Source organism: Saccopteryx bilineata, chromosome 5 (genome assembly GCF_036850765.1).
Source record: "Saccopteryx bilineata isolate mSacBil1 chromosome 5, mSacBil1_pri_phased_curated, whole genome shotgun sequence".
NCBI classification, from domain to species: Eukaryota; Metazoa; Chordata; class Mammalia; order Chiroptera; family Emballonuridae; genus Saccopteryx; species Saccopteryx bilineata.
Window position 1 is genome coordinate 127,285,921 of NC_089494.1, and position 72,089 is coordinate 127,358,009.

Consider the following 72,089-nt stretch of genomic DNA (forward strand, 5'->3'; position numbering starts at 1 on the left):
CCTCAGCATTTCCAGGTTGATGCTTTATCCACTGCGCCACCACAGGTCAGGCAGGGGTGCTGGATTTTATCAAATGCTTTTTCTGCATCTATTGAAATTATCATGTGGTTTTTCTCCTTCCTTTTGTTTATGTGATGAATCACATTGATTGATTTGCAAATATTGTACCAGCCTTGTCTCCCCAGAATAAGTCCCACTTGATCATGGTGTATGATTTTTTCTATATATTGTTGGATCCGGTTTGCTAATATTTTGTTGAGGATTTTAGCATCTATATTCATCAGGGATATTGGCCTATAATTTTCTTTCTTTGTGTTGTCTTTGCCTGGTTTTGGAATCAGAATTATGCTCGCCTCATAAAAGGAGCTTGGAAATCTTCCTTCCTCTTGAATTTTTTGAAATAGCTTGAGAAGGATAGGAGTTAGTTCTTTGAATATTTGGTAGAATTCACTTGTGAAGCCATCTGGCCCAGGACTTTTCTTTGTTGGGAGTTTTTTGATAACTGTTTTGATCTCACTTGATTTGAGTCCTTGTACATGTGTCTCCTGTACACAACTCATTCTCAGCTTTTTATTTTAATCTAGATGAGGGAAGAAAGACACACAGAGAAGAGTTGATCTTGGAGCCCTAAGCTAGTGAGTGAATGGAATTATTGCACTGTCAGTGGAGTACAAGTCTTAATCACTCCCTCAGCTTCTCTCTGTCAAGAACCACATTGGGCACATAACAAAATCTGACAAATGTCATTTAACCTAAGGCTGTATTTCCCTTCAGCGGCCAATCCCACAAACTGGGGGATTCCAAGATGACGACCAAGTAGGTGGATGTTCCAACTGCTACCGCCCAGAACCAAATTGGATTACAACTTAATTTAAGAACAATCATCTTGAAAAACCAACTTTGGGCTAAATGAATAGGAGTCCATAATGAAGGATTACAGAAGAAGCCACATTGAGACTGTCTTTTTACAAAAGACTCTGTGGGAAAACCAGGCAGCTACAAGAGGAGGAGGAACATCTGAAAAGTGGAGGCAGAGCTTACGGAGTTTGGGGCTTTTATGGAGCTGCTGTCATCTCTAAGCAGGAGGAAGCTGATCTTTATACACAAGATGGCCCCTTCCACACTACCCAGGCACAGAAAATGCAGGCATAAACAGCAAACAAAGCAGTAGCTCCAGATAGCCCACAGCAGATTACAAACAACAGCTGATGCCAACCCAAGAAGATCTAGAACCAACACAACTAGTAATGGGTGTCAGACAGTGCTAATTCTAGACTCAGCTAACTATACAAGCAGCATGCACAAGGGAGCAGTCCAGCAGGCACCAAACACTGTGGAGAATAAATATACCCAACAGGACAGACACTGCACAGTGTCTAATACACGTGATCAAGGTTGACCCTTACAGCCAGCCAGCCTAAAGGGATAACCATACCTACTAAAGGACCAACTACATTCAACACTCAAATACAACAAGAGGGAAAATAGCAAGAAGTATTACTAGAACAAGGAAAACAGGTGGCCTGAAGGTCAGTACCACTGAGCCAATCTTCTACATAAAGACACCACAAAAATTTCAGTCAGATGACACTACCTAATACACAGACAAGAAAGGCAGACAGAGAAATGTAACCAACACAGAATAAACAACAGAAATCCCCATAAAAAGAACCAAATGAAATGGAAGTAACTAAACTACCAAGATGCAGAGTTTAAAATAATGATATTTAAGGATGCTTATGGATCTTAGAACTACAACAGATGTACATAATGAGCACCTAAATAAAAAGTAGCAAGTATCAAAAAGGACATTGAAATCATAAAAAAGAACCAGTCAGAAATGACAAATACAATATCAGAAATGAAGACTGCACTAGAAGAAATCAACAGTAGGCTGGATGAAGAAGAGGATCGAATCAGTGATTTAGAGGACAAGATAAGTGAAAGCAAAAAAGCAGAGCAGCAAAATGAAAAGAAGTTCAGAAAGACTGAGGAAATTCTAAGAGACTTCTGTGACAACATGAAGAGAAACAACATCTTCATCATAGGAGTTCCTGAAGGAGAATAGAATGAACAAGAGATAGAGAACTTGTTTGAAGAAATCATAGCTGAAAACTTCCCTAAATTGATAAAGGGAAGAGTCACACAAGTTCAGGAAGCACAGAGAGTCCCATTAAAGAGGGACCCAAGGAGGCCTACACCAAGATACATCATAATTAAAATGCCAAAGTTAAGAGACAAAGAAAGAATATTAAAAGCAGCAAAAGAAAAGTAATTAATTACCTGGAAAGAAGTCCCCATAAGGATGACATCTGACTTCTCAACAGAAACACTGGAGGCCAGAAGGGATTGGCAAGAAATATTCAAAGTGATACAAAACAAGAACCTACAACCAAGACTACTTTACCCAGCAAAGCTCTCATTTATAATTTAAGGAGAAATAAAAAGCATCCCAGACCAAAAAAAAAAAAAAAAAAAAAAAAAAAGACTCAAGAAATTCATTACAACTAAACCAGTACTGCAAGAAATGTTAAGGGGCCTGCTATAATAAAAGCAAAGGAAAAAAAATTGAGAGAAAAAGGATTGTAGATTTAAATAATAAATAAGTGCATATCAATAATAACAAGTGTAAATAGATTAACTGCTCCAATCAGAACACATAAGGTAACTGCATGTGTAAGAAAATAGGACCTGTATATATGCAGTCTACAAGAAACCCACCTCAGAACAAAAGGTGCACATAGACTGAAAGTGAAAGGATGGAAAAAAGTATTTTATGCAAATGGAAATGGAAAAATAAAGATCAGCTTCCTCCTGCTTAGAGATGACAGCAGCTCCATAAAAGCCCCAAACTCCGTAAGCTCTGCCTCCACTTTTCAGATGTTCCTCCTCCTCTTGTAGCTGCCTGGTTTTCCCACAGAGTCTTTTGTAAAAAGACAGTCTCAATGTGGCTTCTTCTGTAATCCTTCATTATGGACTCCTATTCATTTAGCCCAAAGTTGGTTTTTCAAGATGATTGTTCTTAAATTAAGTTGTAATCCAATTTGGTTCTGGGCGGTAGCAGTTGGAACATCCACCTACTTGGTCGTCATCTTGGAATCCCCCAGTTTGTGGGATTGGCTGCTGAAGGGAAATACAGCCTTAGGTTAAATGACATTTGTCAGATTTTGTTATGTGCCCAATGTGGTTCTTGACAGAGAGAAGCTAAGGGAGTGATTAAGACTTGTACTCCACTGACAGTGCAATATTTCCATTCACTCACTAGCTTAGGGCTCCAAGATCAACTCTTCTCTGTGTGTCTTTCTTCCCTCATCTAGATTAAAATAAAAAGCTGAGAATGAGTTGTGTATAGGAGACACATGTACAAGGACTCAACATGCCTGCTCCTTCATGGAGGTGGGAGAACAAGGAAGAAGAATGAGATTCCAGTATGGCCTCCTTGGTGGCATTCACCTGAAGAGAACAGTTTGGTGGGGTAGGTGCTGGTGACCACTAGTGTAGACATGCCAATGCAGAGGCATCTGTGGAAAATTGAGGAGGAGAGGTACAGTGGGGAAGTTGGACTCACTGGATTGAAACTCAGAGAAGGTTCCGCAGGAGGTAGTTTAGGAATCATCAATGTAGAACTGCTGTATAATCTTTAGGTGTCTTTGCCCACAGCCTCAACCCCACACCTCTCTGGTGACCCTGAGGGACAGAAGAGGCCAATGGTGTCATCAAGTCTGTTAAGATCCCTAAAGTGGCTTCCAATGGAGTGAATCTTTTGTTTTCCAGTTTTAGAATCAGACCTTATAGCAAAGTAGCCTCGGCATGTTTACCCTGTGCCGTGCCTGGGCCAAGGGAACAAACAGCAGACCTGTGTTCTCTCAGATGACAAATACCCATGCTTGACTTTATATATTTCTTTAAACTTTTTCTGTGCTCTTTCTCTGACACTATCTAGGTTTCTACCCAAAACCTTTGAGGGGATGGATGGTGTGGACCCCAGGTGGGCCCTGTGCTGGTCACACCAGGGCAGAGGGCCATGCTAAGGTGTCCCCACACATTATTTGGTGGACAGAACAAAGTTACTTATTGACCTAACATTATTTTATAGGCATGAATTGGTGTTAAATCTGTTCTCCTTTTTTGTTTAACTGTCTTCATACTGTTGTTTTTATTGGTAGACTGCCTTCTTCTAAGATTAAATTGGCTCTTTTTTGGGGAAATATATTTAAATTCCAACATGCAAATCTATTCTACTGCCAATTTTACTTTCCAAACACAAATGGACAGGATGACCAGGCACAGTGCACAGACTGCTGGGAAGAGAGAACCGCAGCAATAGCCTTTCTGGAGAAAATGGCTCACGTACCCAAACTAGGGCCATTATAAACTTCTGGTCTCTAGTGAGGTCCCTAACACTGTTCTTCCAACTTTCCTATCAGTTCATGTTCTCCTTGTACCTCAGCAATGACAGAAAAGTCACTCAGCAGGGACGTCTCAGCTGCCCACAGCTTCTCAGCCTGTCCCCTGACTTCTCACTTACATGGCTGTCCTGCTCATTAGATCCTAACACTCAGTGAGGGTTCCCTGAATGCCAGGGGTCATTCTGTGCCTCATCTAGACTGTCAGATCCAATCTGTCATAACGGCCCTAGGAGACAGCAGGGAAACAGCAGAGGTTCTCAGGGGACGGATGAGGACACCATACTCAGAGAAGGTTCTGTAAGCTCCAAGTTTCTCACAGTAGTCTTAACAGATGCAATATAGTGTCTGGGACTGGACAGGTGTTTGATAGATGATTTTTAAAATTAATTTTAATATAGGAGGAGCGTAAAGCCTCTGGGGCAAAGGTGGCACACAGGGAAGGTTTGAAGACACGTGACAGAGAGAGAATTAAATATAGAACAGTCATCGAATCAACAGAGAAGCAAACAACACAGGTGAGGGGGCTTGTTCTGAGAAGGGGCAGAAGAGGGCTCCAGTTACATAATCAGTTAGTGCACGGTACTTATATGACAGTACATAGCGGAGAAGAGGCAGGTGTGGAGCACATACGGCTGCTCCTTGAAGGGTGAGGGAGTTTCTGTAGCCAAGTGTGCTTGGACAGAGATGAAGAGAGGAAGTGAGTCTGGAATAGCCACGATAAGGAATGGGGGTGAGGAACCAAGGACACACAGAAGAGATCATCTAGTGTTCCTGTGGCTGGAGAAGGAGGGCATTTATTAAGTGTCTACTGCATGCTGAGAGCATAGGTCATGTCATCCTATCCTCCCAGTAACCCTGTGACTTATTTTACAGATGAGAAACTGAGGCTCACTGCTAACTTTCTCCAGGTTGCACAAATGGGGATGGGAATTTAGATTTGATTTCAAAAACCTGTGTTCTTTCCTGTGGCTTCCAGTGAGTTTTTTTGGTTTATAATGGAGAAAAGCACTCCCTACACTGTAATCAACTCTTGGCTGGCTTATGGCTTTTTAATCACTCCTCTGCTAGGTCAGGGACAGAGGGAGGATGCTTACAGTCACAGAGGTACTACTTTTGCCAACTGCTGATTTTTTAATCAGAAGAATTTTTTAGCTCCTTGATTAACTCATTGTACGTGCCTCTCTCCAACCAAGTATGTAGACGTCTGTTGGTACCTGATTTTATCAGATGCATTATATTAGATACTGGGTATGCATAGAATCAGTCTGCTCTGGGTGTCAGTCAGTCACTTCAACCATGTGTATTTACACAACTTAAACTTCAAAAATGACGTCAAACAAAATTCAACACGTCTTTAAAACAAAGGTGTAGTGGTATTCCTATAACTCTTGGCATTTTTTTCTTTCTAGTTGGGTGGGGCCCACCTATGGCTGATTTTTGAAATTACCCATCAAAGATTTAGCTCCTAAGTTAAGTATTCAAACATGGATACTGTTTAAAATCTAAATGCTTTAGTAAGAACTGTTCCCTGTATCAGTCAGTTATACTTTGGTGAGCATGACTAACTGATGTTAATAAGACTATCTCTAAATAGAGCCATCATAGGTCTGACAAAGACTCCTTTGATCAGTGTGGGGTAAAGGAGTGTATGTAGCCTCTTTTGTGGCAGGACGGATGAACTGTTGGGAGACTCATCCCAGGACCATGCCAATAACTCTGGGTATATTTCTAACACCAATGTTTTCTAATAACTTGTTACTCAGTAAGTACTGTTGGGTCAGGAAGCATACTCTCTATGTTATCTATTTTTTACATCTCACAGAAATTCCGAGAGAACCAGGGAATGTGCTTTGTTCTGTATTCCTTCTTAGGAATCTCGTTGGGATTGGCTAGCAAAGAGATGAGTAATGCATTTCATTGTAAATAAGAGAATGCAAGACAGAATTTGGTACTTGAGAAAGAACTATGATAGTTATCAAAGAGGAGGACAGAGGAAGATGGCAGGAGGGATCTGAAAGTCACATCTTACCATTTCTCCAATTGGTCCCTGCTCCAGCCACAGCAAGGCACTTCTAGATAGGCTTTGGTCCAATGGGTGATGACACTGGAGATTTAAAGGCAAAATATAGGTCTGGAGAATTACATGTCATAGGGGGTCAGATGGCACCCAGGTTGTTTCTGCAAAGCCATGAAGAGGCTAGGGAAGTAGCACTGGAGACAGTCCACATGGACTTAATCGAATACCTTTTGTTATTCATTTGATGCTTGTCATGCAAGTTAGTGAACAGCTTACTGTAAAACTAACTCAGTACCTTTAGGGGTCTAGAAAAGAGTTATTGACTTACGTTAGACCCATCTGTCACAACACACACACACACACACACACACACACACACACACACACCAGAGCCACTTTAACATGGAACTAGAGTTGCCATCCCCGAGGAACTTCTTGACATGTCTTATTCCTTAAACATCTGGAATATTAAAGCAGGGCAAAAATAAGCTTTGGACTGGGCCTAAGCAACATATAAATGAATTCATGGTATTTGTCTTTCTCTGTCTAATTTATTTCACTGAGCACAATACCCTCTAGGTGCATCCATAGTGTCACCTAGATTTCAATTTTTATGGCCCAGTAGTATTTCACTGTGTAAATGTACCACTTCTTTTTTTATCCACTCGTCCACTGATGGATATTGGGTCAACACAGTGTTTTAACGGAAGAAAGTGTATTGCACATTATCATAAATTTGAGGATCAATTATATGCTTGACATAAAGGTGAATAAGACAGTGTCTTGACTCTCAAATACGGCCCAGTGGGAGAGAGGTAGACAAGAATGAATGATGTATACTGTGGACAGTGTAATCATCGAGAAGAATAAATTGAGAACGTTCATCTGCAAACACACCTGAGGGAGGAGCGAAAGCTTGGTGTGAGGCATCAGGGGAGGTTATGGAGAGGAGTGAAAACTCTGGCAGTATCTTTAGGAAGAAAAGACCCCAAACACAAATATGGGGTTTGTTAGTAGAGAGGGCCTTCCAGGCAGGGGGCAACACATGCAAGGCACAGGGCACGAGGGTGTTGTGAAAATCTGAAAGGCCAAGAGAGGCTGGAACAGAAAGAACCCAGGGAAGGTGTGCATGTGGTGACTCTGCCTTCATTTCCAGGTACAGAAGGTAGGACAGGGCAAGGGGAATGATTGTCAACCCTACAGAGACAAAAATTCTGAAGGCAACAAGGTGTAGATTCTAGTGCACAACCAGGATCAAAACACTAAACTAGGTAGGCTCACAGTTTCTTTCGAGATCAGAAACATCATGATTCCATAAAAATACACCTATTGTTTGGTTCTCACCATGCTTTTTTTTTTTTAAACTTTTTTTAATTATTTTATTTATTTATTCATTTTTTTAGAGAGGAGAGGGAGAGAGAGAGAGAGAGAGAGAGAGAGAGAGAGAGAGAGGAGAGACAGAGAGAGAGAAGGGGGGGAGGAACTGGAAGCATCAACTCCCATATGTGCCTTGACCAGGCAAGCCCAGGGTTTCCAACCGGCGACCTCAGCATTTCCAGGTCGACGCTTTATCCACTGCGCCACCACAGGTCAGGTCTCACCATGCTTTTTAATATTGACTTCCATTTGAAGGACATTCTAAAGATAGACTTTTTACTAACTGGATTTGAATAAAGTCTGTGCGACCTTAAGGTTTAAATAATATTTTATGCTTCTTAAGTGTAGATAGATTTTAAGATAATGATTATGGGTTGTTTTTTTTTTTTTTTTTTTTTTTGTTTTTTTTTGTATTTTTCTGAAGCTGGAAACGGGGAGAGACAGTCAGACAGACTCCCGCATGCGCCCGACCGGGATCCACCCGGCACGCCCACCAGGGGCAACGCTCTGCCCACCAGGGGGCGATTCTCTGCCCCTCTGGGGCATCACTCTACCACGACCAGAGCCACTCTAGCGCCTGGGGCAGAGGCCAAGGAGCCATCCCCAGCGCCCGGGCCATCTTTGCTTCAATGGAGCCTTGGCTGCGGGAGGGGAAGAGAGAGACAGAGAGGAAGGAGAGGGGGGGGGTGGAGAAGCAAATGGGCGCTTCTCCTATGTGCCCTGGCCGGGAATCGAACCCGGGTCCCCTGCACGCCAGGCCGACGCTCTACCGCTGAGCCAACCAGCCAGGGCCATGATTATGGGTTCTAAGAGAAATTATTTGCATAAGCTGGTGTTTATTAGTCAGAAAGTGACACAACATGGCCTCTCTGGACTTGGCTTTGGAGGTGAGACAGTGCCCTGTCTCTAGGGTAGGAATAAGGTCATCCTCCAAACCCAACCATGCCATGGGATTTATTCTACAGAGAGCTGTTTTTGCAGTGAAACGGTGGGCTTGGTTCAGACTCTGGGCAGAATCGATACTGAACTTTCCCTGCTATGTAGGCAAGTAGGGCCTATGAAACAACAACTGTTTATAGAAGATTTTATAAGCTAATCAGGTAAAAATAATGTTCATTATAAGATATTTTCCAGAATGATTAAATTGAGTTATTAGCTTTTCTTTTTCTTTTTTTGGTTCCTCTAAGTATTATATAAACAAGAGGTGCTCTTTAAGGCATTATGAAAAGTTTGTACCCCTTTCATGGGTTTGACCTATGACCCTCTGCTTAGACTTTTTCTTTCAAAATGAGAGTAAGGAGTACGAGTTAAGATCCAAAGTCATACTTGTTACATAGAGTAAGGAAAACCTCAGAGTTTACTTTGTGAAAGTGCATCTCACTTCCTGGGTCCTCTTTCAGGGTCCCCAGAGAAAGTGTAGATTTCTCTACAGAATAAACATTCCCTTAAAATTCTAAAAGTTGAGCAAAGTTCTAGCATTAGGGAACACAGTATTAGGTTCCTTTGAAAGATACATACACTTGTATTGGCATATAGTCAAGATCCCAGCCAGCCTGCTTCCTGGACGACACAACAGACACCTTGGTCTTGGAGTCATGCCCATATTAAGTCAATACAGCCTTCATTTCAGACAGAGTTCATGACAGTAAATAAACATTTACTGAATGAAAAGACAACATTATAAATATCTTTACCAATCATAACTCCACATTATTGGTTTCTCCTTAGTTCATAGGTTGGGTTGACTGTTTGTTTCAATCATACCCTGTGTACCCAAAGTTTTGTTTCTTTACAGGTGAAAGAAAGAGCAGGGTTATTCAAAACAACAAAGCATGAACTTCTCTGTTAGGATCAGGTGAGAGTGCTCCTGTCCTCTTCCAAATATTTACATGCTCAAGGTGACAAAAAGAAAAAAAATCACTTCCATGTAACCAAGTTGGACGTAAGAGCTAGTCTGCTTAATTAATTCCTATTTCTATTTGATTGTTTCATTTTAGATCATAGCACCACCTTCAATGACACGCACTGGCTGTCAGAGCTTGCTATGCAGGGAAATCACCTGAGGCTAGGTCAGATTCTACCCTCAGAAATTCTGACTCAGTTGGTCTGGGGTGCTGCCAGGGTACTTGTAATTTTAAGAAGCACCACCAGTGCTTGTGGGTAGGCAGGGTGAGAACTGCTGCTGGGGTGTTATTCAGAAGTGAATTTGTTAGGGCATAAAAGCTGGAAATTGTTTTTCTAATTTAGTGTCTGGCTCACCTGAATGTTTAAGTTGATATATATAGGTACCTTGGTCCTCTGTGAATGATTCTCCCCAAGGCTTGGAAAACCATTTAAAACTTTTGTTCAGTTAAAATTTATCTTAATTTTGCTCTTGCCCTGGTCAGTTCCCCTTTATGTCCATCCTTCTTTTGCCATTTCCCTTTTCAAGAACCATCCAACTCCTTAGGTCATCTCCTGGGTCTGTGGTTTAGCTCAGCAGAGCTAAACTCCTTTACAACTTGTTCTCTCATTCCAGAAATTTCTGTAATGCTCCCCTAGGACCCTGTAGGTCCTGAACCCTATTTCCTGCTCCCTGCCCTGCCCTGGCTTCAGTGCCCAGCTCTGTTGTCTGCCTTTCTCCCTGGCCCTGGCCAGGCTCTTCCTGAAGGGTCCCCAGACCTCTGCTGACCAGGGCAGATGATTCCCGTATGAACTTCAGCTGTCAGCAACAGTCCTTTCATTCTTCCAGACTGTGTATTCGGATGTTTCTATGTAGGTCAGCACCACACAGGGAAAAGCTGCACTCTGGTGTGATTATGGAACTAGGTGGACACAGCCCTGGTCAGTTGATATTCAGGGACAAATGCACATAGTGATGGTGGAAGGAATTTCCAAAAACCTCAGGCAGCTGGGAAAGGCAAACCTAGGAGTGACCAGTAGTAGGCTCCAAGTCTTCCAGGCCTTGCCCTGAACTTAACCATATGATCCTTGGCAAGCCCAGTCCTCTGGACTTCAGTGTAGGGCTGACCTATGCATGCTAAACACTTAGGGATCTTGTTAAAATGCAGAATCTACATTTCCATCACACTGCTAGGTCTTGTCTGCCAATTGTTTATGAATAGTGAGATCCCCGACGGCCCCTGGGATCTCTGTCTTAAAAATTGCATGCTCATGGTAGGTGACCTCTCAGATCTTTAATCTGTACCCTTTTAACCAATGCTTCCTCCTTGACTCCGGCCTCCAGCTGCCACCTAGCCTTCAGGAACAGGAAGTCTCTGGCTGTGGGTTCCACGAGGCTGCAGGGCCTCCCCACATGGCTGTGTTGTGGAACTCTTCTCCCTGCAGAGCTCAAGTGTCCCACAGCACCTGCTCCCCACTCTCTTACTTTTGGCTGACCCTTTTTCATAGCAGTTTCTATTCCTTGGTGTGTTTCCACAAACACCTGGCCAGATGCTGGGGATAGCCTGCATTCTACCCACCCCTGCAGCATTCATGTGCAGTACTGGAGCCTGTCCACTGGACGCGGCAGATCTACATGGGATACAGGAATGTGACTCCTTTAAACAGGCAAGTCAGCGACATGCCCCCTCAGAAAGTTCTTCACGACTCAGAACTCCTTCCTTTTCCCATTAAAAGGTATAGTGAATCGTTGGGAAGCAGCCCACTGTTGAAATAAAAGTAACTCAGAATATAATTTTTTTTTTTTTTTTGTATTTTTCTGAAGCTGGAAACTGGGAGAGACAGTCAGACAGACTCCCGCATGCGCCCGACAGGGATCCACCCGGCACGCCCACCAGGGGCGACGCTCTGCCCACCAGGGGGCGATGCTCTGCCCCACCGGGGCGTCGCTCTGTCGCAACCAGAGCCACTCTAGTGCCTGGGGCAGAGGCCAAGGAGCCATCCCCAGCGCCCGGGCCATCTTTGCTTCAATGGAGCCTTGGCTGCGGGAGGGGAAGAGAGAGACAGAGAGGAAGGAGAGGGGGGGGGTGTGGAGAAGCAAATGGGCGCTTCTCCTATGTGCCCTGGCCGGGAATCGAACCTGGGTCCCCTGCACGCCAGGCCGACGCTCTACCGCTGAGCCAACCGGCCAGGGCCAGAATATAATTTTTAAAAAAGATAAATCTTTGGGTTTCAACACAGCTTAATTCTATTTTTAGTATAACTATTAAAATTTTTACTTCAATTGAAGTCTTGTGGGGCTCTAAACTGATAAAGTTAGTCTTGAGAGAAAGAATTCAAAATTATGAATACAGAATGCTTGCAGGCCCTCTGGGCAGGGTCTGTGTGGTACAAAGCCTGGACTGTGGGGCTCTACTTTTGGATGAACCTTTGTGGCACCACAAGGTGGCAGTATAGCATCAAATGTGGAAGGTGGTTCACTACACTTGGATTTGCTGAGTCTCAACTGAACGTTTGACCCTGTACTCTGAATTGCATCCTGTGCTCTGCAACTGCTTTTTTTCTTTTCTCTTTGTATAATATATATATTTTTTCCTTTTGGCTAGACAAAACAATTTCCTGCCCTCAAACTCGGAAGGATTTACAGGAACCCCCAACACCCTCAACACAGGTTAAGAAACTGTCATGGTAAGTTTGTTCCTTAAACTTCTACATATCCCCTCACCCCCACTCCCTTCTGTTTTATGCTACTTTCTAATTGCATTTATTATAAAGCAAAAAGAGTTTCACATAAAGTCTCCCATGAATAAGTTTAAAGAGCTTTGTCTTTAATGGTTTAAACCATATTAGACTTTATTTACACTGACCTGGCCACAAAGTTACTATACCCCCCGTCCCCCATATTTGACAAGATTTTAAAAAACTGACACTTGTTCCATATAGAAAGTAAGGGCTCACCTGAAAAGCAAGAGGGGCTGTTCTGGCGAGGGACTCATTCACTTGTCTAATGGCAAATACTCTTTCTCCCTTTTCCCACCCCCATATCAACGTTGGGTTTTTTAATTCCCTTTATAGATACAGTTTGAGTATTGGCAACTTGCAACTCAAAGTTTAGCTTTAAAGGCAAAGAATCAGCACTTGTGTTTTACTAACATTCTCTAGTGATTATAGGTACAAGTTTTTTTTACTGAGAGCTGTCCCTGTCAATAGATTTTTTAATTTTTTTTGTTAGCTTGCTTATATTAATTAAGCTAATTTACAGCCATTTTGTATGTTATCAAATATGGCATTTTACAAAGATATAATAAAGAAACTTAATAAAGCAAAAGAGCTTCAACATTCAATATTTCCCACTGGGTCTATAATAAAAATATTGCTACATTAGAAAACCAACATGCTAACTAGTGACTTTTAGCTCTCTCTTTATCCCACATCTGTGTTCGACTATGAGAATGCCTTCAAATGTTACTTAATAACTGAAAATGTAAAGTTGATGGCTGGTTTGTATACAGTTATGGCACACGATCACCACATTGGTTAGATGCAGGCCACTTATTGGAACTTAAGTTACAAAACTGCAATTCTTGAATGGATAAAACTGCTGAAAGGTGAAGATTTTACAATGTCCCTGACTTTAAAAAATAAAGTCGGCATGACAGCTGAAGTGGGTGTTATTACTGCCTATCTAATTGCAACAATCCAATTAACACCAAGAATGACTCTGGAAAGGACCTGCAACATAGTTTTTACCAATAAATTTTCTTAAAAGCCTTTCCCATGAATAAGATAAGCCAAGGAAGTAGTTTCCATCCTATTAATTAAAAAAATATATTTCGAAATCCCTAAATACTCCTATGAGGACATTACATAGAGAACAAACATCTGACAGGCTGCCTGCCGAGAACACGTTCCCCACTCAACAGTTTGATGTCCCCATCATTAGCTGGGTAGCTGCCCAATTCTTATCTTGATTGACAGTTTAATAAGGGACCTGGGGCTATCTTCTCAGGATGAACATACAACCTCACCAATTACTTTTAAATTATTGCTAATCTGTCAGAAAAATAACAAGCATGAGAAATAAAAATACATGAGAGGGAGAAATGTCTGCCGAAGCAGCCTTTACTTTCCTGGTGCTTTTTAAAGGTTCCGTTCAGAAAGCTTGTCAGAATTTTAGTCAATAGAATTGAGGCGCTGAGGGTTTTTTTTTTTTAAAGAAAAACTTGTAGTTTATAATAGTTCATTGGTTCAATTAAGAGTAAAAGAGAAAGGAGTTTTGTAATACAATTGTCCAGCAAAGGAAAACGCTTTAAATTGGGGGATTATGTCAGCAGACCACCTGTAGGGCATTCAGAGCCGTTTTATAATGCTTCAACCCATGCCTAGCTGCCTGCGGGCTGGCTAACAATGTCTGGAAAAGCTGTTTAAAAGGCTGAGCGCACTTGTGCCTCTGGTCTTCACTAACTGTTACAAGTCTTCCTCTCCCTTGCTCTCTCTCCTTTTTAAAGTAAAAGTCCCACATCCCTTTAATGGGAGAACTTTAAGGCTCCATGGTGGCCAATTGGTCTGCATCAAGAGGAGCCCAGCAGCAGGGAAGGAAACTTCAGACTATATAGCACATTTGGAGAGTAGAAAAGATCAAAGTTTCTCAAACTCAAAAGACCAAGTTCCCTACAGATTAACCCTATTCATTTAGCTCCTCTGAAAGGAATGGTGTGCTGGGCCACTGGGCAGACAGGTAAAAAGTTTAACAATTGCCACAGCATTCTTCTGCTAATTCAACGGCCTTCTGCTCAAATAAATTAGCTTAGTCTTGACATAGGAACAATAGCGTTTTCTCTAGGAAAAGCAGCACATTTGATATACACAAGCCTGGAAGGTTATTAAGATGTTAATCCGTTAGTTTAAGCCATTAAGGATGCCTGCTCCACCACGAGGGTGTCAAGTGACTTCTACTGTACAGCGTGTAAAACATCCACCTTGACACATCAACAGCATGCTCACTCAGGTGCTCTCAAAATCACACATATGGGAGAGAAGTAAATGTAGGGTTTTGAAGCCTTTATGGTATTACACAAGATGACTAACAAAGCCTGAGTGGAATTACTTTCTTGCAACAGTCCACATCATGCTGAGTAAGGTAAATGTTGTTCCACGGTTCAGAAAAACAGCTACCATTAAAAACACCATCTTTTTGGAAGGTGTAAAAACTCAATTTTGTTTTCAGTTCAGCAGTGGTTATTTACTTTGCTAACAAATTAAGAATGAGACTTTATAACAGGTCATTTTCTCCATGCCTAACCTAAGGTCAGTGTACAGAGAAACCAGAAATATGTTCATTTCCCCCCCAACATGTCCTTAGCAAGCACTCTAAAGGTAACAACTTAGAAGAGGTAGGGAGAGAGGGCAAGGATTAAGTCAATTATCAAAAGTCATTTTATTGACAAAATAGAATACTTATATTTGTTCTTACAGGAGTGGCCTCTAAACTTTTTACAAAAATGTACAGATGTATGTATATCTCTGGATATGTACATATTTTACAATTTAACAAATAATTATATAAATACATCCTTTAATGTAAGAAACCCGTATTTACTTGGGGTGTATAATTAAGACATTTCTTGTTTATTTGCTTAAGGCATTTGCCTGGTCATTAAGAATACCCAAACCGAGTAACCCCGTTAGGTTGCGATCATCCCTCCTCCAGGATGCGTAAGGAAACAGTTTAACGTAGGAGAAAAGTAGGTCCCTCAGATGAAATTTGCAGAATCTGGCTTCAAGCTTAACGAACGGCAACCAGCGAGGGCTCTAAGCCTTGGCTTCTGGGCACCTGGTGAGTTCACCCTCCTGGGACAAGAGAAACCAACGCCTCGCGGGAGGAGCTCCTCTCAAATTAATGGAGTGAAGGGAGGTGGATCTGGGAGCCGTCAGTCATTCAAGTCCCAGCTAATGGATACCATTAAGAGTTCATTATCATGCTAATAGCAGTCAACACGGTGAAGGGGTGGGAACTTCAGCCCGTCCGAGTGTCCCTTTGCAGCACTTGGTCCCCTCGATCCCCCCTCCTTCCAGGGGCCCCATTCTCCTCCACTCAGACTTGGGACAATGGCATCTGCTTTGGGTAAGACACAGAGCTGGCCGTGCCAGAACGCCACGTCAGGCCTGTGCTGACGTCACTGTAGAGCGAGCCCGCTGCCCCGCCCGGCCCCCCGCCCGCCCCTCCACCCACTCCGGGCCCGCCCGTGTCCCTCACGTCCGCACCCCCGCCCACCGCAGCACCCTTGCTGGCCCAGCAGCAGCGGGTGCACAGCGCCCGCCACGACTCAAGCGTCTTACCCGACCAGACCCACACGCCCGAAGTGATGCCCACGACCAGGCACATGAAGTACTTGAGCATGAAGACCGCGTAGTCGGGCCGTCGAGCCTGATCCGGCTGCAGGTCCCGCAGGCACGGGCAGTTGTGCGTGGCCTCCCAGCGCGGGCGGTTGTGCTGCTCGTAGAAGAGGCAGGCAACCACGACCGCGGCTGGCACAGTGTAGAGCACGGTGAAGAGGCCCAGGCGGATCATCAGCTTCTCCAGCTTGTGCGTCTTAGTGGGGCCGCCCTGCTGTTTTATGACTGAGCGTATGCGGAAGAGCGACACGAAGCCGGCCAGTAGGAACATAGTGCCAATGAAAAGGTAGATGACAAGCGGCGCTAGCACGAAGCCGCGCAGGTTGTCGAGGCTCTGGTTGCCCACGTAGCAGATGCCTGCCACGGGGTCACCGTCCACGGAGCTGAGCGCCAGCACGGCGATGGACTTGACGCTGGGCACGAGCCACGCGGCCAAGTGGAAGTACTGCGAGTAGCCGGCGATGGCCTCGTTGCCCCATTTCATTCCTGCCGCCAGGAACCACGTGAGCGACAGGATCACCCACCAGATAGAGCTGGCCATGCCAAAGAAGTAGACGAGCAGGAAGACTACGGTACACAGGGCCGGGCCCGTGGTCTCGTAGCGCACGTGCTGTTCCACTGCGCCCAGCTCCTCGTACTCGCCGCGTCCGCCCGGGCCGCCCGCGCCTGCACCTGCAGCACCCGCGCCGGCCGCCGCCGCGCCGCCCGCGCTGCCCGCGCCGGGTGCGCCACCACTGCACGCCACCTTCTCATGCCCCGCCACCAGGCGTACCAAGTACCCGACCGAGACGAAGAGGTAGCAGGCCGAGAGGAAGATGATGGGCCTTTCGGGGTACTTGAAGCGCTCCATGTCGATGAGGAAGGTGGACACGGTGGCGAAGGTGGACACAAAGCACAGTACAGACCACAGGCCGATCCAGAAGACGGTGAAGGCCCTCTCGTCCTGGCTGAAGAACGGGTTGTGGCAGGGCAGCGCGCAGTTGGTGATCTGGCCGGTCTTGACGCGGTTGTACAGAGGGTGCCGCTCACTGGCCACGTTCACCATCGGAGCGCGGCACTGGCAGCCCGGCTCGCAGGGCGCCGCGCCGCCGCCAGGGGGCCGCGTCTTCCCGCCGCCGCGTGTAGGGGGCGATGCCGCATCCCCGCCGCCCCCGCCCCTGCCTCGGGACGCCGGCCTGGCCCCTGGCGGGTGGCCGTGGCCGCTGCCGTAGGGCGGTTGTTCGCCAGGAGGTGGTGGTGGCGGCGGCGGCAGGCGGCGCGGCGGGTTGGGCGCAGCAGTGGTGAGGTCGGTGCGGTTGTAGTCCATGCACAGCGTGTCGGGGTTGCCCTGCTCGGGCAGCCGGTCGCAACGCATGCGGTCCGGCCAGGCAAAGCCATACTGGCGCATAAGGGGTGCGCATCCGGCCTTGGCGCGCTCGCATACCGAGCGGCAGGGAGGCAGGGGCTTCTTGTAGTCCTCCAGGCAGATGGGCGTGTACATGCTGCACAGGAAGAACTTGAGGTCGGGCGAGCACTGGATCTCCACCAGCGGCCAGAACTGGTGCACCTCCAGGCCCGCCTCGTCTTGGGTGTCATGGTTGAACTGGTTGGGCATGTAGGTGTAGTTGTAGCCGATACCTTTGCACAGCGGCACGGTGATCTCTTGGCACGCCAGCTCTTTGGCTGAGGCGGCTGCAGCGCCGCTGGAGCGCTGCAGCAGCGCCAAGGCAGCCAACAAGGAGGTCACTTCCAACAGGTAACCCCACTCCATGCTGCGTGCCGTTGCCCCCCAGACAGCGCTCGGAGGGACTCTGGGGGTCCAGCGAGAGAACTGGAGAGAGAGCGGGTGCTCTGCTGGTCTTTTTTCTGCTTCTCTCAGGAGGGAATATGCCGATAACCTAGTCCCTTCCCGGGACACGTCCACACGGCGCGGTTCGCCGTTCCGGGGAGGTGAGGGTGGCTGCAGCAGTGCGCTACAGTCCCCGAGGGTCTGCCCTGGCCGAGCTTAGCCCTTTCGGAGCAGAGTGGCTGGCCCCCGGCTCATTATCCCCCCACTCGCTCACGTTCTCTCTCGCGTGCTGTGCCACTTCTAGCGGCGCCGGTGACTTGGCTGGGCTCAGCGGGCGGCGCCGCGGCAAGTTTCCTTTCGGCTTGCGGCGCGCAGTCAAGATGGCTGGGCCAGGCCTCTCCGGAGCCGGTTCAGCCCCTACGTCCCACTTTCGGTCCCCGGGGGTGGTTCATGTTCGTTCCCAAAGCTGCTCTGCTGTCTCCGAAGCTAGGGACCCGCCTCCGTCGAGGCCGCCGCCCTCTCTCCTCGGCGTGGGTCCGGTAAAAGTCCGCTCGGCGCTCCGGCCAGCGATTGGCGATGTGCAGGCAGTCCTCCTCGCTAAACACGCCGAACCAAATCCAGACCGGAAGGCGTCTACCTTAGCAGCACGGCGTGGCCGATCGCCACCTCCTCCGTGGGAGCTGCAGCCCTCATCCAACTTGCACGCTGCGGCCCCACTAGCCTTGCAGCTGGCTCATGAATATTTATACCGCGCGGACTCAGTCTCCGCCCTGGGCCTGCCACACCAATCGCAGGGGTCGGGGCGGAGTCTCCGCGCTCCCAAGGTCCAGCCTTCCTTAAGGCGGTCCGAGTGTCCGCACGGTCATGCGCGCTACCTGCGGCGGGAGAGTTTCGGTAACCTTGGGAATTGACCACGGAGAGAGTGAGAAAGAGAGCGAGCGAGCGAGAGAGAGAGATAGGTTTTTGCCACGATTGTCGCCCCCATACCCTCCCTGGGTGCTCAGTGCATCCGAGGATTCGGTTTCATTTCCAAGTCTGCACTTGGAGACTGAGAACGATGTTTTAACGCAGCGCGCCCACTCCCAGGTCCGTTGTAAACAAATTAAGTCTCCTCTTACGACTCACCCCAAATGTGTTGGGTGACCTCCCGGCGAAGGGGCTCGCGTTCCTTCCATAAGCTGGGCGCTGCGGAAAGGGTTCCTTATTTGGAGTACTCAGAATGGTGGTCTTTGAGGTTTGGAAATGTGGGCGGAACAGGCTCCGCTGCAGTTTATTTTGGATGGTGGGGCAGGGCTGGGGACAGCCCGGGCGGAGGTGTCTCGGCGCCTAGGGCTGGCGCAGTAGAGACGCGGAACACAGGGGCGGTCTTGGGTTCTCCTTCCGCCTCTGCGGAGTGAACTGGGCGACCCTCAGTGTCCTTATGGGGAGAGCGGGGTAATAGTACCTATCTCAAAGGGGGTTCTAATAGGTGAGATAAAAAATACAAGGAATCCAGGGCCCAGTGCTTCCTTAAGAAAAGTAATTCCCTTTTTCCTTAAAAAAAAAGAAAAAACATAAATAGGACAGACTGGAAACTGGCTGGATTCACTCTCCACCTCGTACTTTTGGAACACAGGTACATCTATCCAAAGTTCACATGTTTTTGCCAGAGCCTTCTTTTGAGTGGGAGTTGGTGCTGCGCCCTGGCGCTGACTTGTGGACACGTCTAGGTGACCTGCAAGGAGCAGAGCGGAACCCGGCTGCTTAGGGCAGTCACTCTGGACGCCGCCAGCCAGCTCTGCCCGCGTCAGCATCCAGACCACTTTAAGTGGGGGTGGAGGTGAGGGCGGACGAGGGGCCGGTGGCTTGGCAGGTACATTTACGTTTGTTAGGACGTCCCAGGGGGTTGTCTTTCTCCTGGAATGGAGTGTTTATTTTTTTAATTGATGTGCTGTTTCATTTAGCGCTTATATGGAATTCATGCTGAGGCTGTAATTACTGTAATCTCGGAAACAAGCATTTCAGTTAGCCAGGAGGGTGGCAATGTGCGTTGGTTCTCTCTTTTCTCCCTCCCCAACCCCTCCTCCTTCTCTCTCCTTCCTTCTCTCTCGCTCGTTCTCTCAAGATTTTTGCTATTTGTCAGATTTCACAGCAGGAATGAGTAGGGCTTCAGAATTCAAGTTGTTGAGCGTGTGGGAACAGAAGAAGAATTAAAGGTTCATTTGAGGCCAGTTCATTTTTTCTGGGGGGGGGGGGATAGTTGGTGGTTTGTGTTTAAAAACAACTGTTCTCGAGAAATAAAAATAGCACATTGATATATTGCTTGAGATAATGGAACCTGTGTCCTCGTCCTCCTGTTTTCTCTAGTTTGGCAACCTTATTATGCACCACGTTCTCAACAGACAGGCATTACCCCCCTCCCCGCCCCCCAGTTTTTGGTAAATTCTGTATTTTCGCCAAGAATTCTAGGCATACCCACCAGACTCTAGTTACAACCCTCCAGCCCCCTTCCCCCAACTGGTCTAGTTAGAGCCTCTTTATACTGAAAAACAATACTTCCCACTTTCGTTTTGGAAAAACTGAACTCCGTAGGAATTTGAAATTCAAAGCGTCAGAAACATTAGCTGATTCAGCAGGAAATGGCCTATCAAAAATATAAAGACTCGACCTTGATTTGATCTTTCTACCGATTATTTTCCCCTCTCTCCTCCTAATCCGTATTCCCTTTTCTGGTTTATTGAATGTAGAAAGTCACCTATTTCTTTTGTTACTGCTTTGTTAATGGCGGGCCATTCTCCAGAACATTCAACTGCAGAGCAACCACTGGTAATTCCTGGAGTTAGCTTTCCGTGTGCAGTTGTGAAAGCAACCCCCCTACCCCACCCCCACCCCGCCCCCTCGGGCTGCGTGGTTGGACCTCAGATGGGAAGGGCTGGTTTCCAAAGCAGCACAGATGGTGAAAAGTTCTGATTGCTGCTTTTCTTCAGCAGGGAAATGTCAAATAGCAAAGTTTAGAATTGCACTATATAAATTTACTAGAATTAGGTGAAAACAAACTGACATTGAAAACCGAGGCTGAAAATACTTGATTTTGGCTTTTAAATGTTTTTTTTTTTCTTTTTCTCTTTTGAGACAAGATGAAAGCTTGGATGATGTGGAATGTAGAAATTTTTGGTAAGTATATTAAAGTTGTAGAAGAAAATAAGCAGACAAAAGTTTAGGCTTTCAAAAATCACATAAGCTGTTTAGGGGATGTTACTGATTTGTGAGATTAAAACCATTTACATAAAAATAATTAAACTCGCTTTTAATTGAGAGAATATGAGAATAGCATTTAAAATGTACTATTAAATTAAATGGTTACTTGACAATCTTTGAAAGCAGGAATTTAGGAAGCCAATTAGTGTGTTCAGGGCCAGGATGGGGCAGCTAGAAGCAAACCAGAAACATTTATCAACATTACTGGCTGAATCATTATTTTTTCTTTTGTATGTAAAGCAGCGTTTTTTATTGTTGTTTTTTTAAAGGGAGGAGAAATGGCTTTAGTAATGTCATAAATAATGTAAGAAACTTTCTAGAGGGATTGCTGAACAAACAAATTCCTAAATAGTCCTACAAATTTAATAATCTAAAGAGTGGAAGACATGATTATCACTTAGAGGAGGATCTTTTACAGACCATCAATACCAAGTGAAATAGGAAACTATCAATACATTATCTGTCTCAAACTTAAGAAACTTGGAGGAAATTATGTTTCAGTGGATGTTAACTTAAAAATGCAAAATAAAACTTGATGCTGGAATGGGTCTAACATATGCCAATAAAATAATATGTTGCAGAGACTAAACAGAGAACTCTTTGCTAACAAAATTTTCTCAAGTGTTTTATAAAATAATAATTGTTTCTCCTAAAATCTTATTTTCTTTCAGGGAAACAATCATATACTATATTATTAGAGACTATAAAACTCTATCAAGTGATACCAGGGTTTCTTGCTGTTTTAAAATCTTTCTTTTAAAGTATGATGTCTCCTGAGTCACCCACTTTATAGCTGGAAGGGAAGGTAGTGATTAACTGGTCTTGCTTCAGTTTCTGTTAGACCTAGAATGGGTGTCATTACTTTCAGATTCTTCCATATTAACATTAAATCTAGTAACAGTCTTTTTCCTATTTTCTCCACCACTAGGAAAAGGGTCCTGTCAGACAGAAGTACTCATTACTATGTCTGCTGTAACAAGACCAAGTTGCAACAGGCAGAGATGAATGAGGCAGTGGGTTCCACGGGCCAGGAGTCAGATTCTCACTTTAAATGCAACTGCTGTTTTGAAAAATGGCAACTGGACTGTCATTACTTAATATTATAATTATTATAAAATAAGTTGTAAAAATCAGTAATTGGATTTTTTTCCTCATTTACATTGGAGTGTTAGCCAGATACTGAAATTCTTAAGACAATAGAAGGCATTGTGCATTAGTTTGTGAACTTTCAAGTGCAATAAAGACATTCTAAGTGAAACTGGCTTAGTCAAGAAGGCCATGTAATTAATCTCAAATTAATATCAATAAATCTAGGAGCAGGAAGTTTCACCGCTGAATAATGTGAGGTCTGATGGTAAACTTCTAGACTCTTGGCTTGCCCTCTTGTTATGTGGAGCCTCCCTCTGCTGAATCATGACATTTCACAGGACAGCAGCTGAGCAGGAAGAATGGCAGGACCTTACTTTGTGCAGCTCTACTAATAGAAAAAGACACACACACAAAAACATTCCCCAAAGGCCTGTGACTAACTTCCCCTTATGTCTCACTGGTCACACCATGCTTAGCTGCAAGGGAAGCTGTGAAAGCTAGGATCTGGGGGGGGGGGCTTGTGGCAAGGAAGCTGAGAAGGGGAGAATGGCTATTGTAGACAATGCAGTGGACAAAGAGCACTCATCCACACAGTACTATTTGGAATTAAAATTCAAACAATATTATTTAGCCAATATGCCTAGTCTTCCAGAGTATTTTCTTCAGGGTTATAAATCATCTAGATTTAAGAAAATATTGATGTCTACATATTTTTCTCTTTTGAAATTCTCACCATACAGTTCTCTGAACAATTGGTATAAAATAAATGTCAAACAGCTTACTACTTATCTCATTTAAATGTGTATAAACTTCATAGTATAATTCCATAGTTCCTTTTTATCTTTTTTTTTAAAAATTTTATTTAGAAGACTAAATTTAATGAGGTGACATTGATCAATAAGAGTACATAGGTTCCAGGTAAACATTTCTATAGCATTTGAACTGTTGATTGTGTTGTGTGCCCATTACCCACAGTCAAATCATTTTCCATCACTATGAATTTATCCCTCTTTACTCACCTCCTCCTCCATCCTTAGTTCCTTTTTATAAAGCCTTCCCCTCCCTTTTGGGGACTTTATTAGAAACAACGCAATTTGCCTGACCAGGCGGTGGTGCAGTGGATAGAGTGTCGGACTGGGATGCAGAGGACCCAGGTTCGAGACCCTGAGGTCACCAGCTTGAGCACGGGCTCATCTGGTTTGAGCAAAGCTCACCAGCTTGAGCCCAAGGTCGTGGCTTGAGCAAGGGGTTACTGGGTCTGCTGAAGGCCCACAGTCAAAGCACATATGAGAAAGCAATCAATGAACAACTAAGGTGTTTCAATGAAAAACTGATGATTGATGCTTCTCATCTGTCTCCCTTCCTGTCTGTCTGTCCCCATCTATCCCTCTCTCTGACTCTCTCTCTGACTCTGTAAAAAAAACCCCCAAAAAACAAAAAAACCCAAACAACACAATTTATTAATTTTAGTTTTTTCTTTTCTTTTAAGTCTCATACCATGTAACTTGAAAAGAATTGACAACATTAAATATAATGTAGGAGAAACTATTGAATAACATTTCTGAAGGGCTTATGGATGTGAAAGAACCTTTAAACTAGAAACTTTGGTATTGGTAAGAGTTTACTCTGGTAACAATAAAATGTGATCTGACACAATACTAAAATTTACGTTATTAGTAATACAAATATTAGGGTACTAAGGGCATGGAGGTAGTAGGGTTGCAAGCCATTTCTATGTCATATTTCCTTTTGACCAGGTTCAGATAAACAGGTATAATTTTTTTTTTAAACAGAGACAGGGAAAGTCAGAGAGAGGGATAGATAGGGACAGACAGACAGGAACGGGGAAGCATCAATCATCAGTTTTTTGTTGTGACATCTTAGTTGTTCATTGATTGCTTTCTCATATGTGCCTTGACCGCGGGCCTTCAGCAGCCAGCAAGCTTGGGTCCAAGCTAGTGAGCTTTTGCTCAAACCAGATGAGCCAGCACTCAAGCTGGCGACCTCGGGGTCTGGAACCTGGGTCCTCTGCATCCCAGTCCTACGCTCTATCCACTGCGCCACCGCCTAGTCAGGTCATATCTTCTTTTGAATCACTGATGTGGTATTCTTAGGATATATTCCTAAAAGTTAGATAGCTGGGTCAAAAGGTAGTTCCATTTTTAATTTTTTGAGGAAACTTTGTACTGTTTTCCACAGTGGCTGCAAAAGTCTCCATTCCCACCAGCAGTGCAGGAGGGTTCCCTTTTCTCCACATCCTCACCAGCACTTATTCTGTGTTGTTTTGTTAATGAGCGCCATTCTGACTGGTGTGAGGTGGTATCTTGTTGTTTTAATTTTCATTTCTCTGATGATTAATGACGTTGAACATTTTTTTCATATGCCATTGGCCATCTGTATGTCCTCTTTGGAGAAGTGTGTATTCACTTCTTTTGCTCATTTTTTAATTGGATTGTTTACCTTTCTGGTGTTGAGTTTTAGAAGTTCTTTATAAATTTTGGTTATTAACCCCTAATTAGACATATTGGTAAGTATGTTCTCCCATTTTGTGGGTTGTCTTTTTATTTTGTTCATGGTGTCTTTTGCTGTGCAAAAGCTTTTTAGTTTGATATAGTCCCATTTGTTTATTTTGTCCTTTATTTCACTTGCTTTTGGAGGTATATTGGCAAAAATATTGCTACAAGAGATATCGGAGAGTTTACTGCCTATGTTTTCTTCCAAGATGTTTATGGTTTCACAACTAACATTTAAGTCTTTTATCCAATTTGAGTTTATTTTTGTGAATGGTGTAAGTTGGTGGTCTATTATAGTTTCATTTTTTTGCATGTACCTGTCCCAATTTTCCAACACCATTTGTTAAAGAGACTGTCTTCTCCACTGTATGCTCTTACCTCCTTTGTCAAGTATCAGTTGACTATAAAGGTGTGCGTTTATTTCTGGGTTCTCTGTTCTATTCCATTGATCTGTATGCCTCTTCTTTTGCCAGTACCAAGCTGTTTTGAGTACAGTGGCCTTGTAGTATAACTTGATATCAAGAAGTGTGATACTTCCCACTTTATTCTTCATTTTCAAGATTGCTCAGGCTATTTGTGTTCTTTTTTGGTTCCATATAAATTTTTGAAATATTTGTTCCATATCTTTGAAGTATGGCATTGGTATTTTAATAAGAATTGCAATAAATTTATAGATTGCTTTGTCTCTTATATTAACAGACATTTTAATGATGTTTAGTCTTCCTTTTTTGTATTTAAAATATGTTTTATTTTTAGGTTATGTCACTTTTTGAATTTAAAATGAGCAATATATTCATAGAAAAATTGTTTTACAATAAGTAGTTTTAAGATATTTGTGAGATGTTTTTTATTTTAAAAATATTTTAATAATTCTAAAAATGATTTTGGGAGGCACAGGGAAGAATGGAGGAGGAATATTACTTCAGGGTCTCTGATTAGTGCTTTTTGTCCAGTCCAGTAAGGCTATTAAAGCTTCATAAAGGAAAATGTTTTAGCAAACCAAGGTGATGAAAATAACATTCAACTTGAGATCACACCATCCAAGAAAAAGATTGAGAAAACATCTTGGAAAAGTCAAAATAATTATAATTGAATTATATTTATTAGATCCTACTCTTAGTAGCAGAAACACTCAGTATATGCAACATAAAAACAATTCTTACCATTTATTCAACACCTCTCATTTACCAGGCATTGTGCTAGGTACTTTAAATCATGATTTCTAATTCTAAAAGCCATTCTTAGGTAAATAGTTAAAGCTGTCTTTTGAAACAGAAGAAACTGAAGCTCACTAAATTTAATGATTCATCTAAAGCACAGTGTAATCACTGATAACAATAATAAGCTATTTTTGTCCTCAATTCCAATGATTTAGAACTTTTTACTCAAAACAAGAAGCTCTCTGGTTGAAATATAAAACACAATATTCTATTTAGTAACAAACACAACGATCTAAAACTGTATTTTGAACCATTTCTGCTTAATAAGAATCCAGCCTGCACTTGTCAATTATAGAGAGAATATTAAACTAAGAAGTCCCTGGAGTGGTTCCAGTGTTGACAAAATTCAACATGATGGTGGGGTCTACACAGACACAGGAAACAAAGCCAGGCCCTTCCACACAGCCACAAGTCCTTGCGATGACTTCGTTTTAAGTCAATGTCTCTTCATGTCACACATATTCGCCAGTGTCTGCTTGATTAAATACCACAATCGCCATGGGGACTACTTTCCTGCTGTCCTGTGTAGACTTTGCAGCCACCCCAAAACCCAAAGGGATGTCTGCCATGAAGTACACCACCACTCCCTAGTACTGAGAAGTATTTTTAGTGATTCGACCAGGTCCAGATTTGAACACATGGTTCCCATACAGGAAGGATTGCTCTGCTCCAGGCTTTATCCATACTTTATACTTGGCATAGGGCACGAGGTAATTCAGAGCTGTGATATGCAACTGGAATTTGTGGGTCTTAGTGAATTTTCCGAAGCAAGTTCCTAGCAACATAAACTTGTCACTGAAGATGTTGGCGGCCAATTTCAAGATCTTTCATTCACGTAGTACACCCAGTTGTTGTGCAGCCTGATACAGTAGATACCATCAGGCCTGTCGACCAGCAGCTGAAGATTCTCCGTGATGTATTTTCCTATCTTCTCAAACATGACATGGGTCTCTTCTTCAGTCAAAGGCTGCATTTCCCTGCTGTTAGAACACCAGATCCTCGTGCCTCAGTCACAGGAAGACAATGTTTATTCTTCCTATCCATGAACATGGTATATACAGTGGTACCTTGAGATATGAACAGACCAACATACGACTTTTTAAAGATACAAGCTGCGACTTGGTCCATATTTTTGTTCAAGATCCGAGCGAAATTCCGAGATACGAGTCGTGATTCAGGAAGCTGCTGCTAGTTGGCACGTTGGTGCATTGGTCCAGTATTGGCAGTTTGATATATGAGTTGATTGACTTATAAGCTCGGTTACAGAGCAAATTAAATTAATATCTCAAGGTATCACTGTACTTCCACTTGTTTGTATCTTCCTTAATTTCTTTTATCAATGTCTTATAAATTTCTAAGTATAAGTCTTTTACCTCCTTGATTAAATTTACTCCCAGGTACTTTATTTTTATTGTTGCAATAGTGAAGGGGATTGTTTTCTTAATTTCTCTTTCAGACAGTTTATTGTTGGTAACAATGCCACTGGTTTTTGAATATTAATTTTATATCATATCTTTCTGAATTCATTTATCAGGTCTAGTAGTTTTTTGACTGAGACTTTAGGGATTTGTATGTACAGTATCATGTCATCAGCAAATAATGATAGTTTTACTTCTTCTTTTCCAATTTGGATGTGTTTTTTTTATTTTTTCTTCTTGTCTGATTGCTGTGGCTAGGACTTCTAGAACTATGTTGAATAAGAGTGGTGAAAGGGGGCACCCCTGCCTTCTTCATGATCTTAAGGGGATTGCTTTTAATTTTTGCCTATTGAGTGTGATGTTGGCTATGGGTTTGCCATAGAAGGCTTTTATCATGTTGAGGTATGATCCCTGTATTCCCACTTTGCTGAGAGTTTTGATCATGAATGGGTGCTGGATTTTATCAAATGCTTTTTTTACATCTATTGAAATTATCATGTGGTTTTTGTCCTTTCTTTTGTTTATGTAATGAATCACATTGATTGATTTTCAAATATTGTACCAGCCTTGCCTCCTCAGAATAAATCCCACTTGATCATGATGTATGATTTTTTTAATTTTTTTAATTTTATTTATTTTTAATGGGGTGACATCAGTAAATCAAGATACATATATTCAAAGATAACATGTCCAGGTTATCTTGTAGTTCAATTATGTTGCATACCCATCACCCAAAGTCAGATTGTCCTCTGTCATCTTCTATCTAGTTCTCTTTGTGCCCCTCCCCCTCCCCCTTTCCCTCTCCTTCTCCCTCTCCCCCCTCCCCCCGTAACCACCACACTCTTATCAATGTCTCTTGGTCTCACTTTTATGTCCCACCTACGTATGGAATAATGCAGTTCCTGGTTTTTTCTAATTTACTTATTTCACTCCGTATAATGTTATCAAGATCCCACCATTTTTCTGTAAATGATCCAATGTCATCATTTCTTATGGCTGAGTAGTATTCCATAGTCTATATGTGCCACATCTTCTTTATCCAGTCATCTGTTGACGGGCTTTTTGGTTGTTTCCATGTCCTGGCCACTGTGAACAATGCTGCAATGAACATGGGGCTGCATGTGTCTTTACGAATCAATGTTTCTGAGTTTTTGGGGTATATACCCAGTAGAGGGATTGCTGGGTCATAAGGTAGTTCTATTTTCAGTTTTTTGAGGAACCACCATACTTTCTTCCATAATGGTTGTACTACTTTACATTCCCACCAACAGTGTATGAGGGTTCCTTTTTCTCCACAATCTCTCCAACATTTGCTATTACCTGCCTTGTTAATAATTGCTAATCTAACAGGTGTGAGGTGGTATCTCATTGCAGTTTTGATTTGCATTTCTCTAATAACTAAAGAAGATGAGCATCTTTTCATATGTCTGTTGGCCATTTGTATTTCTTCCTGGGAGAAGTATCTGTTCATATCCTCTTCCCATTTTTTTTTTTGTATTTTTCTGAAGCTGGAAACGGGGAGAGAGAGTCAGACAGACCCCCGCATGCGCCCGACCGGGATCCACCCGGCACGCCCACCAGGGGCGATGCTCTGCCCACCAGGGGGCGATGCTCTGCCTGTCCGGGGCGTCGCTCTGCCGCGACCAAAGCCACTCTAGCGCCTGGGGCAGAGGCCAAGGAGCCATCCCCAGAGCCCGGGCCATCTTTTGCTCCAATGGAGCCTCTGCTGCCGGAGGGGATCCTCTTCCCATTTTTTTATTGGATTGTTTGTTTGTTTGTTGTTGAGTTTTATGAGTTCTTTGTATATTTTGGATATTAGGCCCTTATCTGAGCACGTGTTTAAAAATATCATTTCCCAATTAGTTGCCTGTCTGTTTATCTTGTTATCAGTTTCTCTTGCTGAGCAAAAACTTCTTAGTCTGATGTAGTCCCATTCATTAATTTTTGCTTTCACTTCTCTTGCCTTTGGAGTCAAATTCATAAAATGCTCTTTAAAACCCAGGTCCATGAGTTTAGTACCTATGACTTCTTCTATGTACTTTATTGTTTCAGGTCTTATGTTTAGATCTTTGATCCATTTTGAGTTAATTTTAGTACAGGGGGACAAACTGTAGTCCAGGTTCATTCTTTTGCATGTGGCTTTCCAGTTTTCCCAGCACCATTTGTTGAAGAGGCTTTCTTTTCTCCATTGTGTGTTGTTGGCCCCTTTATCAAAAATTATTTGACTATGTATATGTGGTTTTATTTCTGGGCTGTCTATTCTGTTCCGTTGGTCTGAGTGTCTATTTTTCTGCCAATACCATGCTGTTTTGATTGTTGTGGCCCTATAATATTGTTTGAAGTCAGGTATTGTAATGCCCACAGCTTCATTCTTTTTCTTTAGGATTGCTTTGTCTATTCGGGGCTTTTTATAGTTCCATATAAATCTGATTATTTTTTGCTCCATTTCTTTGAAAAATGTCATTGGAATTTTGATGGGAATTGCATTAAATTTGTATATTGCTTTGGCCAATTTGTATATTATATAGCCATCTTGATTATATTTATTCTACCTAACCAAGAACAAGGAATATTCTTCCATCTCATAATATCTTTTTCGATTTCCCTTAACAGTGGTTTATAGTTTTCATTGTATAAGTCCTTTACATTCTTTGTTATGTTTATTCCTAGGTATTTTATTTTTTTTGTTGCAATCGTGAAGGGGATTATTCTTTTGAGTTCATTCTCAAATGTTTCATTGTTGGCATATAGAAAGGCTATTGACTTCTGTATGTTAATTTTGTATCCTGCAACCTTACTGTATTGGCTTATTGTTTCTAGTGGTCTTTTTGTGGAATCTTTGGGGTTTTCGATGTATAGGATCATATCATCTGCAAAAAGTGATACCTTTACTTCTTCTTTTCCGATATGGATGCCTTTTATTTTTTTGTCTTGTCTGATTGCTCTGGCTAGAACCTCTAGTACCACATTGAATAAGAGTCGAGAGAGTGGACAACCCTATCTTGTTCCTGATTTAAGGGGGAAAGCCTTTAGTTTTGTGCCATTTAGTATGATGTTAGCTGATGGTTTATCATATATGGCCTTTATCATGTTGAGATATTTTCCTTCTATACCAATTTTGTTGAGAGTCTTAAACATAAAATTGTTTTGTATTTTATCAAAAGCCTTTTCTGCATCTATTGATAAGATCATGTGGTTTTTGTTCTTTGTTTTGTTGATATGGTGTATTACGTTAACCGTTTTACGTATGTTGAACCATCCTTGAGATTCTGGGATGAATCCCACTTGATCATGATGTATTATCTTTTTAATATGTTGTTGTATTCAATTTGCTAGCATTTTGTTTAGTATTTTAGCATCTGTATTCATTAGAGATATTGGTCTGTAGTTTTCTTTTTTTGTGCCATCCTTGCCTGGTTTTGGTATGAGGGTTATGTTGGCCTCATAAAATGTGTTTGGAAGTATTGCTTCTTCTTCAATTTTTTGGAAGACTTTGAGTAGAATAGGAACCAAGTCTTCTTTGAATGTTTGATAAAATTCGCTGGTATAGCTGTCAGGGCCTGGACTTTCATTTTTGGGGAGGTTTTTAATGTTTTTTTCTATTTCTTCTGTACTAATAGGTCTGTTTAGGCTTTCTGCTTCTTCTTGACTCAGTCTAGGAAGGTTGTATTGTTCTAGGAATTTATCCATTTCTTCTAGATTGTTGAATTTAGTGGCATAGATTTTTTCATAGTATTCTACAATAATTCTTTGTATATCTATGGTGTCCGTGGTGATTTCTCCTCTTTCATTTTGGATTTTGTTTATATGAGTTCTTTCTCTTTTTTCCTTGGTAAGTCTTGCCAAGGGTTTGTCAATTTTGTTGATCTTTTCAAAGAACCAGCTCCTTGTTCTATTAATTTTTTCTATAGTTTTACTGTTCTCTATTTCATTTATTTCTGCTCTGATTTTTATTATCTCCTTTCTTCGGCTGGTTTTGGGTTGTCTTTGTTCTTCTTTTTCTAGTTCCTTAAGGTGTGAAGTTAAGTGGTTCACTTGAGCTCTCTCTTGTTTGTTCATATATGCCTGAAGTGATATGAACTTCCTTCTTATCACTGCTTTTGCTGCATCCCATAGATTCTGATATGTCGTCTTGTCATTTTCATTTGTCTGTATATCTCTTTTGATCTCTGCACTTACTTCTTCCTTGACCCCTTCATTCTTTAAAAGTATGTTGTTTAGTTTCCACATTTTTGTGGGATTTTTTCCCTCTTTTTTGCAGTTGAATTCTAGTTTCAAGGCTTTATGATCAGAAAATATGCTTGGTACAACTTCAATATTTCTGAATTTGCTGATGTTGTTTTTGTGGCCCAACATATGGTCAGTTCTTGAGAATGATCCATGTACATTGGAGAAAAATGTATACTCAGTCACTTTGGGATGAAATGTCCTGTAGATGTCTATCATATTCAGGTGCTCTAGTGTTTTGTTTACGGCCACTATATCTTTGTTGATTCTCTGTTTGGATGACCGATCTAGAGCTGTCAGCGGTGTATTGAGGTCTCCAAGTATGATTGTATTTTTGTCAGTTTTTGTTTTAAGGTCAATAAGTAGCTGTCTTATATATTTTGGTGCTCCTTGGTTTGGTGCATATATATTAAGAATTGTTATGTCTTCTTGATTCAGTGTCCCCTTAATCATTATGAAATGACCATTTTTGTCTCTGAGTACTTTTGTTGTCTTATAGTCAGCATTATCAGATATGAGTATTGCTATGCCTGCTTTTTTGGGGATGTTATTTGCTTGGAGTATTGTTTTCCAGCCTTTCACTTTGAATTTGTTTTTATTCTTGCTGTTTAGATGTGTTTCTTGTAGGCAGCATACAGTTGGATTTTCTTTTTTAATCCATTCTGCTACTCTGTGTCTTTTTATTGGTGAGTTTAATCCGTTTACATTTAGTGTAATTATTGACACTTGTGAGTTCCCTATTGCCATTTTATAGATTGCTTTCTGTTAGTTTTGTGTCTTGTTTGATCCTTCTTTTTCGTTTTTCTATCTTTTGTTTTTATTTGGTTGTGTTCCATACATCTTTCCTCTGTTGCTATCTTTTTTATCTCATGTGCTTCTGTGGTGGTTTTTTCAATGGTGGTTACCATTAAGTAATGAAAAGGGGTTCTTCCCTGTTCATTGTAGTGCACTATTTTGTGAGTACTTTTGCACTCCATTGCCTTTTGCTACTGTTAATCTCCATCCTCTCCTCCCTTTCTTTTTGTTGTCACAGTTTAAAGTTGGTTTTATTGTGTTCTTCCTGGAGCTTTTACTTGTGGCTTGTTTTTTTATTCTTTGTATCTTATTGGAGAACCCCCTTTAGTATTTCCTGGAGTGTGGGTTTTCTGGTGATAAATTCCCTCATCTTTTCTGTATCTGTGAATGTTTTTTATTTCTCCTTCATATTTGAAGGATAGCTTTGATGGGTATAGTATTCGTGGCTGAAAGTTCTTCTCTTTCAAGACTTTAAATATTGGGGTCCACTCTCTTCTAGCTTGTAGAGTTTCTGTTGAGAAATCTGATGATAATCTAATGGGCCTTCCTTTATATGTTGTATTCTTCTTTTCCCTGGCTGCCTTGAGAACTTTTTCTTTGCAGTTGGTTTGTGCCAATTTCATTATGATGTGCCTTGAAGTAGATTTGTTCGGGTTATGAAAACTTAGAGTACTGTTTGCTTCTAGAATTTGAGGTTTTAGTTCTTTCCACTGGCTTGGGAAGTTCTCATCTATTATTTGTTTGAGTATGTTCTCCATTCCATTTTCTCTCTCTTCTCCCTCTGATATACCTATTATTCTTATGTTATTCTTTTTGATGGAGTCAGATAATTCCTGTAGGGCTATCTCATTTTTTTAAATTTTTGTGTCTCTTTCTTCTTCTCTTTGTTGTGCCTCAAGTTGCTTGTCTTCTATTTCACTAATCCTCTCTTCTATCTGGCCTGTTCTATTAACTAAGCTTGTTACCTCGTTTTTCAGCTCGTGAATTGAGTTTTTCATCTCTGTTTGATTTGTTTTTATAGTTTCAATTTCCTTGGAAATATACTCTTTGTGTTCATCGAGTTGTTTTATGAGCTCCCTAAATTGCCTTTCTGTGTTTTCTTGTATATCTCTGAGTATTTTTAGGATTTCTATTTTAAATTCTCTGTCATTTAACTCCAAGGTTTCCAATATCTTAAATTTTTTCTCCATAGATTTTTCCTCATTTCTCTGTTACCTCTCTTTCTTTTGTATCCATGATATTCGATTTTCTCTTCTTTAATGTCATCTGAGGGTGGTTTTGTTGATAGTATTAATGAGATTTAATAAGGAATAAAAAGTTAAAAAAATAAAAATAAAAATAAAAAATTGAGTTTTTTTAAAAAAATTAATCATTAAATAAAGAAAAATAAAATAAGATAAAAATTTGAGAAAGAAGGGAATTATTCCTTCCCCTCCTTTTTTCCTCTCCTTTCCTCTCCCCTCTTTCTTGAGAAAATCTTGTGGTGAACTGTGAATTATATTGTACTAAATAGTACAAACAATACCTGTAATGGAGGGCCTGAATTGGGGAGAAGTAATAAAGGGGTAAAGGAAATAGAAAAAAAGAAAAAGAAAAAAAAATATATAAAAGGGGGGCGTTATAGACCCACAAAAAGCAAATAAGGAAAAAATTTGGGTCAAGAATAAAATGATTTGCTTTTAGGTGTTGGCTGACTAAGAGTTATGATGAGAGGAATAAGAGGGAAACAGGAAAAAGAGGTGGAAAATTAAAAAATTACTATTGTATTTAGTGGAACAAGAACTAGATAAAATGGAGAGCCAGAGATGGGAGCACTGCTAATGAGTTAAAAAGGTGAAGTAAAAAACCCCCAAAATGCCACAAACTTAAGTTTGAATCCCAGATAAGATAATTTGTTCATTATTGAGGTTTGAATGAGAGAAGACGTAAAGGAGAAAGGAAGAGACTAATATAGAGGGAGAAAAGAGAGAGAGTGAGAGAGAGAGAGAAAAGATGGAACCACTAAAAGAAGAAAAAAGAAAGAGGAGGAGAGAGAGAGAGAGGGGGGTTTTGGAGTGCAACCCTCATAGAGAGAAAGGAAGAGGAAAGAAAAGATAATGGGAGATGTAACACTTATGGGTAGTGTAGTTCAAAGAGAGGCGAAAGTAAGACTGACAGAGAATTAAACGACCAAATTGGAATAGGAAAAAAAAAAATCAAGAATGAAGATAAGAGACACAGATGAACAAGTATAATAAAATGGGATAGGTTATAAAGTCTGCAGATTATTCTTGATTTTGAGAGGTTATCGTCTTGCTTTTTCTTTTCTGTCTCTCTTCCTGGTCGGTGACTTTGTACCCTGGGTTCTGCCCCTGTGGCATGCTCTGGTAGAGGTTTGCAGTTGATAATTCTCTATGGCGATGTCATGTATTAGGCTTCAGTCTTGTTGGCAGTCGAGGCTCATTTGTGTTTATAGGCTCCAACAGAGAGGGTCCGTGTTCCTGGAGCCTCTCTCCTAGTCTTTCCTTCCCCAATTAGAAGCCTGATAATCCAGCTATGGGGTTGCTGCTGCCTCTGCCTGGATAGTAAGAGGCTCAAAGAGCTGGCAACTCCACACTCTATTCCCACTCAGCACAGGGCTCTGAGTAAGGCTCAGTGAGTCAGAGATGCTAGCATAATAAGGCGGGGCTTCTGCCCACTCAAAGACGTCTGGCTCTGCCCCTCTGTGGGATAACACGGGTGCCCGCTCCTGAGGCGTTCGGAGGAATCTTTTGCCCACTCTCCGTATGCGCCGACCAGGATGTCAGACCAGCCGCGTCACGCTTTGAGTGAAACCCCTGCCCGCACGGAAAAGTTCCAGCGTTGGAATTGGCTCTCGCTCTCTCCCCGTACACGGCCCCCTCAGGGTGCTGGGGTGGTTCAGAGATTCCGCTCCTGGCCCGCTCACAGGCCTCTGACTCTGCCCCTCTGTGGGAAAACACGGGCACCCACCCCTGAGGAGTTCGGAGGAATCTCTAGCCCACTTTCCGTGCGCGCTGACCTGGATATCAGGCCAGCCGTCTCTCACTCCGAGAAAGCCCTCTGCCTGCACGGAAAAGTTCCAGTGTTGGAATTGGCTCTAGCTCCGTTCCGTGTGCAGCTTTTTCATGGCGCTGGGGCGGTTCGGAGATTCCACTTTTGGCCCACACACAGGCCCCTGACTCTGCCTCTCTGTGGGATAACACGGGCGCCCACCCCTGAGGTGATCGGAGGTATCTCCTGCCCACTCTCCGTGTGCGCTGACCAGGATATCAGGCCCGACGCCTCTCACTCCGAGAAAGTCCTCCACCCACATAGAAAAGTTCCAGCATTGGAATTGGCTTCAGCTCCCTCCCCATGCCCGCCCCCCTCAGGGCGCTGGGGCTCCTCGGAGATTCCACTTTTGGCCCACACAGAGGCCTCTGACTCTGCCTCTCTGTGGGTTAGCACGGGCAGCGCCCACCCCTGAAGTGTTCGTAGGAATCTCTCGCCCACTATCCACGTGCGCCGACCAGGAGATGGGGAAAATGGCTGCCCCACTTGTCTTTCTTTGTCTGGGTTTGGTGCGCGTGTTAGCTTGAATTGCCCAGGTTTTTCCTCGGCTTGGATCTCCATGCCACAGCCTGGTTTGGCTGTTTGTACAGTGGCCTGGATCTATTCACTCCCTATGCCCACCTTAGTTTCTATATTCTCAGTTCTCAGTGAAAGCCGTCCTGTTTGGGTTAGAGAGGAAGGCGGAGCATTTCTTACTCCCTATTTCCCCTGGAGTTTGACCATATATCTAGCCAATCTTTCGCTTGACCATACCTTCGGGTGTGTTGCGAAGCATCTGAAGGCTCCAAGGATAGGTTTTTCTGTTTCTAGTTGAAGATCTTGTTGAGTTTATTGGGAGATTTATTGGTATCACTTCCTACTGCACCATCACTCTGACGTCATCTCTGATTTTTTTTTTTTTATGTATTCCTGGATCTGGTTGGCTAATATTTTGTTGAGAATTTTAGCATCTAAGTTCATCAGGGATGTTGGCCTATAGTTTTTTTTCTTTGTAGTGTCTTTACCTAGTTTTGGAATGAGGATAATGCTTGCCTCATAAAAGGAGCTGGAAGTCTTCCCTTCATTTGAATTTTTTGAAATAGCTTGAGAAGGATACGTGTTAGTTCATTTTTGAATATTTGGTAAAATTCACCTATGAAGCCATCTGGTCCAGGTCTTTTGTTTGTTGGGAGTTTTTCTTTTGATAAGTACTTCAATTTCATTTGTTGTAATCAATCTGTTTAGGTTTTCTGATTCTTCCAGATTGAGTTCTGGAAGAGTATATGTTTCTAGGAATTTCACCTAGGTTGTCCAATTTTTGGCATATAGATCTTCATAGTATTTTCTTACAATCCTTTTTATTTCTGCGGTGTCAGTTGTTACTTCTCCATTTTTATTTCTAATTTTATTTATTTGAGTCCCCTCTGTTTTTTTCTTGATGAGTCTGGTTAAAGGTTCATCAATCTTATTTACCCTTTCAAAGAACCAGCTCTTGGTTTCATTGATTATTTGTATTTTTTTTTAGCCTCTATGTCATTTATTTCCACTCTGATCTTTATTACTTCCTTCTTTCTACTTCCTCTGAGCTTTATTTGTTGTTCTTTTTCTAATTCTATTAGGTACAGGGTTAAGTTGTTTATTTGAGCCTTTTCTTGCTTCTTAAGGTATGCCTGTAGTGCAATGAACTTCCTTCTCAGAACTGCTTATGCTATGTCTCATAAATTTTGAGTTATTGTATGTTCATTATTATTTGTTTCAAGGAAATTTTTGCTTTTTTCCTTTATCTTATTGTTAACCCATTTGTTATTTAATAACATCTATTTAGCCTCCAAGTGTCTGAATGTTTTTCAGTTTTTTTATTGTAGTTGATTTCCAGTTTCATTCCATTGTGATCAGAGAAGATGCTTGATATGATTTCAATCTTCTTGAATTTATTAAAACTCATTTTGTGTTCTAACATGAACACAAATTCCTAGAGAATTTGTGTTATTCCTAGAGAATGTACCATGGGCACTTGAAAAGAATCTATATTCTGCCTGCTGTGTGGTGAAAGGTTCTGAAGGTTTCTACTAAATCCAGTTGATTTAGTGTGTCATTTAAGGCTGCTGTTTCTTTATTAATTTTCTGTCTCGAGGATCTCTTCATTGATGTTAGTGGAGTATGAAAATTTCCTACTATTACAGTATTGCTGTTGATCTCTCCTGTTATGTCCATCAAAATTTGCTTTATATATTTTGGTGCTTCTATATCAGGCACATAAATATTTACAATGGTTATATTCTCCTGTTGGATTGCTCCCTTTATCATTATGTAGTGACCTTCTTTGTCCCTACTATAGCCTTTGTTTTAAAGTCTAGTTTGTCAGATATACATATTGCTACCCCAGCTTTCTTTTCATTTCCATTTGCATGAAATACTTTTTCCATTTCTTCACTTTCAGTCTATATGTATGTTTTGTTCTGCAGTTTGTCCCTTGTAGATAGCATATGTGTGGGTCCTGTTTTTTTTTTTTTTTTACCATGAAGGTACCCTATGTCTTTTGATTGGAGCATTTAATACATTTACATTTACGGTTATTATTGATATGTAGTTATTTATTGCCATTTTATTTTTTAAATCTACAATCCTCTTTTTCTTGATTTTTTGTCTTTGCTCTTTTTACAGCAGGCCCATTAGCATTTCTTGCAGTACTGGTTTGTTTGTAATTAATTCCTTGAATGTTTTTTGGTCTGGGAAGCTTTGTATTTCTCCTTCAATTTTTAAAAGATAACCTTGCTGGATAAAGTAGTCTTGGTTGTAGGTTTTTGTTCTGCATTACTTTGAATATTTCTTGCCAATCCCTCTGTACTCAAGTGAGTCTGTAGAGAAATCAGATGTCATCCTTCTCAGGGGCTTCTCTGTAGGTAATTAACTGCTTTTCTCTTGCAACTTTTAGTATTCTTTCTTTGTGTTTTAACTTTGGCACTTTAATTATGATGTGTCTTGGTGTAGGCCTCCTTGGATTCCTCTCTTTGTCTATGTGAAACAAAATGAAATTCAATCTTTATAGTTCATATAAATTAACTGCAGATAGAGGAAATGTTAAAAACAAAACTTTAAAACTTCCAGAAAAACACATGAAAGAATATCATTATAATAGTAGGACAAGGAAGCATTTTTAAAAAATTTTATTTAGACAATTAATTTTAACGGGGTGACATTGATTAATTGGAGTACATAGATTCAGAAAAAACAGGTCCAGATCATTTTGACATTTGATTATGTTGTATACCCATCACCCAAAATCAAATGATCTTCCGTCACCTTCTATTTGTTTTTTTTAAATGCCCTTTTCCTCTCTCCACCTCCTCCCTCTTTTACCTTTCCCTCCCCCTGGTAACCACCACACTCTTGTCCATGTCAATGAGTCTCAATTTTGTATCCTTCCTATGTATGAATAATACAGTTCTTAGTTTTTTCTGATTTACTTATTTCACTCAGTATAATGTTATCAAGGTCCATCCATGTTGTTGTAAATGATCCGATGTCATCATTTCTTATGGCTGAGTAGTATTACATAGTATATATGTACCAAAGCTTTTTAATCCACTCGTCCTCTGACGGACACTTGGGCTGTTTCCAGATCTTTGCTATTGTGAACAATGCTGCGACAAACATGAGGGTGCATTTCTTCTTTTCAAACAGTTCTATGGTGTTCTTAGGGTATATTCCTAAAAGTGGGATAGCTGGGTCAAAAGGCAGTTCGATTTTCAATTTTTTGAGAAATCTCCGTACTGTTTTCCACAGTGGCTGCACCAGTCTGCATTCCCACCAGCAGTGCAGGAGGGTTCCCTTTTCTTCACATCCTCGCCAGCATTTATTCTCTGTTGTTTTGTTGATGAGCGCCATTCTGACAGGTGTGAGGTGATATTTCATTGTGGTTTTAATTTGCATTTCTCTAATGATTCGTGATGTTGAGCATTTTTTCATATGCCTATTGGCCATCTGTATGTCCTCTTTGGAAAAGTGTCTATTCAGTTCTTTTGCCCATTTTTGATTGGATTGTTTGTCTTCCTGGTGTTGAGATTTAGAAGTTCTTTATAAATTTTGGTTATTAACCCCTTATCAGACGTATTGTCAAATATGTTCTCCCATTGTGTAGTTTGTCTTTTTTTTCTGTTCTTGTTGTCTTTGGCTGTGCAAAAGGTTTTTAGTTTGATATAGTCCCATTTGTTATCCTGTCTTTTATTTCACTTGCCTGTGGAGATAAATCAGCAAATATATTGCTGTGAGAGATGTCAGAGAGCTTACTGCCTATGTTTTCTTCTAAGATGCTAATGGTTTCAAGGCTTACATTTAAGTCTTTTATCTATTTTGAGTTTATTTTTGTGAATGGTGTAAGTTGGTGGTCTGGTTTCATTTTTTTGCAGGTAGCTGTCGAATTTTCCCAACACTATTTATTAAAGAGGCTGTCTTTACTCCATTGTATGCCCTTACCTCCTTTGTCAAATATCAGTTTTTCATAGAGTTGTGGGTTTATTTCTGGGTTCTCTGTTCTGTTGATCTATATGCCTGTTCTTATGCCAGTACTAGGCTGTTTTGAGTACAGTGGCCTTGTATAACTTGATATCAGGAAGTGTGATACCTCCCACTTTATTCTTCTTTTTTAAGATTGCTGAGGCTATTCATGTTTTTTTTATTCCATATAAATTTTTGGAATATGAGATTTATATCTTTAAAGTATGTCATTAGTATTTTAATCGGTATTGCATTGAATTTATAAATTGCTTTGGGTAATATAGACATTTTAATGATGTTTATTCTTCCTAACCATTAGAATGGTATATGTTTCCACTTGTTTGTATCTTCCCTGATTTCTTTTATCAATGTTTTATAATTTTTCGAGTACAAGTCTTTAGTCTCCTTGGTTAAATGTACTTCTAGGTACTTAATTTTTCTGGTTGTAATAGTGAAGGGGATTGTTTCCTTAATTTCTCTTTCTGACTTCATTGTTGGTGTATAAAAATGCTTCTGATTTCTGAGTATTAATTTTATATCCTGCCACTTTGCTGAATTCATTTATCAGGTCCAGTAGTTTTTTGACTGAGACTTTAGGGTTTTCTATATACAATATCATATCATCTGCAAATAATGATAGTTCTACTTCTTCTTTTCCAACTTGGATGCCTTTTATTTCTTCTTCTTGTCTGATTTCTGTGGCTAGGACTTCTAGAACTATGTTGAATAAGAGTGGTGAAAGGGGGCACCCTTGCCTTGTTCCTGATTTTAAGGGGATTGCTTTTAATTTTTGCCTGTTGAGTATGATGTTGGCTGTGGATTTGTCATAGATGGCTTTTATCATGTTGAGGTATGATTCCTGTATTCCCACTTTGTTGAGAGTTTTGATCATGAATGGGTGCTGGATTTTATCAAATGCTTTTTCTGTATCTATTGAAATTATCATGTGGTTTTTGTCCTTTCTTTTGTTTATGTGATGAATCACATTGATTGATTTGCAAATATTGTACCAGCCTTGCTTCCCCAGAATAAATCCTTCTTGATTATGGTGTATGATTTTTTCCATATATTGTTGGATCCGGTTTGCTAATATTTTGTTGAGAATTTTAGCACCTATATTCATCAGGGATATTGGCCTATAATTTTTTTCTTTGTGTTGTCTTTGCCTGGTTTTGGAATCATAATTATGCTTGCCTCATAAAAGGTGCTTGGAGGTTTTCCTTCCTCTTGAATTTTTTGACAAAGCTTGAGAAGGATAAGAGTTAGTTCTTCTTTGAATATTTGGTAGAATTCATTTGTGAAGCCATCAGGCCCAGAACTTTTCTTTGTTGGGAGTTTTTTGATTACTGTTTTAATCTCATTTGGTGTAATTGGTCTGTTTAGGTTTTCTAATTCTTCCAGATGGATTTTTGGAAGATTATATGTTTCAAGTGATTTGTCCATGTCACTAGGTTGTCTAGTTTTTTGGCATACAGTTCTTCGTAGTATTTTCTTACACATTTTTTATTTCTGTTGTTTCAGTTATTTCTCCACTCTTATTTCTAATTTTATTTATTTGAGTCCTTTCTCTTTTTTTCTTGGTGAGACTAGTTAAATGTTCATCGATCTTGTCTACCTTTTCAAAGAACCAGCTCTTAGTTTCATTGATCCTCTGTATTGTTTTCTAGCCTCTATGTCATTTATTTCTGTTCTGATCTTTATTATTTCCTTCCTTCTACTACATTTGGGCTTTACTTGCTGTTGTTTTTCTAGTTCTTTTAGATGCAGGGTTAAGTTGTTTATTTGAGCTATTTCTAGCTTCTTAAAGTGTGCCTTTATTGCTATGAACTTCCCTTTCAGTACTGCTTTTGCATGCTCATTATCTTTGTTTCTAGGAAATTTTTTTGTTTCTTCTTTGATTTCATTGTTAATCCATTCATTGTTTAACAACCTGCTATTTAGTTTCCATGTGTTTGAGAATTTTGAGTTTTTCTGTTGTGGTTGATTTCTAGTTTTATGCTATTGTGATCAAAGAAAGTGCTTGATATGATTTCAATCTTCTTAAATTTGTTGAGAGCACTTTTGTGCCCTAACATGTGGTCTATCCTAGACAATGTACTATGAGCACTTGAAAAGAATGTATATTCTGCTGCTTTAGGGTGAAAGGTTCTGAAGATATTTATTAAATTGAGTTGATCTAGTGTGTCCTTTAAGTCTGCTGTTCCTTTGTTAATTTTTTTTCTTGAGCATCTATCTAGTGATGTTATCAGGGTATTGAAATCCCCTACTATTATAGTATTGCTGTTGATATCGCCCTTTATATCCATCAAAGTCTGCTTTATATATTTAGGTGCTCCTATATTATGTGTGTAGATATTTATAATAGTTCTATCTTTCTGTTGGATTGCTCCCTTTATCATTATGTAGTGGCCTTCTTTATCTCTTACTATAGCCTTTGTTTTAAAGTCCATTTTGTCTGATATAAGTATTCCTACCCCAGCTTTTTTTAATTTCCATTTGCATGAATTATTTTTTTCCATTCTTTTACATTCAGTCTATATGCATCTTTTGTTTTAAGGTGTGTCTCTTTTTTTTTTTTTTTTTTTTTTAAATAAATTTTTATTAATGGTAATGGGATGACATTAATAAATCAGGGTACATATATTCAAAGAAAACATGTCTAGATTATTTTGTCATCAAATTATGTTGCAAACCCCTCGCCCAAAGTCAGATTGTCCTCCGTCACCCTCTATCTAGTTCTCTGTGCCCCTCCCCCTCCCCCTAACTCTCTCCCTCCCTCCCTCCCATGTCCTCCCTCCCCCCCCACCCCTGGTAACCACCACACTCTTGTCCATGTCTCTTAGTCTCATTTTTATGTTCCACCAATGTATGGAATCATGTAGTTCTTGTTTTTTTCTGATTTACTTATTTCACTTCTTATAATGTTATCCAGATCCCACCATTTTGCTGTAAATGATCTGATGTCATCATTTCTTATGGCTGAGTAGTATTCCATAGTGTATATGTGCCACATCTTCTTTATCCAGTCTTCTATTGAAGGGCTTTTTGGTTGTTTCCATGTCTTGGCCACTGTGAACAGTGCTGCAATGAACATGGGGCTACATGTGTCTTCACGTATCAATGTTTCTGAGGTTTTGGGGTATATACCCAGTAGAGGGATTGCTGGGTCATAAGGTAGTTCTATTTGCAGTTTTTTGAGGAACCACCATACTTTCCTCCCTAATGGTTGTACTACTTTACAGTCCCACCAACAGTGAATGAGGGTTCCTTTTTCTCCACAGCCTCTCCAACATTTGCTATTACCCGTCTTGTTGATAATAGCTAATCTAACAGGTGTGAGGTGGTATCTTATTGCAGTTTTGATTTGCATTTCTCTAATAACTAATGAAGATGAGCAACTTTTTATATATCTTTTGGCCATTTGTATTTCTTCCTGGGAAAAGTGTCTGTTCATGTCCTCTTCCCATTTTTTTATTGGATTGTTTGTTTGTTTGTTGTTGAGTTTTATGAGTTCTTTGTATATTTTGGATATTAGGCCCTTATCTGAGCTGTTGTTTGAAAATATTATTTTCCATTTAGTTGGCATTCTGTTTATTTTGTTATCAGTTTCTCTTGCTGAGCAAAAACTTCTTAGTCTGATGTAGTCCCATTCATTAATTTTTGCCTTCACTTCTCTTGCCATTGGAGTCAAATTCATAAAATGCTCTTTAAAACCCAGGTCCATGAGTTTACTACCTATGTTTTCTTCTATGTACTTAATTGTTTTAGGTCTTATGTTTAGATCTTTGATCCATTTTGAGTTAATTTTAGTACAGGGGGACAGACTGTAGTCCAGTTTCATTCTTTTGCATGTCAAGCCAGCCCTTACAACACACCTTGTCCCCTGGTCACCAGGCAGGTGGCTGTGAACAGTGTTTTCTGCTCCTTTCCTTGGAGTGAGAGCCTTTCTTGGCTCTCAGTTTCACCCCCCCTCTGTTCCTGTAAGCAGGGGATATTCAGGCACTCTCTACCAGGTTTGCTGTGGCTTCTGCTTTGCTCTTTGGTTTTTGAGAGCTGTTCTTGCAGTATAGAGTTGGTTTTTCATGCTGATTGTTCCTAAATTAGTTTGTAATTTAGTTCAGTGGTGTGAGCTGGGAGTCTGTGTGACTGCCTACTCTGCTGCTCTCTTCAGGTCCTCTAAGCCATGTGTTTCTGTAGTAGTTTTTTCAGGGATTATTACCATTGAGCATTAAAAAGTATATATATCATTTTCATTGTAGTACATTATCTCATGAGTACTTCTGCACTCCATCCTCTTTTTCTACTGTTAATTTTTGTCTTCTCCCCTTTTTTGTTTTTGTGTTTACAGATTAATCTTTTTATTTTTATCTTGATGGAGCTTTAACTTGTAATTTTGATTTGTTTTGTTCTTTATATCTGGTTGGATAATCCCCTTTAGTATTTCCTGAAGTAGGGGTGTTCTGGTAATAAATTCTCTCATTTTTTCTATATTTGTGAATGTTTTTGCCCTCTGATAGCTTTAATTGATATATTATTCTTGGCTGGAATATGTTAAATATTGGGGTCCACTGTTTTCTGGCTTGTAGAGTTTCTCCTGAGATATCTGAATATAACCTAATAGGCCTTCTTTTATATGTTGTATTCTTCTTTTTCCTGGCTGCCTTGAGAATTTTTTCTTTGTCTTTGGTTTGTGATAATTTCATTACGATGCGTCTTGGAGTAGGTCTGTTTGGGTTAAGGTAACTTCGTTATCTCTTTGCTTCTTGGATTTAAGGCTCTATGTCTTCCCATAGGCTTGGGAAGTTTTCATCTATTATTTGTTTGAATATGTTCTCCATTCCATTTTCTCTCTCTTCTTCTGATAATCCCATTATTCTTATTTGTTTTTTCTGATGGAATCAGACAATTTCTGTAGGGTTTTGTCATTTTTAAAAATTTGTGAGTCTCTCTCATCTTCTCTTTGTAGTGTCTCTAATTGCCTGTCTTTTATGTCAGTAATTCTCTCCTCTACCTAGCCTGTTCTATTAGCTAAGCTTGTTACCTCATTTTTAGTTTATTTATTGAGTTTTTTTATCTCTGTTTGATTTCTTTTTATAGTTTCAATTTCCTTGGTGATGTATTTTTTTTTGTTCATTGAATTGTTTTATGAGCTCTGTAAATTGCCTTTTCATGCATTCTTGTATTTCCCTGATTATTTTTAGGACTTTAATTTTTAATTTTCCGTCATCTAACTACAAAGTTTCCAAGCAATTAAAAAAAATTTTTTAGAGATTTTTCATCATCTATCTGAGCTACATCTCTGTCTTTTGTATCCATGATATTTGATTTCTTTTTTTAGTGGCATTCGAGAGTTTTACTGTTAATAACACTAATAAGAGATGATAAGGAAAATAAAATAAAAATTGAAAAAATACAGTGAAAAATATTAAAATTTTATTATGATAAGTGGAACATAAACTGCATAGACGGGGGAGCCTGAGCTGGGGGAAAATGACAAAGAGATTAAAGAAATGAAGTAAAAAACACATAAAATGTCATGAAGGAAAACATGAATCCCAAACAAAATAATTTGTTGATAAATGACAATTGAATGAGAGAAAAAGAAAAAGAGAAAACAAAAAAATGAGAAAAGAAGAAAAAGAATATTAAGTTTTTTAAATGTAACCCTCATAAAGAAAACAAGAATAAAAAATATAGCACCTATGGATAATGAAGTTCAAAAGGAAAAGGAAAGAATAAGATGTAAAGAAGATAAAATGACCAAAGTGGAAAAAAAAGATAAAAAAACAGGAAAAAAATAGTTATAAAAATAGAATTTTTTTCTTGTTTTGAGAAGTAGCTTCTTTGTTTTTTTCTTTTTCTATTTGGCAGGTGGCACTGTAGTACAGGTTTTGCCCCTGTGGTGCTCTTGAGTAGAGATTTACTGTTGTGTCACTATGGCGATGATGTAGGCTGGGCCTCAGTCCCATTGGTAGGTGGGGCTTGTTAGGGTTTGCAGGCTCTGACAATGGGAGAGTCAGTTAGTTTTCCAGGTGCCTCTCTCCCTATCTCTCCCTCATGAGGTAGCAGCTTGGAGACTTAGCTGTGAAGTTGTCCCAGCTAAGAGCTGCCAACTCCTTCCTCCAGCACTGCTCAAAGCACAGTTCTGGGTAAGGCTGTGCCAACCAGAGCTGCCAGAAAAAGCATTCAGGGTAGGGAGCTGATTGCTGATCAAGGGCCCCAAGGCATGTCTAGTATACCTCAGTGCTCCATGGGTCTAATCTCCACAGGCTTTTCTTTCTTGTGCCCTGTTTGGAAGCCTGCAGCCCAGCCCCCATGACTTCCATAGTGTACTTGGAGGTCTGCTTTGCAGGAATGCACTTTGTGACCTGTATTGGCTCACAGAGGCACCCTGCTTGGACAGGCCCAGGCCTAGGGATTTCAGCCCTTGTGCACTTCCTGTGCTGTTGGTTGGGGAGCCAGGACCACACAGAAACATTGGCTACAGCCCACGCAGAAGTCCACTGCTGACAATCTCGGGCCTAGCCTCTCTGCCTGTGAACACACACGCCCATGCCAGAAGTGCCAGGTGGAGCCACTCACACACCACTTGTGATTGCAGACTGGGAGCACACAAACCCCAAAGCCGTTCCAGCGCCGGTCTCCGCTGGCAACCTGCTTCGGCAACTTCCATCGGAATCTGCCAATTGCGCTAGCCCCGCATCCACAATCTCAGGCCTAGCCACCGTACTCTCTCCTCTGCTTGATCATCGGCCCTAGCGTAGCTTCTTCCCTCTGCCCCAAATCCTCCGTTTCTCTTGGTTCCTGGTGAAAGTGGCCCTTCCTCAGATCAGTGAGGAAAATAAAATACTCTGTTCTCCATCTTATTTCCTTCAGAGTGGATTATATATTCAGCCACCTTTTCACTCAATTATACCTTTGTCTGGTGTATGTATATTTCAGATGCTCCTGAGATTGTTTCTCTGTCTCTTGTTGAATTTTTGAAATTTCAGGGGGAGATATTGGGAGCACCCCTCATGGCACCATTTCTCTGATATTACTCCCTAGGTTCCTCTTTAATGGGACTGTTTGTGCTTCTTGTACTTGTGTGACTTTTCCCCTTCATAAATTCAAGAAGGAAGACTTCCAAGCTCCTTTTTTTTTTTAAATTTTATTTTTTATTTATTCATTTTAGAGAGGAGAGGGAGAGAGAGAGAGAGAGGAGAGACAGAGAGAGAGAAGGGGGGAGGAGCTGGAAGCATCAACTCCCATATGTGCCTTGACCAGGCAAGCCCAGGGTTTGAACCGGCAACCTCAGCATTTCCAGGTCGATGCTTTATCCCACTGCGCCACCACAGGTCAGGCTCCCCTTCATAAATTTAGGGAAGTTTTCAGCTGTGATTTCTTCAAACAAGTTCCTTATCCTTTGTTCATTCTCTTCTCCTTCAGGAACCTCTCTGATGCAAATGTTGTTTCTCTTCATATTGTCACAGAGCTCTCTTAGAGTTTCCTTAGTCTTTTTGAGCCTCTTTCATTTTTGGTGCTCTGCTTCTGTGCTTTCATTTGTCTTGTCCTCTAAATTGCTGATTCAATCCTCTACTTCATCCTGCCTGCTGTTGATTTCTTCTAGTTCAGTATTCATTTCTGATATTGTATTTGTCATTTCTGACTGGTTCTTTTTTATGATTTCAGTGTCCTTTTTGATGCTTGCTATATCTTTGTTTAGGTGCTCATTATGTCCATCTATTGTTGCTCTAAGATCCTTGAGCATCCTAAAAATTATTATTTTAAACTCTGCATCTGGTAGTTTGGTTACTTCCATTTCATTTGGTTCTTTTTCTGGAGACTTTTCTTGTTGATTCATTTAGGTGACATTTTTCTGTTTGCCTTTTTGGTCTGGGTATTAGGTAGTGCTGTCTGACTTTGAAATTTTTGTGGTGTCTTTATGAGGAAGATGGGCTCAGTGGTACTGACCTTCAGGCCACCTGTTTTCCTTGTTCTAAGAATGTTTTTCAAGGTACTATTTTCCCTGTTGTTGTATGTGAGTATTGAGTGCAGTTGGTCCTTTTGTGGGTACGATTATTTCTTCAGCGTGGCTGTCTCTAAGAGTCAGCCTTGACCATGTATAACAGGCACTGTGTGTGGTGCCTGCTAGACTCCTTCTTTGGGCATCCTGCTTGTGTAGCTAGCTGAATCTAGGGTTGGTACTGTCTGCCACCCACTACCAGTTGTGTTGGCTCTAAATCTTCTTGGATTGGTGTCACCTGTTGTTTGTAACTTGCTGTGGGCTGCTTGTCTGCAGCTACTGCACTTTTCGCTGTTTGTGTTTTCTGTGCCTGGGTAGTGTGGGAGGGGCAAACCTTTGTATAAGGATCAGCTTCCTCCCTCTTAGACATGACATCAGCTGCATAAAAGCCCAAGCTCCATAAGATTTGTCTCCACATTCAGCTTCTCTTTCTCCTCTTGCAGCTGCCTGATCTTTCCTACAGAGTATTGTGTAGAAAGACTGTAGTGTGGGCTCAGACTGGCCTCACCCAACCAATCCCTCTACTGGTGCCCACTTGGAGGGTTAGGACAGGTGCAGTTGTGAATACAATGTTAGTGTGACCCTCTACTTCAGGGGTCTCTCGGTCAGGAGCTCAGTACAGGGAATGTGGCCCCTACTCCAGAGCTTGATCCCTCTGCCACTGCTGGATACTCAAATTTTATTTCTCCCCAACAAGGTGAGCAGAAGATTCAGACTGAGTGTGGCTGACAGTTCCCTCTGCAGAAGTTCTTTCAGCTGGTGAGACCCTGGTCTCAGGGAGGAAGCCTGAGTGAGTCCTTTCCTGGGGCTGACTATGTCCCCCCACCAAAGGTGGCTAAGCCCCTTGACCAGATTTAACAATAGACACAGAAACCCACACATTAAATGTCCATGCTTCAAGCTTCTCTCCCTTCCTCCTGTGGAATCTAGGTCAGCAGGGCAGAATATCCAGCACCCAGCCTGGCTCATTGTGAAGCTTTACCCTATCCAGTGAACATGAGCCACTGTACTGGTGTTGATCACAGAGAGCAGAACTCGCTTCAGCTGGGCCAGTTGTGAGGCGCCTTTCCTTAGGATAACACTCTAGTAAGCATTGTTAGGTCCTGAACTGATGCTTTCCGCAGCTGGCCCCTGAATGTGCCAGCTCTGGGCCTCCTTGGCAGGAACCAGGCGCAGACCCGTGGGAGACACTGCCCATGACTTGCCCTCAGCAACCTTCTTAGAGCTACATGCAATCTAGAGTTTGTGGCTGCCTCTGCTGGGCCCAGGTGAACATGGAAATACCAGCTGCACACCTAGGCCTACTTTTCCCCACTCTGGGCCTAGGGGAAGATCCACTTAAAAGGCCAGTGTTCCCTGAGTCCTGCCTCCTGCAGTCTCTTACTTCCGGCTGCTTGTTGGGCTCAGTTGCTGAAAAAAACCGCTGCTAGAGTCTAGAGCCTGTGGCAATTCAGGGATTAAGAACGGTAGTGGGTGTGGCTCCAACCCTTGGCCCCAGGTGTTAGTCTGTCCAGACTTTTTTCACAGACCTCAGTAGGGTGTGGCCCCAGGAGTCTGGTGGGTGTGACCTCTGGGACCTAGAGGTGTGGTCTGCCTGTCCTCCAGACAGTTTCTACTGAGTGTCCTGTGAGGTGGAAGCACCAGTCTTAGACTTGGGCACATGTGGGGGAAAGCTTTGGCCTCAACACCAGAAAACTGAGTTATTGACGTGCTCCCTTCCTCCTGGCTTCCTTCTCTGCATGAACCACTCTCCATAACTGGAACAGGAGAGACTCTCGAGGGCGGAGCAATTATTTCTCCCCTGGCTGGTGCCGCTCAGAGTGGACTGCTCTGTACTGGGTGACTGCAGTACTGGAGAATGATTCAGAACAGGGGTTCTGGTGGCCTTCCCCCACAGCCTCTCTCCCTGGGCCTCCAACTTTACACTCTCCTCATGCAACTCTAGTCCTCTCAGGTCTTCCTCCACCAGAGCCCTGGATAAGTGGCTGTGAATGAGATTTTCTGTGCTTGCCCTTTAAGATGGAGCCTGCATCTCTGAGAGCTCTGTCTCTTTCTTGCAGACAGAAACTGGCTCTTTTCACCACCAAATGCTGTGTGGGCTCTGGGGCTCTAGGCTGGGGCTCCGGGCTTGGGGCTGAGGACCTATACATCTCAAGGCATCCCTTCCTGCAGTGAGAGTCCCTTTGGACCCTCAGCCACTGTTCGCTCCTGGGAGCCAGGCAGTCCCCTCTGCATCTCTGCCCTTTCTACCAATCTTGGTGTGCCTTCTTCTGTGATCCTTGGTTATAGAGTTCTCTTTGTTTAGTCCAAAGTTGGTTTTTCAAGATGATTGTTTTAAAATTAATTTGTAATCATATTTGGTCCTGGGAGGTGGCAATTGGAACATCTGCCTACTCTGTCACTATCTTGGAAATTGAGTCCTTATTCTTAATTTTTTTGTGGAACCTCCATACTGTTTTCCATAGTGGCTGTACCAGTTTACAATCCTATAAGCAGTGATTGAGGGTTCCTTTTTCTTTACAACCTCTCCAACACTTGTTATTACTTGTCTTGTTGGTAATAGCCATTCTAACAGATATGAAGTGCTAACCCATTATGGTTTAAAAAAATATTTTTGAACTTACAGCGGAATGGTGGAGTCTTGGTAGCATTGTGCGGGGTGAAATAAGCGAATCAGAAAAAAACAGGAACTGCAGGATTCCATACATTAGTGGCACATAAAAGCGAGACTAAGAGGCATGGACAGGAGTGTGGTGGTTACGGGGGGTGGGGGGAGGGAAGGAGGGAGAGGGGGAGGGGGAGGGGTACAGAGAGAACTGGATGGAGGGTGGCGGAGGACGATCTCTCTTTGGGTGATGGATATGCAACAGAACTAAATGACAAGATAACCTGGAAATGTTTTCTTTGAATGTATGTACCCTGATTTATTGATGTCACCCCATTAAAATAAAAATTTATTTATAAAAAAAATATTTTTGAAATTCTCTCTTGGGGTGACATTGGTTAACAACTTTATGTAGGTTTCAAGTGTACCATTTTGTATTACATTATCTGTACATTTTGTATTACATTATTTGTACATTGCACCACATGTTTACAACCCTAAGTTGTCTCCTTCCATCATTATTTATCCCCACTTTACCCTCTTCTACCTCCCCTCACCCCCTCTTTTCTTCCCATAATTACCACACATCACCACACTGATGTCAATGTCTGTGATCTTTTTTTCTTTGCTTAATTTCTTTACCTTTTCCATCCAGTCCCCAGTCCCCTCCCTTGTGTTTTTTATTTATCTTTCCTTAATAGCTAATGACATTGAACATCTTTTTATATATTTGTTGGCCATTTATATGTTTTCTTGGGAGTCTGTTCAGGTCCTCTGCCTATTTTTAATTAGATTGTTTTTGTTGTTGTTGAGTTGTATGAGTTCTTTATATATTTTGGATATTAACTGTTACTGAAGGTAATAACGCATATTTTAGCCACTATGGTTTTATACACTTTAGTTTCTAGTGAATGCGGACTAGGCTCTATGGTTTTGTTTCTTCATTATTACTAATTTGAATCATTTACATATTTTCCTTAAATAACCTTACCAGAAATTTGTCCATGTTTTAGTCTTTCAAGGAATTTGTTTTGATTTTGTTGAATTTTTAAAATTTTTACTATAATTAATTTTTTGAACCAAAAGTTATTCAAAAGTGTATTATAATTTCAACTTTTATCACATTTTTATTAGAGGACATGTTCTGTATAATGTAGATTGCTTTTGAGACCTGTTTTGTGACTTAGTTCATTGTCAGTTTTTGTAAATGTTCCATATGTAGTTAAAGAGAATATGCTTTCTGTGTTGTCATCAGGGTTCTATAAATGACCATTTAATTTACTATTGAGAAATTTAAGTTAAAAGCTCCTGCTAAAATAATGAATTTGTAAGTTCTTTTCTTTACAATAAAACCATTTTGTTTATTTGATCTGAGGCTCTGTTGCTAGGTGCATAAAGATTCAAAATTGTTATATTTTTCTGGTGAGTTCCTTTAATTATTAAGCAATAACTCTCTTTTATTTCAAATTCACACTCCTTCAAGTCAATTTTGCTAATGGTTATATGATTATATGAGGCTTATAATCATATAATTATATTATATAATCAATAATTATATGATTGCTGTTGTTTATATTTTTTAGATATTATCCCACCCAACTCATAAGACTTTTAATTTTCAGTGTCATTATATTTTTTAAGGTGAGTCTCTTGCTACCAACATATAACTAGATTTTCAAAATATAACTGATGTCTCATTTTATTTGGGATGTCTAGTTTCTTTGCATTTATAATGATTATCATTATACTCCATTTCTTAGCCTCTTAGCTGCCATTGATCATAAGATGTAACATCATTTAAGAAACTTTATTTAAACAGCAACATAATAGTTATTTTGAACTTATTAAAAGAGCTGTCTTAGATTTAATTAAACATTTAAAAATCATTTGCCAATCTTATGCATAAATAAATTAATAGTTGTTTCTAAAAAATTGTCACACTCAGAGTTTAACATTTCTCTATTAGCTTTTGATTCAGGGTCACCAATGTCAGTACTTTTCGAAGGCCCTCTCACTCTCCAAGCTATCTAAGAGAAGCATTAAAAAATAAAAAGAAAGGGGAAAAAAAAGTACTAAAAGTCATTAGAATAGGACCTTAATCCGACTTTGCAATTATGTGGACAGACCCTTTTTTGCATCTAGTTTTGGGAATGTTGTTAAACCTATTTGATTCATCAAGTGTTCGCTCCTTCCCTACAGCTATTTGCTTCTTAAGAGTAAAAAATACTGCTCCACTACTGTTTTCAGAATTTTCTTCTGAGATACTGCACCCATATGCAAATTTTGATGGCGTTGGCATTTTTTGGTGTTCATGCATGCAGAGTCATTGACATACATGTGTCATGGCCAGCAGGAATTTTAAACACTACCAATTGAAATATACATCCTACTTTTAGTGATGTTAAAATATGAACACATGTGTGCCTTAGAATTGATGAAACATTTTATACTTTACATATAAAGATATAAAAGTTATTTTTATTCTTTATTCTGCCTTCTCTTTTTTCTCAGAATATTTTCCCCTCCCTTTCTGCCTTCTAGTTTATCAAGTTTTCTTTAGTTTACTTGCACTGGAAGTTTTATTTTTATTCTTTTCTGTAAACATTAAGTTTTTAATATTTATATTTTACTGATAAAGTTAATAAATATCTTTATTTGCCCCTTTAATAATATTTCACTAATTTGATTTATTTGACTCTATTCCCTCTTCATCTTATATGGTATGGTAGTTTAGTATTATACAATAGTTTCAACTTGTTTTTAACCATCCAAATTTCTCATCATCATTAATATTGTTATAATTTTTATTTATTTAAGATCACTACTTACTCAGATTTATCCACACCTCTGACAAAGTCCTTCCTTACCTTTAGTCCTTAGATCTGTGTCTTCATTCATCCTTCTTCCTGAGATACACTTTTTAGTTTGAAAATGTCTATATTATTTATGTTCTCATTCTTCAATGATAGCTTAAATAGGTATAAACTTTTGTTTTTTTGAAAGGAGGATTAAAGATCCTATTTTATAGAAAACCAATGTCCCATGGAACCAGAAGTTGAATTTCCATTTTTAACACAGTTCTATTTTTTTTTTTGTATTTTTCTGAAGCCAGAAACGGGGAGGCAGTCAGACAGACTCTCGCATGCGCCTGACCGAGATCCACCTGGCACATTCCTAGTTTCTGGTACTAGGAATGTGTTGTAAATCAGGTTCCAAATGTGTCCATGACCTCAGTTTAAAAAGTAAGCCTAATACTGTTGTCTGCTGTTCAGGTTAGTAAGCAGGGCTTTTTCCATTCCTGTCTGACTGAGATAGAAGCCCATGGTTCTGGCTTAGTTCCACTTGTGAGTTCCACTACAGTTGGCCCTCTCTCTTGCCTTCCATTCTTGCTCACTCTTTGACTTTCAGGCCCCTTCTTATTGCTGGATGTTAGGAATTTCTCTCTGTTGTCTGAGGACAGGTCTGTATTACATTTTTGTCTTTCATTTCTAGGTGTTTCATGGAGGGAATATTTTGCATTGGCTCAGCGTGCCTTTCTGTGGGTCCTGTGAGACAATTGTATATTTTTCCTTTCACAATGTATTTCTTAAATATTTAAAAATAGTCAGAACTGGACCCTGGCCGGTTGGCTCAGTGGTAGAGCATTGGCCTGGCGTGCAGGAGTCCCGGGTTCGATTCCCTGCCAGGGCACACAGGAGAAGCACCCATCCCCCTCTCCACCCCTCCCCCTCTCCTTCCTCTCTGTCTCTCTCTTCCCCTCCTGCAGCCAAGGCTCCATTGGAGCAAAGTTTTCCCGGGCGCTGAGGAAGGCTCTGTGGCCTCTGCCTCAGGCGCTAGAATGGCTCTGATTGCGGCAGAGCGACGTCCCAAGATGGGCAGAGCATCGCCCCCTGGTGGGCATGCCGGGTGGATCCTGGTCAGGCGCATGCGGGAGTCTGTCTGACTGCCTCCCCGTTTCTGGCTTTGGAAAAATACAAAAAAAAAAGTCAGAACTGTGTTAAAAATGGAAATTCAACTTCTGGTTCCATGGGACATTGGTTTTCTATAAAATAGGATCTTTAAAATACCGCTCTATTGTATGGCTTTGAAGTCCATTGTTAATTGGTCGCCTGGGCTTGATGTCTCAGGCTTAGTCAGCGTGGATAGAACAGACAGACAATAGGCAAGGGGTCTTCCCTCAAGGTCAGGCACCCTGTAGCAGATACATGCCTGGGATATCAGAAAGTTGCAGACTCTGGGTTGCCCCCTGTAGCGTGGCAGATGTACATGTCAGTGCACCTCTCCAAGCTGTTGACCTACTCCAGGTAGGTCAGATTAGGATAAATTGGGAATGGCAGTTGTCAATCATTATATAGAAATGAGAGAGAATGTCTTTTTGTATGCTTATTGGCTGGTTGCATTTCTTTTTCTTTCATGTAAAAGAAAATTACCTGATTATTTCTCTATGATGTGATGTCAAAGAAATGAATATCCTGATAGCCAGCTGATAGGGATATAAAATCATGTTGCTAATTTGACCCTGTTTTGGTCAGTTAGCTTTTGGTGTGTAAAAGGCCATTCTGAAACATAGTAGTTTAGAAACAATACACATTTATTATTTCTCACACTCTGTGAGTTTGCTGTGTAGTGCTTCTGGTCTGGGCCAGCTCAGTTCAGGCTGGGAGGTCTAGGATGGCTTCATTCACTGGACTGAGGCAATGTGGGTTGGTTGATTTGGATGGATCTCAGCTGGAACGTCTTGCCTCTGCTCCATGTGGGCTATCTCCAGCCTCTCCACAGTGATCTCAGCCTTCCAAAGGCAGTGAGAGAAAGCAAGCTCACTGCACAAGTACTTTTCAAGCCCTTGTCTGTGTTATACTTTTTATTTTTTTTTATTTTTTATTTATTTTATTATAATTTTATTTTTTTAATAGGGTGACATCAATAAATCAGGATACATATATTCAAAGATCAACAAGTCCAGGTTATCTTCTCTTTCAATTATGTTGCATACCCATCACCCAAAGTCAGATTGTCCTCTGTCACCTTCTATCTAGTTTTCTTTGTGGCCCTCCCCCTCCCCCTTTCCCCCCTCCCCCTATAACCACCACACTCTTATCAATGTCTCTTAGTTTCACTTCTATGTCCCACCTACGTATGGAATAATGCAGTTCCTGTTTTTTTCTGATTTACATATTTCACTTCGTATAATGTTATCAAGATCCCACCATTTTGCTGTAAATGATCCGATGTCATCATTTCTTATGGCTGAGTAGTATTCCATAGTGTATATGTGCCACATCTTTTTTATCCAGTCATCTATTGACGGGCTTTTTGGTTGTTTCCATGTCCTGGCCACTGTGAACAATGCTGCAATGAACATGGGGCTGCATGTATCTTTACTTATCAATGTTTCCGAGTTTTTGGGGTATATACCCAGTAGAGGGATTGCTGGGTCATAAGGTAGTTCTATTTTCAGTTTTCTGAGGAACCACCATACTTTCTTCCATAATGGATGTACCACGTTACATTCCCATCAACAGTGTATGAGGGTTCCTTTTTCTCCACAGCCTCTTCAACATTTGCTATTACCTGTCTTGTTAATAATAGCTAATCTAACAGGTGTGAGGTGGTATCTCATTGCAGTTTTGATTTGCATTTCTCTAATAACTAAAGAAGATGAGCATCTTTTCATATATCTGTTGGCCATTTGTACTTCCTCCTGGGAGAAGTGTCTGTTCATGTCCTCTTCCCATTTATTGTTTGTTTGTTGTTGAGTTTTATGAGTTCTTTGTATATTTTGGATATTAGGCCCTTATCTGAGCTGTTGTTTGAAAATATCATTTCCCATTTAGTTGGCTGTCTATTTTGTTATCAGTTTCTCTTGCTGAGCAAAAACTTCTTAGTCTGATGTAGTCCCATTCATTAATTTTTGCTTTCACTTCTCTTGCCTTTGGAGTCAAATTCATAAAATGCTCTTTAAAACCCAGGTCCATGAGTTTAGTACCTATGTCTTCTTCTATGTACTTTATTGTTTCAGGTCTTATGTTTAGATCTTTGATCCATTTTGAGTTAATTTTAGTACAGGGGGACAAACTGTAGTCCAGTTTCATTCTTTTGCATGTGGCTTTCCAGTTTTCCAGCACCATTTACTGAAGAGGCTTTCTTTTCTCCATTGTGTGTTCTTGGCCCCTTTATCAAAAATTATTTGACTATATATATGTGGTTTTATTTCTGGACTTTCTATTCTGTTCCATTGGTCTGAGTGTCTATTTTTCTGCCAATACCATGCTGTTTTGATGGTCGTGGCCCTATAATATAGTTTGAAGTCAGGTATTGTAATGCCCCCAGCTTCATTCTTTTTCTTTAGGATTGCTTTGGCTATTCGGGGTTTTTTATAGTTCCATATAAATCTGATGATTTTTTGCTCTATTTCTTTAAAAAATGTCATTGGAATTTGGATGGGAATTGCATTAAATTTGTATATTGCTTTGGGTAATATAGCCATCTTGATTATATTTATTCTTCCTAACCAAAAACAAGGAATATTCTTCCATCTCATTATATCTTTCTCGATTTCTCTTAACAATGGTTTATAGTTTTCATTATATAAGTCCTTTACATTCTTTGTTATGTTTATTCCTAGGTATTTTATTTTTTTTGTTGCAGTTGTGAAGGAGATTATTCTTTTGAGTTCGTTCTCAGTTGTTTCATTGTTGGCATATAGAAAGGCTATTGACTTCTGTATGTTAATTTTGTATCCTGTGACCTTACTGTATTGGCTTATTGTTTCTAGTAGTCTTTTTGTGGATTCTTTGGGGTTTTCGATGTATAGGATCATATCATCTGCAAAAAGTGATACCTTTACTTCTTCTTTTCCGATATGGATGCCTTTTATTTCTTTGTCTTGTCTGATTGCTCTGGCTAGAACCTCTAGTACCACATTAAATAAGAGTGGAGAGAGTGGACAACCCTGTCTTGTTCCTGATTTAAGGGGGAAAGCCTTCAATTTAGTGCCATTTAATATGATGTTAGCTGATGGTTTATCATATATGGCCTTTATCATGTTGAGATATTTTCCTTCTATACCCATTTTGTTGAGCGTCTTAAATATAAAATTGTGTTGTATTTTATCGAAAGCCTTTTCTGCGTCTATTGATAAGATCATGTGGTTTTTGTTCTTTGTTTTGTTGATATGGTGTATTACGTTAACCGTTTTACATATGTTGAACCATCCTTGAGATTCTGGGATGAATCCCACTTGATCATGATGTATTATTTTTTTAATATGTTGTTGTATTCGATTTGCTAGTATTTTGTTTAGTATTTTAGCATCTGTATTCATTAGAGATATTGGTCTGTAGTTTTCTTTTTTTGTGCCATCCTTGCCTGGTTTTGGTATGAGGGTTATGTTGGCCTCATAAAATGTGTTTGGAAGTATTGCTTCTTCTTCAATTTTTTGGAAGACTTTCAGTAGAATAGGAACCAAGTCTTCTTTGAAGGTTTGATAAAATTCGCTGGTATAGCCACCAGGGCCTGGACTTTTATTTTTGGGGAGGTTTTTAATGTTTTTTTTATTTCTTCTGTACTAATAGGTCTGTTTAGGCTTTCTGCTTCTTCTTGACTCAGTCTAGGAAGGTTGTATTCTAGGAATTTATCCATTTCTTCTAGATTGTTGAATTTAGTGGCATAAAGTTTTTCATAGTATTCTACAATAATTCTTTGTATACCTACGGTGTCTGTGGTGATTTCTCCTCTTTCATTTTGGATTTTGTTTATATGAGTTCTTTCTTTTTTTTCCTTGGTAAGTCTTGCCAAGGGTTTGTCAATTTTGTTGATCTTTTCAAAGAACCAGCTCTTTGTTCTATTAATTTTTTCTATAGTTTCACTGTTCTCTATTTCATTTATTTCTGCTCTGATTTTTATTATCTCCTTTCTTCGGCTGGTTTTGGGTTGTCTTTGTTCTTCTTTTTCTAGTTCCTTAAGGTGTGAAGTTAAGTAGTTCACTTGGGCTCTCTCTTGTTTGTTCATATATGCCTGAAGTGATATGAACTTCCTTCTTATCACTGCTTTTGCTGCATCCCATAGATTCTGATATGTCGTCTTGTCATTTTCATTAGTCTGTATATATCTTTTGATCTCTGCACTTATTTCTTCTTTGACCCATTCATTTTTTAAAAGTATGTTGTTTAGTTTCCACATTTTTGTGGAATTTTTTTCCTCCTTTTTGCAGTTGAATTCTAGTTTCAAGGCTTTATGATCAGAAAATATGCTTGGTACAACTTCGATTTTTCTGAATTTGCTGATGTTGTTTTTGTGGCCTAACATATGGTCAATTCTTGAGAATGATCCATGTACACTGGAGAAAAATGTATACTCAGTCACTTTGGGATGAAATGTCCTGTAGATGTCTATCATATCCAGGTGCTCTCGTGTTTTGTCTAAGGCCACTATATCTTTGTTGATTCTCTGTTTGGATGACTGATCTAGAGCCGTCAGCAGTGTATTGAGGTCTCCAAGTATGATTGTATTTTTGTCAGTTTTGGTTTTAAGGTCAATAAGTAGCTGTCTTATATATTTTGGTGCTCCTTGGTTTGGTGCATATATATTAAGAATTGTTATGTCTTCTTGATTCAGTGTCCCCTTAGCCATTATGAAATGACCATTTTTGTCTCTGAGTACTTTTGTTGTCTTTTAGTCAGCATTATCAGATATGAGTATTGCTACGCCTGCTTTTTTTTGGATGTTATTTGCTTGGAGTATTGTTTTCCAGCCTTTCACTTTGAATTTGTTTTTATCCTTGTTACTTAGATGAGTTTTCTGTAGGCAGCATACAGTTGGATTTTCTTTTTTAATCCATTCTGCTACTCTGTGTCTTTTTATTGGTGAGTTTAATCTGTTTACATTTAGTGTAATTATTGACACTTGTGAGTTCCCTATTGCCATTTTATAGATTGCTTTCTGTTAGTTTTGTGTCTTGTTTGATCCTTCTCTTTTGTTTTTCTATCTTTTGTTTTTATTTGGTTGTATTCTATACATCTTTCCTCTGTTGCTATATTTTTTATCTCATGTGCTTCTGTGGTGGTTTCTTCAATGGTGGTTACCTTTAAGTAATGAAAAAGGTTCCTACCCTGTTCATTGTAGTGCACTTTTTTGTGAGTACTTTTGCACTCCATCGTCCTTTGCTACTGTTAATCTCCATCCTCTCCTCCCTTTCTTTTTGTTGTCACAATTTAAATTTGGTTTTATTGTGTTCTTCTTGGAGCTTTTATTTGTGGCTTTATTTTTTTTTTGTTCTTTGTATCTGATTGGAGAACCCCCTTTAGTAATTCCTGGAGTGGGGGTTTTCTGATGATAAATTCCCTCATCTTTTCTGTATCTGTGAATGTTTTTATTTCTCCTTCATATTTGAAGGATAGCTTTGATGGGTATAGTATTCGTGGCTGAAAGTTCCTCTCTTTCAGGACTTTAAATATTGGGGTCCACTCTTTTCTAGCTTGTAAAGTTTCTGCTGAGAAATCTGATGATAATCTAATGGGCCTTCCTTTATATGTTGTATTCTTCTTTTCCCTGGCTGCCTTGAGGACTTTTTCTTTGCAGTTGGTTTGTGCCAATTTCATTATGATGTGCCTTGGAGTAGGTTTGTTTGGGTTAAGAAAATTCTGAGTTTTTTTTTGCTTCATGAATTTGAGGCTTTAGTTCTTTCCACAGTCTTATGAAGTTCTCTTTATTATTTGTTTGAGTATGTTCTCCATTCCATTTTCTCTCTCTTCTCCCTCTGATATACCTATTATTCTTATGTTATTCTTTCTGATGGAGTCAGATAATTCTTGTAGGGCTATCTCATTTTTTAAAATTTTTGAGTCTCTTTCTTCTTCTCTCTGTTGTGCCTCAAGTTGCTTGTCTTCTATTTCACTAATCCTTTCTTCTATCTGGCCTGTTCTATTAGCTAAGCTTGTTACCTCATTTTTCAGTTCATGAATTGAGTTTTTCATCTCTGTTTGATTTCTTTTTATAGTTTCAATTTCCTTAGACATATATTCTTTGTGTTCATTGAGTTGTTTTCTGAGCTCCCTAAATGCCTTTCTGTGTTTTCTTGTATATCTCTGAATATTTTTAGGATTTCTATCTTGAATTCTCTGTCATTTAGCTCCAAGGTTTCCAATATATTAAATTTTTTCTCCATAGATTTTTCCTTATCTGTGTTACCTTTCTTTCTTTTGTATTCATGATATTTGATTTTCTCTTCCTTAATGGCATCTGAGGGTGGTTTTTTTTATAGTATTAATGAGATTTAATAAAGAATAAAAAATTAAAAAAATAGAAAATCGAAAAAAGTTGTATTTTTTTAAAATTAATAATGAAATAAAGAAACATAAAATAAAATAAAAATTAAAAAAGGAAATTATTCCTCCCCTCCTTTTTTCCTCTCCTCTCTTTCTTGAGAAAATCTTGTGGTGAACTGTGAATTATATTGTATTTAATAGAACAAACAATGCCTGTAATGGAGGTCCTGATTTGGGGAAAAGTAATAAAGGGGCAAGAAAAAAATAATAAATAAAATAAAATAAAAAATAAAAAAGGGGGGGTATGGACCCACAAAAAGCAATTAATGAAAAAATTTGGGTCAAGAATAAAATGATTTGCGTTTAGGGGTTGGTTGACTAAGAGTTATGATGAGAGGAATAAGGGAAACAGGAAAATGGGGTGACAAATTAAAAAATTACTATTGTATTTAGTGGAACAAGAGCTTGATAAAATGGAGAGGCAGGGATGGGAGCACTGCTAGTGAGTTAAAAAGGTGAAGTAAAAACCCCCCAAAATGCCACAAACATAAGTTTGAGTCCCAGATAAGATAATTTGTTCGTTATTGAGGTTTGAATGAGAGGAGACGTAAAGGAGAAAGGAAGAAACTAATATAGAGGGAGAAAAGAAAGAGAGAGAGAGAAAAAAAAGAGGGAACCACTAAAAGAAGAAAAAAGAAAAAAGAGGAGAGAGAGAGAGAGAGAGAGAGAGAGAGTTAGGGGTTTTGGAGTGCAACCCTCATAGAGAGAAAGGAAGAGGAAAGAAAAGATAATGGGAGATGTAACACTTATGGGTAGTGTAGTTCAAGGAGAGGACAGAATAAGACTGATAGAGAGTTAAACGACCAAATTGGAGGAAGAAAAAAAAATCAAAGATGAAGATAAGAGAAACAAACGAACAAATATAATAAAATGGGATAGATTATAAAGTCTGCGGATTATTTTTGATTTTGAGAGGTTATCTTCTTGCATTTTCTTTTCTCTCCCTCTTCCTGGTCGGTGACTCTGTACCCCGGGTTCTGCCCCTTTGGCACGCTTAGGTAGAGGTTTGCAGTTGATAAGTCTCTATGGCGATGTCATGTATTGTGCTTCAGTCTCGTTGGCAGTCGAGGCTCATTAGCATTTATAGGCTCCGACAGTGAGATAGTCCGTGTTCCTGGAGCCTCTCTCCTAGTCTTTCCTTCCTCAATTAGTAGCCTGATAATCCAGCTATGGGGTTGCTGCTGCCTCTGCCTGGATAGTAAGAGGCTCAAAGAGCTGGCAACTCCCCACTCTTTTCCCATTCAGCGCAGGGCTCTGGGTTAGGCTCAGTCAGTCAGAGCCGCTAGCATAATCAGGCGGGGCTCCCGCCCACTCCAAGACCTCTGGTTCTGCCACTCTGTCCGGTAACACGGGTGGGCACCCACTCCCGGGGTGCTTGGAGGAAACTCTCGCTCACTATCTGCGCGCGCAGAGCAGAATGTCAGGCTGGAAGTCTCGCCCTCTGAGTGAAACCCCCCGCCCGCACTGAAAAGTTCCAGTGTTGGAATTGGCTCTCGCTCCGTCCCCGTGTGCAGCTTTTTCAAGGCGCTGGGGCAGCCTGAGACTCTGCCCTAGGCCCACACAAAGGCCCCTGACTCTGCCCCTCTGTGGGACAACACGGGCTCCCACTCCCGAGGTGCTGGGAGGAGTCTCCTGCCCACTCTCTGTGTGCGCAGACCAGGATGTCAGGCCGGAATTCTTGCCCTCTGAGTGAAACCCCCCGCCCGCACTGAAAAGTTCCAGCGTTGGAATTAGCTCTCGCTCCCTTTCCGTGCGTGGCTCCCTCAGGGCGCTGGGGTGGTCCGAGATTCCGCTTTTTGGCCCACACAAAAGCCCCTGACTCTTCCCTTCTTTGGGATAACATGGGCAGGCACTGCCGAGGCTCTTGGAGGAATCTCTCGCTCACTATCTGCATGCGCAGACCAGGATATTAGACCAGCGGCCTCAGCCTCTGAGTGAAACCCCCGCCCGTACGGAAAAGTTCCAGCGTTAGAATTAGTTCTCGATCCCTACCCGTGTGCGGCTCTCCAAGGGTGCTGGGGCGGCCCGGAGGCTTTCGGCCCACACAAAAGCCTCTGACTCTGCCTCTCTGTGGGGTAACACGGGCGCACCCTCCCGGGGCTTTGGAAGGAATCTCTCGCCCACTATCTGCGCGCACCGACCAGGAGATCGGGTAAAATGGCTGCCCTGCTTGTCTTTTTTTGTCTGGGTTTGGAGCGAGTGTTAGCTGTATTGCCCGGGTTGTCACAGGAACAGTTTTTCTTCGGCTTGGATCTCCATGCCACAGCCTGGTTCGGCCGTTTGTGCCGCGGCCTGGATCTATTCACCCCCTTTGCCCGCCTCAGTTTCTATATTCACAGTTCCCAGTGAAAGCCGCCCTGTTTAGGTTAGTGAGGAAGGTGGAGCATTTCTTACTCCCTATTTCCTTTGGGGTTTGGTTGTATATTTAGCCAATTTTTCACTCGACCATACCTTCGGGTGTATTGCGAAACATCTGGAGGCTCCAAGGATAGGTTTTTCTGTTTCTAGTTGAAGATCTTGTTGAGTTTGGGGGGAGATTTATTGGTATCGCTTCCTACCCCACCATTATTCTGACGTCATCCCTGTGTTATATTTTTTAAACGTCTTGTGGGATAAAGCATAAGATGGGAGGAGATAACAGTCATGTTGCAAAAAGAATCATGCAAGGATGGGGATAACATTTTGTCTATTGTTTTAACCTATCATAGTATACAATATATACAGTTGACCCTTGAACAACATGGGGGTGAGGGGTGCTAACCCCCAGGTCAGTCGAAAATCCACATATAAATTTTGACTCCCCCAAATCTTCCTTATTAATGACCTACTCTTGACTAGAAGCCTTATTGATAACAGAAATAGTTGATTAACAGAAATTTTATGTTATATGTTTTACATACTATATTCTTAAAATAAAGTAAACTAGAGAAAAAACTGTTATTTAGAAAATCATAAGGAAGAGAGAACACATTTATAGTATTGTACTGTATTTATCAATAGTGTAGGTGTACATAGTCTGTTTACAAGATGAATTGTTGGTACCTACACTAATATTGTCTTATACGATACAAAACACTGTGTGTGTTATATATATTACTAACACCAGACACAGAAAATGAAATGATAATGTGAAAAAAAATCATATTTATTTACAAGTATGAGTCATGCTTTGATAATGAAGAAACTGCAGTATGGTTGCTTTATGGTAGCCCAGTGTAATTGATATGATTGCCTCATGGTAGGGTAGGCTATACACCAGGGGTCACCAAACTTTTTACACAGGGGGCCAGTTCACTGTCCCTCAGACCGTTGGAGGGCCAGACTATAAAAAAAACTATGAAGAAATCCCTATGCACACAGTACATATCTTATTTTAAAGTAAAAAAACAAAACGGGAACAAATACAATATTTAAAATAAAGAACAAGTAAATTTAAATCAACAAACTGACCAGTATTTCAATGGGAACTATGCTCCTCTCACTGACCACCAATGAAAGAGGTGCCTCTTCTGGAATTTCGGTGGGGGCTGGATAAATGGCCTCAGGGGGCTGCATGCAGCCCATGGGCTGTAGTTTGGGGACCCCTGCTATACACTAATGAAAGAACTGTTATAAAATTTTTATGATATAGGACATTTCAGCCATGTTCATCATACAGTACTAGAAACATTGTTACATTAAAAAAAGCCACTTACCTGTGATGGCAGGCTGATGCATAGTTTCTCCAATTATAATAAAGAGATGCATACTGTGTTTTTAATGATTTTCTTGATTGGCTATGTCATAAATCCTGTGAAATCTTGCACAACATCTGGACACAGTTTTTTCTAGTAGGAATTTATTGTTTTGGGCTTGGTGACCTTCATTGCTCTTTCTCTGTAACAGAGATGTCATCTTCAATGGCATAACCCTTCCAGACTTTGATGGCATCCTCTCTATTGGGGTTCTCTTCCATAGCATTGACAACAGGGTACTATGTGTAATGACCCCCTGATCTAGAGGCTGAATTAGAGACATTGCGTTTGGGGGCCTGCAAACTGTTTTGACACTTTTGGTGTCGATCTTATAGGGTTCTGGGTGACCAGAGGTGTTGTTCAATATTGAAAGTCCTTTAAAAGACAGTTCCTTCCTGGCAACGGACATCCTGGCTTTAGGACAAAGCGTTTATGGAACCAATCCAGAGAGAGGACTCTTGTTGTCTTTGCCTTTTAGTTGTACAACTGAAAGACTAGTGGCTGCTGTTGATTTTTTCCTTTAAGGCTTGGAGGTGAGCAGCTTTAAGATAAGGTGGTCCTGATTATCAACTTAGCTGCATTTGTACAAAACAGTAGACATAGCTTATCTCTTCCTGTCTTAAATCCTTGTGCTCGCTTCTCTTCCTTAGTAATAAATGTCTTTTTATGGCACCCCCCCCCCAAATAGGACATTTCTTTCTGCATTAGAAAAGCCTATTCAGGCAATAATCTTTCTCCTCCATGATTTTCTTATCTTGTCATCCTTTTTCTAATCCACATTTATTTTGCTTTAGTTGTCTCATAATGACTGTTTTTCCTCACATCGTAGAGTCTCTGGGTGTGCCTTTTTAATAGCAATCTTGCAGGTACATAAAAGCTGTATTTTCAATACAAAATAAAAGGTTATTTCACAAAAAGTGCAAGATTTTTGAGCCTGCTGGCATAGCTGCAGTGACGGCTTCACAAATTTCTTTTTTCTTTCTTCCTCCCTCCCTCCCTCCCTCCCTCCCTCCCTCCCTCCCTCCCTCCCTCCCTCCCTCCCTCCCTCCTTCCCTCCCTCCCCCCTCCCTCCCTTCCTCCTCCCTCCCTCCCTCCTTCCTTCCTTCCTTCCTTCCTTCCTTCCTTCCTTCCTTCCTTCCTTCCCCTCTCTCTCTCTCTCTCTCTCTTTCTTTCTTTCTTTCTTTCTTTCTTTCTTTCTTTCTTTCTTTCTTTCTTTCTTTCTTTCTTTCTTTCTTTCTTTCTTTCTTTCTTTCTTGCAGTGGTTCTTACAGTGGATCCCTTTATCTTTAAATGGCAGGAGACTGTAGCTGCAGATCTTGATTTCTGGTAACTATCAAGCAATATAACATTTTCTTGTAATGCATGACTTGACTTTGCTTCTTGGGAGCACTTTCAGCATCGCAGGTGGCACTTTGTATGGGTCCTACGGTATTAGTCAAGGTTCGCGACATTGCATGAATACGACAGAAAACCTGCAAGAAGGCAATATATGACTTTTCCCTGTGATATGTAGTTTACTGGAAAGACAAAGTGTTCATGAGCAGTTGATTAACATCACACAGGGTTTTCAGTGCGTACCTGAAACACAAGCTCAACACAGTAACGACAGGTGGTTGTGCAGTTATACCAGTAGGGTATGTGCTAGTTAATTTCACACAATTATGATGTAGTTCCACCTTTACACTTGTTTACATTTCTCTCAACATGAACTGTGTTCATGTGCATAAGTTTTGATATATTTTAATTTTTTATAGTAGATTTGTGTGTATTTTATGGTAGTAACTGATAACATAGACTAGTATCTATTTTATACATTCATGACATACCTTTTTCTTAATTACTTTTTATATTTCTGATTACATGGTTTATCTGTGAGTTTTTTCAAATTGTTGCAAATCTCAAACTTTTTTCCAGTATATTTGTTGAAAAAAGAATCTACCTGTATCTGGACCTGCACTGTACAAAACATTGTTGTTTGAGAGTCAGCTGTCCACTCGTTCTAGTGTCTGTGCGAGGTGCCCTTACACATATGGCAGAGTGTGTAGTGTATGCTAGATCTGTATGAAGATGTTTCTCTCCATCCCTCTTTTTATAATAGAAGAAAATTGGAAACTACTGAAATGTACACAAGTTGGGAAGTGATAAAAAGAATTCCATAAAAGTTAAAGAGAACATGATAGATTCATGTATACAACCCTTACAAGACATAATTAAAATAAAAGCCAGTTTCTCAATCATACACCTCCCAACATACATACAAAAATGAAATTCCAGAAGGTACATTAACAACAGTTATGCATATGCATAACAAATTGTTCCCATGTGCATACACTAGGTTGATAATAGCAATTATCTCTGGAGTTGTGGGATTGAGTGGTAGTCATTGGAATTTTCATTTCATTTTTTGGGGGATCATTTGTATATATACATATATATATTATAAAACTACATGTGTGTATTTCTTACTTAAAAATGAATAAAATTTAAATTTCAACTTAGAAAAAAGAAAAAAACTTAGGATGATTCTCGTGCATCGGGCTTCAGTCCTGATCGTTGAAATGACCGCGGAAATAGTGTTGCATTTGTGATTTTCTTGTCCTCTCCTTGTTTCCTTGCAGTCTCATGGTTGGAGTGGTTCATGGTTAGTAAACTGGATCCCAGGAAGGGTAAACTTCCCAAGACTTATTCTTGTAAAAATACAGTATTCAGCCTCATCATTATGGTGCCCAAAGTGCCAGCCAGCACAATTCCGGTTTGTGTAGTTTTGGCGTTCTATCTGTAAATACCATGCCAAATGTTATGGTGTCATTTCCCCCAAATAATTTCAACAAAGTCTGAAGTTAGCTGATAGTTACTCTTTTGTGAAACTTGCAGAATCTAGTGAATTATGATTTTGAGGCTGACCCAAGTAGAGATGAAATTTTTGCTGTTTCCTGTTCATTCCATTCAAAATCTTTATTTTCTAAAAGTTTGATGTTTCCATAGTGTAGTATAGAAAGTTAGTTCACTGCTCACAGGGACTGATGAACCATTTTTTTATTCTCTGTCTATTTCTTTATTCTCTTTTGTGGTTCTTGGGGAAAGGAGTAATGCCAGAGAAAATAGCAAAGTTATCCCTTTGGCTTGCCCATATAACTTACAGAAAGCAGCACAAGGAATGCTTGAATTTATTGACCAATTAGAATTGAAATAATCAGCATCTAAGAATAAAAGCTTGGTCCTGGCCGGTGGCTCAGTAGATAGAGTGTGGGCAGGTTGGATGTCCTGAGTTTGATCTGTGGTCTGGGTACACAGGAGAAGTGACCATTTGCTTCTCCCCTCCTTCCCCTCTCCCTTCTCCTCCCACAGCCAGTGGGTTGATTGGTTTGAGCGTGGCCCAGCTAGAACCCTGCTGTAGAACACAGACACACACAAATACACACAGGAAACATTATACAAGAGCTCTCTGAAGAAGACCCGTGTGCTACAAAGATAAAACAGGTGTGCACTGCTTACTTACACTTATGCCTCATGTTATCATTCCACATTTGGAGGAGCTGTCTAGTCTCTGAGAAAATGTTAACCTCTGATAATTTTTTTGGTTTGACATCACAGAACCAATGGTACTAATTAGATCCAGACACACCTATGAATTATGAGATGTGGCATGTAGGTGGTTTCCATAAAGCTTCTTGACTCAGGGGTGTGTGTGGGGTTCTTATTTAGATACTAACTTTTAGAGCATCATGTGTCCTTTGCAAGTGCTGGAGTTCTTATTGGGAGAAATAATATTGCAACTGACATAGGTGTAAAATATTTTGTTGTTAACCTTTAAATTTTTCTTCAAATTTAGTGAACAATGTAATACATTAGTAACTATTATTTATTGGAAGAAATTGAAAGCAAAGTAACTGATCTGACAAAAAACATTCTGGACAAGTAAAATCAAGAAAGGGTAATTTGTCAAAATGTTTCCTGGAAGTCAGTGTAATATTAATATACACATAAAACTTTCCTTATTAATATATTCATTTATTGTGAAATTTTTGGATGTAAAAGTTCTGAAAATATTTAGCTTTGCATTCTCAATTTTCACTAAAAGTATAGGGGATTATTCTGTAGCCACATTTTTAGTCCAAATAAATGAATGCAGTTTAGTGCATGCAACTTTATCACTAAAAGTTTTCATGAATATGGACAAGTTAGTTTCCGAGAGGGTGTTTATTCTAAAGAGGTCCAGATTTTCATCCAGCAAAAATGATTTACCTCCTGGATTTTGGCAGACACTTGTTTCATATTTAGAAGCCATTTCCATCTAATAATAGGATGTTAAAGGAGTATAGACATACACTTGTGGGAAGAATTTGTTCTGATCTGCTCTGCATTCCTCTCATTATCTTATATACACTACTATTGACACACAGCCACTTGTGAGTGATAGCTCTTAGCTGTCTTTAACTCCTCTCACTTACATTTACCCCCTCCTGGGTTGGTTTACAGGCAACACTGCAGCTAATTAGTTTTGGGGAGGAAGGAGAGAGATTTCGTATATAGGCTGTGGCCCATAAGAGACCATCCTCATAGTTGGAAAAACTTCATCTTTTACTCATAACCTTTAGTAAACAGTCTTTCCCTTCAGTGACCAACTGTTGGGCTCACAGCTTCTAGTGAGGGAATCGAGCAATTTGCCACATTAATTTTCCCCCCTTCAAGGTATTTCTCAGTGGTTAATGTCTATGAATATGCACCTTAACTGAATGACTTTTTTTTTTTTAATTCAATGAGAAGCAGAGAGACTGACTCCAGCATGTGCCCTGACAGTGATTCACCTGGCAAGCCCACTGAGGGTGATGCTCTGCCTATCTATCTGGGGTATTGTTCCCATTGCTCAGCAATCGAGCTCTTCTTAGCACCTGATCACTCCAATCAAGCCATAGATGTAGGAGAGGGAGGGAGGGAGGGAGGGAGAGAGAGAGAGAGAGAGAGAGAGAACCGAGAGGAGGAGGGCTGGAGAAGCAGATGGGCACTTCTCCTGTGCGCCCTGACCAAGAATTGAATCCAGGACATCCACATACTGGGCCAACGCTCTACCACTGAGCCAACTGGTCAGAGCCTGAATGACTTCTTAAAAGTATGCTTTCCAAGATGGAAAAGTTTAACGTAAAAAAGGGCTATCTTTCCTGCCCTTTGTGACAGATTTATACAGTTTATTGAAAATTCTGTTCTTGTGATTCCATTGGGCAATTGTTTTTAAAAAAAGAACTTTGGCCAATTTTGAATTAATTGAAAGCAAGATATAGTGATTTGTTTACACTTGAGGGTCTGTACCAGGTCACCTGATTGCAATGAAGATAATAGGTTCTGAAAATGTTTTTTATAGGTGTTTCCAGAGCAGACAGCTATACCCATGGCCATGTTCTCATTCACACTTTATTTTTTATTTTTTTTGTATTTTTCCGAATTGAGAAGCAAGGGTTAGGCAGACAGACTCCAACACGCACCCGACAGAGATCAGAGATCCACCCAGCATGCCCACCAGGGGGCGGTGCTCTGCCCTTCTGGGGTGTTGCTCCGCTGCAATCGGAGACATTCCAGCACCTGAGGTGGAGGCCATGGAGCCATCCTCAGGGTCCTGGCCAACTTTGCTCAAGGAGCCTTGGCTGTGGGAGGGGAAGAGAGAGACAGAGAGAAAGGAGAGGGGGAAGGGTGGAGAAGCAGATGGGCGCTTCTCCTGTGTGCCCTGGCGGGGAATTGAACTCGGGACATCCACACGCCAGGCCAACACTCTACCACTGAGCCAACTGGCTAGGGCTTCTCTTTCATACTTTTTGAGTTCCTGTCTGTTTATATGGAGTGCCCATAGTTGCAATATCTTGGTGTTGCTATTTTTTTATAGTATTTTATTTTTAAATTTTTTATTATTTTAATTTATTGTGTTAACATGGATTCAAGTGTCCCACTTCAGTATAACTCCCTCAGCCCCACCCCCTTGTCCCCCATTGCATCCCCTTTGCCCCCCCTCCCCCTAACACCCTTCCCCTTACCTCTGGGACTTGCTGTCCTGTTATCTGTATCTCTGTTACGTATATATAATTTCACTAATCCCTTCACCTTCTCTGATTCTATCCTCTCATCCCCCTTCCCTCTGACAGCTGTCCCTCTGCTCCCTGTGACCCCACCTCTGCCTCTATTCTTCCTCAGTTCACTTTGGTGTTGCTATTTTAATTGCCCTCCCTGTCAACAAAAACCATGGTGACCTTTTCTACAAGTCAGCACTGACTAGGTGAGATTCTGTGTTGACATGAGTTTCCTAGAAAGATTAACACCCACTCTTTCCTGAAGTCTCTCTAGGGCCGACATTGGAATTTTTACTCAGGCTTTCTCCCACATACGACACCAATAAATATGAAAATTAAGGCTTCCAATCTCATTTCTGATTAAACAATATGCTAAGTGCAGTTAATTGTAAGGCACTGTGGAAAAAAACAAAGATATGCTAATCTTATTAAAATATGCCTGGTTAAATATAGCTCTAAATTTCATTCAGGAACTCCTGTTTTATATATTGTTCCAAGTCAGAATGTCTAGGACGAGAACCACCCACTGTGTAGGACTCAGAGTTAGCAATTTGGAAAGGTGAAAAGTTTAGTTATGAGTCTATCTTCTGGGAAAAGTGAAACAAGGCTGAGTTCTTAATTTTTGTGTTTGTTTAGATTAAAGCCATCTCAGGCTCTTTCATATTATTTACATTTCTGTTGCTCTGACAGTAAGAGAAGCTTTTAACATTTTTCTGTTTCATTTGAATTGAAATTGTTTTTAATATATACAAGTGAAGGAAAGAACGTTAACCAGAATTCAACACTGTTTAAACAGACTTGATCAATTTTTAATTTCTTACATAAAGAAGATAGTATTTTGAACTATGGCTAAAGACCTAATGAGGAGTTTAGAGACCAAGAGTTTTAATCCTGACTTTTTTCTCATCTTGTTTTATAACTTTGTAGGCATTATAGAGCCTCCCAATACTATAGTTTTTTATGTTAATCTGGGGGTAAAACACTGGTGTATTTAAGAAGAATTTTTATGAGTAAAATATACATTCTTTATAGCATATTTATAAACATTAATATGTAACATTTATAATACTTGGGTAAACATAAACATACACACACATGCACTATCATTCATAATCCAAGTACTCAGATGTAACTCTACTTAATTTTGACTAGATTCCTAGACACTTAGCCATTCATCTGTGCATACCTGCCTGCATCCATTAGTATTAAATCACACCGTAGCTATTTTTACAACTCTCTATATTCTACCTTTTCACATTATTAGGTATTCTTTTATATCATGATAATAATTTTATTTTTGAAAATACTGCCTGTAATTTATTGAATAAGGACCATATTCCTGAGCGTTTAGTTTGTTCCATTTTTTTCTCTTTTGTTAGTAATTGTAAATAATGCTGCCAGGAAAATCTCTATGCATTATATCCTTAGGCACAGCTATGATTATTTACATAGACTGATTTAGATTGGCTGTGATAATATATGTAAAAAAC

The 72,089-nt window shown here is 40.4% G+C and overlaps 1 protein-coding gene and 1 pseudogene across 1 annotated transcript; both read right to left on the bottom strand.

The window, feature by feature from the left end:
• Positions 1–15,621: 15,621 nt before the first annotated feature.
• On the bottom strand, positions 15,622–17,830 carry FZD8 (frizzled class receptor 8). The gene has a single exon (XM_066280864.1). The coding sequence runs from the start codon at positions 17,828–17,830 to the stop codon at positions 15,779–15,781; it is 2,052 nt and encodes a 683-aa protein (XP_066136961.1). The 3' UTR covers positions 15,622–15,778.
• Positions 17,831–26,338: 8,508 nt separating this feature from the next.
• LOC136306809 (60S ribosome subunit biogenesis protein NIP7 homolog) lies at positions 26,339–26,880 on the bottom strand (annotated as a pseudogene).
• Between the last annotated feature and the right edge of the window lie 45,209 nt (positions 26,881–72,089).

Excerpts from the sequence above, each read along its gene's own strand:
- FZD8 (XM_066280864.1), bottom strand. The coding sequence starts at position 17,830 with ATGGAGTGGGGTTACCTGTTGGAAGTGACCTCCTTGTTGGCTGCCTTG.